This window comes from Henckelia pumila, chromosome 1 (genome assembly GCF_033568475.1).
Source record: "Henckelia pumila isolate YLH828 chromosome 1, ASM3356847v2, whole genome shotgun sequence".
Classification (NCBI taxonomy): domain Eukaryota; kingdom Viridiplantae; phylum Streptophyta; class Magnoliopsida; order Lamiales; family Gesneriaceae; genus Henckelia; species Henckelia pumila.
The window spans coordinates 94,904,428-94,976,516 of NC_133120.1; the positions used below are offsets into that span (position 1 = coordinate 94,904,428).

General features: G+C 35.5%; 4 protein-coding genes across 11 annotated transcripts; 1 reads left to right on the top strand and 3 right to left on the bottom strand.

Annotated features, from left to right (window-relative positions):
- Positions 1-5,776: 5,776 nt before the first annotated feature.
- Positions 5,777-17,371, bottom strand: LOC140875342 (putative hydrolase C777.06c). Its single transcript, XM_073279006.1, has 10 exons — positions 17,050-17,371; positions 16,658-16,793; positions 8,642-8,769; positions 8,053-8,200; positions 7,873-7,978; positions 7,725-7,783; positions 6,946-6,981; positions 6,746-6,855; positions 6,252-6,313; positions 5,777-6,018 (listed from the first exon to the last, which is right to left on the bottom strand). The coding sequence occupies exons 1-9, from the start codon at positions 17,247-17,249 to the stop codon at positions 6,256-6,258; spliced, it is 981 nt and encodes a 326-aa protein (XP_073135107.1). The 5' UTR covers positions 17,250-17,371; the 3' UTR covers positions 5,777-6,018; positions 6,252-6,255.
- Positions 17,372-18,381: 1,010 nt separating this feature from the next.
- Positions 18,382-20,971, top strand: LOC140875534 (uncharacterized). 3 transcript variants are annotated; one of them, XM_073279241.1, is made up of 6 exons: positions 18,382-18,938; positions 19,230-19,759; positions 19,896-19,951; positions 20,018-20,137; positions 20,319-20,495; positions 20,617-20,971. In XM_073279241.1, exons 1-6 carry the CDS (start codon positions 18,487-18,489, stop codon positions 20,653-20,655), a joined length of 1,374 nt encoding a protein of 457 aa, XP_073135342.1. In that variant the 5' UTR covers positions 18,382-18,486; the 3' UTR covers positions 20,656-20,971. The 3 variants fall into 3 exon arrangements, with proteins under 3 accessions (XP_073135342.1, XP_073135343.1, XP_073135344.1); XM_073279242.1 differs by having other exon boundaries at positions 18,383-18,938; positions 20,021-20,137; XM_073279243.1 differs by having other exon boundaries at positions 18,383-18,938; positions 19,284-19,759.
- A 114-nt stretch (positions 20,972-21,085) lies between these two features.
- Positions 21,086-28,844, bottom strand: LOC140890038 (solanesyl diphosphate synthase 3, chloroplastic/mitochondrial). 3 transcript variants are annotated; one of them, XM_073297793.1, is made up of 12 exons: positions 28,483-28,844; positions 27,155-27,233; positions 26,890-26,970; positions 26,737-26,808; positions 25,731-25,862; positions 24,905-24,991; positions 23,896-23,967; positions 23,491-23,576; positions 23,111-23,243; positions 22,418-22,507; positions 21,696-21,794; positions 21,086-21,543 (listed from the first exon to the last, which is right to left on the bottom strand). In XM_073297793.1, exons 1-12 carry the CDS (start codon positions 28,545-28,547, stop codon positions 21,364-21,366), a joined length of 1,176 nt encoding a protein of 391 aa, XP_073153894.1. In that variant the 5' UTR covers positions 28,548-28,844; the 3' UTR covers positions 21,086-21,363. The 3 variants fall into 3 exon arrangements, with proteins under 3 accessions (XP_073153894.1, XP_073153890.1, XP_073153897.1); XM_073297789.1 differs by having other exon boundaries at positions 27,155-27,247; XM_073297796.1 differs by having other exon boundaries at positions 27,155-27,250; positions 28,483-28,621.
- Positions 28,845-29,739: 895 nt separating this feature from the next.
- On the bottom strand, positions 29,740-32,413 carry LOC140874635 (uncharacterized). Of its 4 annotated transcripts, XM_073277983.1 has the most exons (4): positions 31,750-32,413; positions 31,123-31,420; positions 30,299-30,399; positions 29,740-29,980 (listed from the first exon to the last, which is right to left on the bottom strand). In XM_073277983.1, the coding sequence occupies exons 1-3, from the start codon at positions 32,395-32,397 to the stop codon at positions 30,389-30,391; spliced, it is 957 nt and encodes a 318-aa protein (XP_073134084.1). In that variant the 5' UTR covers positions 32,398-32,413; the 3' UTR covers positions 29,740-29,980; positions 30,299-30,388. The 4 variants fall into 4 exon arrangements, with proteins under 4 accessions (XP_073134084.1, XP_073134083.1, XP_073134086.1 ...); XM_073277982.1 differs by lacking the exon at positions 30,299-30,399 and having other exon boundaries at positions 29,740-29,977; XM_073277985.1 differs by lacking the exon at positions 30,299-30,399.
- Between the last annotated feature and the right edge of the window lie 39,676 nt (positions 32,414-72,089).

Genomic DNA, 72,089 nt, shown 5'->3' on the forward strand with positions numbered 1-72,089 from the left:
CACGCACGCATATTCTCTTGTTCTTCCTTATAGTCATGCTCTTTTACTTTCGAGCACTGACTTAGGCATCGGAGGGGTCACGCTGAAACACCTTCGGCACCCCCTAACTTAGCTTCTGTCTGTGCAGAGCTCCGTCGTGCCCGACCCGACCCGGTTTATTGAAGATTTGGAGATTCGCTCTACCAGACCGAACCCGGAGGAAAAAATCGACATCATCACACTTTATCTGTAAAGTCTTGAGATTATTGAAAACTCCCCTTGAAAAAAACGAGATATCAACTCTTCAAATAATCGTGTTTTCGAATCTTGAGCAATAACTGAGTTTGATTGAAATTTTCTTGACGAAAATGGTTAGAAAAGCACGTGAAGAACACTGCGTAATTTGGGTTGCGCGAGATGACTCGAATTTGAATGAAATCCTCCCAAATTGAGATACAAATAATCACAATTGAACCTGGACTACACTGGGTTGAGATCGGACGCTTTTTGAAGCTAAACAAATGAAAGTAGAATAGAGGTGATGAGTTGGATCATGAACATAATTTGAGTTTTTTTTCTTCATTTGTTAATTATTAGAAAAAGTGATTTTTTTTTTTATCTTATCATCATTACGAGTTTGGGGATAAGATATCATCTCCATACTTACCCCGATTTGTAGCGTGGATTCAAAAAATCTTCGAACTTGAAGCCATATCGAAAACTTATATCCGAATCCATCTCGTTTCAAGTTTTTCGATGAGACTTGGACCCGTAGACAAAAATGTCACCCCTCGAATTAGCGTCTGTAATCTAGTCTTGAGAAATTTAATTTAGTCAAGGTTTTACATACATATAAAAAAAAAATCGCATGCTAGTACGATTGAGCTAGCCAATTCGGAGTTAGGATTTTGGTTGAGTGTAGACAACAATATATTATAATTTGACGGCAAAAAAAAACACGTGTTAATTGGCAACCAGAAATAATGTGTCTTAAGTTCGAACACAAACTACACACGGTCAGAAGCACATTTGATAGAAAATGTAAACTGTGAATTCAAAAAATAAGCATAAATTATATTCACTCCTGATTGCAAAAAGGACACAAATTAAATCTAAAAACAATTTAATAATTGACAAACATAGAAGAAAAAAGTAGACCTAAATTTTTGTGAAATTGTGGATTTTGTAAAGAATTTGAAATATGAAATAAGTAATATGAATTGTTAATGGTTGTTAATCAAAATTCAAAACGCATGACACTCGTGATCGATGAGAAAATAACATTGTACAAACTGTATAGATGAGGTAAAAATTTGAATCTAAAATTTGAGTCTAAAAATTTAGTGTGAACAACTAAACATGTAAATAATAACATATAAATATAAATTAAAAATTTGAATCTAAAAATTATACATAATATATGCACACACTATATATTAAGTAAGATCATGTTAGTTGCATACCAAAACATCAAATTATATTAACTTCAAAGATACTTCAATTCAATAAATTTCAAGCAAAAATTTAATTTTGTACACAAATTGCATTAAATTTACTATAGTATATATATATATATTATATATATATATATATATATATAACTTTCTCTTTTGGGCCCAGTGTGGGCTGGCTCTGCCCATGCAGGGGCGGACCCATATAGGATCCGGGGGGCACAGGCCCCCCTCAATTGTTTTAAATAAATTTTTATTATATATATGTATTATTTATTTAATAAAAAAATATAGTACATGTCAATTTTAACTCATACTGTTGTTATATATTGAAAATTAAAAATATTAAAGGACCTATCAAATAATTATATAATAAATTATTATGAATTGATATAAATGTTTTAAATGTTTTTTTTGTCTTTTAGTGATATAAATTATACATTTGTGATTTTTTTAATAATAAATTGTATCGTTTAACATAGTTAGATTTTTATTTTTACTTGAATTAACATTTTTTAATATCTTAAATTTTTAATGTGTTTAGCTTGTATCTTTTTATTTTTAAAATTGTTAACAAGATATTGACTGAATGAACTAAATTTAATGTATACAAAATAAAAAAAACAAACTGGTCACTCAAGCTACCACCCGACAAAGCAACACATGGCTCCGCTCTTAATTGCGCCCCATGACAAAATTTTCGCCCCCATGAAAAAAATTTCTAGGTCCGCCCCTGCGCCCATGGGGATGGAGATATAGCATCTCCTTACTTGCCCCGATCTGTTGCGTGGATTCGAAAAATTTTCGAACTTGAAGCCATATGCATACAAAACATATATCTGAATCCATCTCGTTTCAAGTTTTCCATTGAGACCTGGACGGCTGGACCAGTAGACAAAAATGCCACCCCTCCGTAATCAATAGTTCTTGAGAAATTTAATTTAGTCAAAATTATACATACGGATAAAAATCGCATGCTAGCTACTACGATTGAGCTAGCCAATTCGTATTGCATGCTCGATTTTTTATATTCTGATAAATATTATACACAATATTTTTCCTAGTGTGACCTCTTACCATTTCTTATGCGCCTACTATCTTAAAACGTGCAATGTTTAAGCCATACTAATTATTGATAAGTTAATTATTAAAATCTAGATCGGCATCTAAAAGAGGAAATAATTGCCCAAGTGTTTGTCGTTACAGCTAATAATAAATAAGTTAGGTTTATTGTGAGACAGTTTTTATCGAGACGGATCAACTTGTTCATAAGTCACATATTTACAATAAAAAGAATATTTTAAACATAAAAATTATTATTTTTTCATTAGTGACTTAATATGAAATCCGTCATATAAAATTAAGAGGGTGTTTGACTAAACTTATTAAAAACAACTTTTAAATTTCTAGAACTTATAAGCTATTTTAAGAACTTATAAGCTGTTAGGTTTTATTTTAAAAATAAGCTGTTAAAGTGTTTGAATAAATTTATTTTAAACAACTTAAAGATATTGATGTGTTTGGTATTATAAGATCTTTTATTAACAAAATTACCAAAAGGGTATAATACTATTAATGTAATATGAATAGTTATATATATAAACAAACGAAGTAGTTTTGCACTTTTATAAATAAAAATTAAACTTATATATATATTTAAATCTATTTTATATTTACATTTATAAAAACTGAAAAAATAAATTAAAATATGTGAAGGATAGGAGTGGAATTAATAAAAATAATGAGGGATATTTTGGTGAAGAAAATTATTAAAAAAAGTCTTTTTTGAAAAAAGTACTCTCCCCCTTACTTTTTTAAAAACAACTTATAAGTTGTCAAACAACTTATTTTTACAGCTTATAAGCTGTTTTTAAAAATTTTTGCCAAACAAAATTTGAAAACTTAAAAGCTTTAAAACAACTTATAAGTTGTTTGAAAAAGCTTTTAACTCTGCCAAACACCCTCTAACTTGTGAAACCGTATCACAATAGTTTTTGTATGATAAATTATTCTCAAACATTTTTCTATTATAATATTAATTATTTTTTAGAATTATTGGGATCTTAAGAACTCTTTTTATATATATAATATTATATGTCAATATTTGTACAATATACAAAATGTTATTAGATAAATTTTTTTATATACAAAATACATAAATCTAATGAGTTAAAAAATCTTGATTTACTAAGATTAAGTAAATTAAAGTGTTTGGGATAATATTTAAATTTACATATATTTAAAATTAAGATAAAAAATAAGAATATATTTTATTATTTTAGAATATTTCTTTGAAAGAATATAAATATTTTAACATAATTAATTTCATATAAATTTACACTCTATTTATTTATTCATTTGGTTACTAGAATGTTTATTGTACAAATATATTAACTTCAACTGAAAATGTATATTTTGTTTAAAATAATATTTTTATTTGTAAACATATATCTTTCATTAGATATTGTGATTAAATTAAAATAATTTTATTTTTAAAGTTAAAATAAAATAAAACTTAGCATAAATTATGAAAAAAATAAGAGTGAAATATTATATTTTCCGTTTTTAAAAAATTTGAAATACAACATATTATGAACGGTTATTTTGATAAATAATGTTTTTAATTTTTTTTTGTATATTCTATATTTAAAAATATTGACAAATATAACTATAATATTTTGAGTTGTTAAAGTTTAGAAAACTTATTTTAAAAATTTATGAGAGTATATTGAGGAATTTATTAAAATAAACTAAATGGTAATATAATCAACTTGTAGTACAAAAATAATAATTGGAACGTGTTTAACAAAAATTGGAGTTTAAATAACACTTATCATAAATATATTAATTTATATAAGCTGTTCAGATGGACCTATTTGGTATCACATGTGGTATTTCAACTTATTTTCCAGATTACTCATCCCAAATAGTTCTACAACCCTCGTTAATTTTTATCATTGTGATATTACTCGTATTTTAATATAACATAGTATTTTGCACACACAATGCATGTGTATATTAAATTACAATTTTAGAAAATAATTCTATGTAATAGTTGTCATTTTTAAAAAAAGTAAAAATTAAAATAGAAAATACCAACCTCAAAAAGCTCAACGAGAGTTACTTTTCAAAATCTAAAAGTAAATTAAAATTATTTACTAGCTTGCACATTTGATTAAAAAAAATTATCGAGTGGAGGATAATTTTGAAACTTTACTTGAAAATACCAAAATTTATTATTATAGCTTACTCTCACTTTACATATACTAATAGATATTAATTACAAAAAAAACTTTACAAGCAGACAACAACGTGTGTGTGGATTCGTGAAATTTTAATATTAATTAAGAGATACCGATCCACATGCTTCGGTTAACCCTAATGATCATTATTATTTCCCTATTAGCTTATTATTAATCAGTACCAAACGATATATAGTATACTATCGAGACTATACTAACGCAAAGATTAATCTTACTAGATGATAGTATTACCGAGATTATACTAACATAAAGCTAGTATTATTTGGATGTGCAGCATGTGCTCTTACTTCGTTTTATGACACATACATAAAAGAATTCAAATGAGCAATGGCGACGAATCGCTGCAAGAACTATATATCAACAACTGCTACATATAAAAGAAATCAATCAATATTTAATTTATAGTTTACAAAGAGTTATATTTCTAATTTTTAATTCCTAAAAAAAGATGAGCCAACATAAAATTAAGAGCATCATGCAACGTAATTCATGAAGATCAAGACAACTGCATACATATTATTTGATATAACATTTATATATTTTTATTTTTTTAATTAAAAAACTATTTATTTTTATTATTCTAATTCTACAAGTCTTTCTCATTTTTTATACCGACGGAAAATCGGCAATTAACATTTTTTAAAATGCTGCTGGCACAAGTTAACATTTTTTGAAAAAAAAAATTAAAACGTAATTTATGCAGTAGAAATTTAGAATGATTGAAGTGGCGCATCGAACTTCAACGCCGTTCCACTCTCTGCGTCTATTCTGATTTTTGGCCATGCAATAAAGCTACTCGCATCTATATTTGACTGGATGTATAATTTCATGAGTAGATCTCTGTGAGAAACTATTATGAATTGAGCAAATTAATCCGACGCAAAAATAATACTTCTCATATAAAAAAACAATATTTTTCATAAATCGGATCAAGTTTGAGTTTGTTTCACACAATTAACCGAATGGTGTCATAAGAGTAATCTCTGCTCCTTTCTCTTAAATTAATCCAATTGGAGAGTATGTTTTAGCAATACATTAATTGTGTTTAAATGACAGCATAATGAAGATCAGTTCCCTACAACCTGAACAAAATTTAAAATTCTTCTTAATAAGACACAAGGAATAATGATACAGATTTCACAGTATATCTCTCCCAATAACTTAGATTGTATTTCGACACTTTAAATCACAAGTAAATAAACCTAATTCCTGTATGCTTCTTTCTACTGCATATGATGTAAGTATTTTTATTCCCCTTCTGCCAAATGGGGAACCACATAATAAAAACAATCGCCTGCTTGCTGCAAATTGCTTGCATTTCATTCCTGAAGGCAAAACCATTTGAAACATAATTTGCACGAATTAGTATAACAGGAAACATTATCCACCCAATGCCAAAGCTTGCTCCGGGATCAGGACCATGAATATTCAGTATTTTAGCACAACGTATTTCAAGGGTTCCGTAGAATTGTACTAAAATAAATAAAGATCAAGTCAATTTTTTTATTTTTATCAAGCACGATCTGATCCTATACATAATATACATTGAACACATCACCTCATCAAAGGGCTATGGGGATTCTCAGCCCATCATATGCAAGCTGGACCGGTATTCCTTCTCTGGAAATGAATGAGAATGGTTTAGATTCTAGAACAAAATGTTTTAGAATTGCAAAATTAACAGCACAGTATACTATTCCATGTTGGCTTGTCAGCGTAACATGCTAAGACTTGTTTAAATTTGAAGACATTGACCAAGAGAGCATGGACTGAATAACACAGACTAAGGCCAAAAATCAACACACAAACTACAGTAGCACTAAATTCACCAACTATTATTCACAGAAAAATACAGTCCAAGAAAAAGGATGCATATTTGGAGGTTGGAATGTGGAGAGGAAAATAGGCTTGGATTTTTAACCTTGATTTTTCTATAATCTGATAGAAACGAGCACATATATATATGAGTAAGCCCCTGCCTACTATCCTTACTTGACTATTTTGGGGAGTATACTTACCAAACATTACACAAGAGCATATAATCAAACATACCTTCTAGACCATTCCATAAGAAATTCATTGTCTTTGTGGTGATCAAACTCGTGGGTCATTCCAATTAGTAAAGCTTTCTTTGGACATATCTTCTTCACTGCATCAAGAGTCTAAAAACAACAAACATAAGAAAATATGATGAAAGGAGCAACTTCCACTTGAAAGTATCAATTATCAAGTAAAATTTACGAAGGAAAAACCTGAGGGAAGCAAAAGTGAGTATTGTGGGAACCTTTCTGCAATCAAGAAGGAACAGATTGAATAAACAACAAGAATTAAAACATGAGAATAATTTATAATAAGAAGTGTGAACCAGGAGGAATTAGGACCTGAAAAAGGCTCCCAAAAGAGTAAACACAGATACAGAAGAAAAGTTCTGATTTAAAAAATTAACAATCCAGAAGCCAGAGAGAATGTGGTGCAAGTGTTGGAAAAACTACTGAAAATATTGATTTCCATGGAAAATAGGCAACAAATAAATAAAGATGGGATAAACAAAAAGACAAAAATTGTAGTCAAGAAGTTTCTGAGAAGGTCAATTATAGTTAGATAGTAAAAATTTTGTATTCTGCAGAATTCATCACCAGCCTCACTCATATCTAATCAACAAATTGAATATTGATCAATGCACAAGGTGTATAACAATGGGGATTAAAAAGTAGAGTTTTATTGTGACTGTGATTAGTGTACCAACCCAACATACAACTGCAGCTTCATTTCATAGTAATTACATGAGTATGAGTTATAATATCTAGTGTTAATCGATCGTATACAGACTGAGATGCACAATACATGGACAAAAACTTTGCATCTCTACGTGATAACATAATTAACAAATTCATCATGTCAAATAACCAAAAGCAAGTATGGCACTACTTCCACAAAATTGCCTAATTGATTACTGTGTGTATGAACTAAAAGAGGTAAAGTTCACAGAAAAAGGAAAAAAGAACTTTTTGACGGGGCTAACCATCAGTACCTTGTAAAGTGTGTCCAGAATAAGGAGATCCAACTGTCCACCTCCATGCTTGGAAATAACTAAAAAGCAAATTGTTTATCACAAAAGGGCGAACCTATAAACCTATAAACACCATTATAAACACCAGACTGCAAAGAAGTGTGCTCACGGTATTCTGTGGGAGGAAGAAAGCGTGAAACATCTGATATATATGCTACTCTGGATCTTTCACCAAATAAAAAACCTAGACATACATAGTCTTCACCATGCATCACCTAGTAATGACAAGAGACACGTAAGGAACGAGAGGATTCTACAAATAAAACAAAATGCAAGGGAAGATACTAACAGGCAGAGGAACAAATTGCAGTCCTGAAGCTACAAATGTCTTTGTGCAGTCATTATCAATAATCCTCCAGTCAAGTTGCGCGACACGTCTAACTTCCTGGCCAAGCTTAAGTTTTTTCTGAGCCAAGTAAGGGAATTTCACTGCAATGCTGTTCAAAACCAATCAAACTTTATTGCACACAGCTTCATTTTTGTTGAAACCAACATACATTTCATGTCGAAAAACCAAAATGAAGACAATTAATCACAATTAGGAATTAGTTCAATAACTCAAGCCATTTGTAAATATCCACTTGCTGAATTAATTTGTGCCGTCATAGTGGGCTTTATGTTTTCACCGACAAATTTATCTCCACCTACTTTAGTCATTTCAGGTAGCATATTTCTGGCAAAGTGACGAAAATAAATTCTTAACAATGTCATTTTTTTTATGGTGGTTAATGGTTAATAGAAGCAGCAGCACCAAAATTACAGTGATAATGCGGCAACACATAGTATTTATGGCTTATGTTCTTAACATTGATGTCAGAAAAATCATCATAATTTTAACTCAGAATGTGCAAAAAACAACCCTAAAAAGTGCAAAATACCTTTCCATTGCATATTGGGAGAGGTAGATAGGAGTTGGATCAATGTCATTTGTTGGACTAAAAGGTTGCACGGCACGTATATCATCCAAACCAAGAACCGCATCAGCATGTTCATGAGTTAATATAATCTGAACGAGCCAAAATGTCAGCTACCAACGCTTCAATAATAAACTAAAAGATAAAATCAAACCGAAGTTAGAGAGGTTGCATAATGGTTGTTAGACTTCTTGAGCCCGTTTAATATGTGTCAACTTCCCCAAATTGGACAGTTTTAAAGGATGGAGAAATTTTTTTCCCTAAATGTATTCAAACATGGAAACAAAGAAGCAGCCATAGAAAAACCAGAACAGAACACTACATTTCCAAAATAAAGAGTTAAAAAAGCCATGACAGAAACTTAGCAGTTTGGCATGTCGAACAAAATTTAACAAAACATTCATAGATCCCACTGAGAGATTTTTAACTACCCAAAATGGATATTTGCAATCAGCAAAGTACTCATTTAATAAGAGGTGGACCGTAGATCCCTTCCTAAAAATATCTTTATCCGTCTCCCATATTTGCTCTTTAAGATGTGAAACATTATAGTATTCATATAATTTAGCAGAGAGATGCAGAATGAGGATATATGTATATGTATAGTGTAGTAGCCCGTATCCAAAACTAACGATTAATGAGTAATTAATCGTATATTCATGTTGAGATTAAGTAAAACATGATTAAGAAAATTCCAGATGAATTAACGGAGTCCAGAAATGGATCCAGGACACTAAAAAATGGTGGATATGGTTCGGCAGGTTCGGACGCTCCGAACTTGAGTTCGGACGATCAGAACATGGACGGAGCCAGGCTTCGGAGGCTCTGAAGACTTCGGACGGTCCGAAGTGGGTTCGGACGATCCGAACTCATGCGGCCAGCTGTCCCAAAATAATACGTCATTGGTGACGTCATCCGGGAGATGTTTGGACGATCCGAAGAGCCAGTTCGGACGACCCGAACAGTGTATTGGACAGGTGTATGGTTGCATGCGATTGGTCGGGCGATCCGATGAGACGATCGGACGGCCCGAAGCAGTTCGGACGATCCGAAGTCAGGATCGGATGATCCGAACGTGCTCTATAAATATGAGGTCCGAGCTCCTCATTTGGTGCGAATTCCGAGTTCCTCTCCTTTGCCCACGTGGCTCTATTTTAGTGCTTTGGGTACTCTTATTTAGAGTTGGAGTAGGGAACATATTTTTAGTATAGTGAGACAGTGTCTGACACAGTAGCGAAGCAGTGCTCGTGTAGCGGAGCAGTGCTCAAAGCTGTGGAGCTGCAGCAGGGGTGTACCCCTAGTTGCGGGATAGTCGCCATCAGTGGGCTGACGACGGACGCAGGTATAGCTATGGTCTCCTTAAATTATTTAGGAGTATGCAATAGCTTAGTTAAAGCTTTTAGAGCTTATTGAATGATGCATGAGTATTTGCATTGTAGACTTGATGATAGGCTTGGAACCTAGAGTGGGACTACTAGGACTGCCTTAGAAAGGTACGTAAGTACTGACTGAGATTGCCAGCGGATATGCATGCTTATATGTTGCATTTATGTGTTTGCATGTTATTATTGTTATGCGGCATGTGCATATCATCTTGTGCCTGTACGTCTGTATATCTTTCGAGATGAGCCAGTTAGGATTGCTCAGCCCTGTTAGGACGTTTGATATCGAGTACCTTTAGGTACTGATACCTGAAAGACTCCGTGGTCCGCGTCCGTGATTCGGGAATGAGTGGTTGCACACAGTGATTAGCTACCCCGATGTGACGAGCTTATATTCCAGGCGCCAGTCTGAGCAGTTCGTATACAGTTATCCCAGATATGGATACCCTGTCATTTGCATGCATCATATTTGTATGTTTATCCGTGCTTTCGTATTGAGCTTAGAGCTCACGTCCAGTATTTTTTGTGTATCTGGATACCCTATTCGACGAGCAGGTGTAGGTGCAGGATTGAGCACCAGGAGCCTGGAGGAGCCAGCGACCTTGAAGACAGCAGTATTTAGCTGTAGGTTTTTATCTAAGTAATTCGATTGGGTTGTATAAATCGAGTTTGTTACCCGGTTGTATTCTGCCGGTTTGCTTGTATTTAAGTCTTCCGCAGCGATTATATTTAATGCATGCTTAATTACGCTCTTAACTCTGATTAGGTAGTGGATCCGGGTCGGGTCGCTACATTTATTGGTATCAGAGCTGCATGCAAGGGACTTAGGAAATTGATAATAAGACTTCTTGATTATCCTTGTAGGATTGATTGAGGCCTACCGAAAGAAGATTTGGTTCTTCATTGCCGAGGTTTGCGGCATAAGTCTTTACTATAAGGAATGCAGCAATGATGAGAACACCAGTAGTAGCATATCGATAGATAGACTGACTGTTGTGGACAGTTCATCATTCGATGCATTGGAATGCTGATCGAAGAATATATGGATTCCAACCAGGGAAGATTGGAAGAGAAGATCGAGTATATCGCGTCAGATACCTCTGAGGGCTTTTTGGAACGAATGGTGTTTAGTAATCCATGTGGTTTCAGTCCGAAGAGATTTTCCACTCATAGTTGGAGAGATCGTCAGATAGACCTTTACCAGGGAATGCTTCGAGTGCCTAAAGCATGACAGGTTTCTAGCGTAAGGTCTGTAAACTCGTGTAGAACATGGTTTTACCGGTATGCTTGTATCGATGCTTTTGGTAGGCATACGGGAAACTTCATGTTTCAAAAGCATGATTTGGATACAAGAAGAATGCTGATGGTAGATCGCGAGCAAAAGAAGTCGACCGACATGCACTGACGCAGAGCATAGCTGGTTAGCTATCACGTGCCATTTCTCCGGTGTTCTTCGCGGGAGGACATGTAGAGAGATTTGGACGGGAGTATGCTTGTATCGATGCGTGTGTAGATGGGAAGCTTCATGCTGAAGGGACGAAGACAGGATTCGATGATTTTAAATACTGTATTGTTGTAGTTGTAAACAGTATTTCAGTTGTAATGAATCATCAGAATTTGGTTGTATCAGTTCAAGTTATTGGATGTACATTTTGTTGTATTTTGAATACTGTATGTATTACATGGGATTGTAATAAAGAAAATTGTACATAACTTGAAGTAATGATACATGTTTTACTTATTCAAAGATTCGTGTTTGATTGCAAGTAATTTTATAAAGTTTGGCTTGGAATTAATTGATTGGTAATCAACTAGGATAGCTCATGGATTTTGAGTAAGCCAGCGGTAACGGATTGACATGGGGTTAGTCTAGGTGTTTTCCTAGGATTGACCTAATTAGTCGTTCGACTGGGTTAGTGCCAGTGATGAGATGATTCATCTGGGGGCATGGAAATATTGATCTTGTTTGGAATTTTGAGTTTTTGTTCTAAGTTGTTTCCTTAGGACAGTAGTCTAATTGACCTTCATAGGTTGAGACTTCGTGATGATGGGATTTCATCGGGATACCAAGTCGAGTATATGCCGAGAGTTGTGGACTATGACCATGACTAGACGCGACCCTATGCCAGTGTTATTCTGGGAGTCTTTCGTACTTCGGAGAATGCCTGGAAGCCTTCGTGCTTCAGGATTTGGCGGTGGGAAGGCTACTTAGTCTAGAGTTTTGATAACAGTCACGACGGGGCATGACATTGGATTGGATGCTTGGTTAGGTATCGGCGGTTTAGATATCGTCTGACTGTCGTCAGAGATATTGGTTTGCAGTTTTGTCATAAGGACCAGTCTTGGAGGGATTTTCCTTGACGAGTGCGTACTCTGAGCAGATAGTTTTAGTCTATTGGATACTGCTAGACTAGTGGATCTAGTCGGAGTTTGGATGCTCTTGTGATAGGGGCTATCCAGGAGATGGGTTTGTGAAATTCCTGAAACATTTGACTTGGGGATGAGTAGTTTTCAGCATTGATGGTTTCCTTCAGTGATAGATTATATCCGATGCTAAGGATTGTACATGACTATTTGAGGCGTGAGGATAGCGTGATTTATGCCAGTGTACACTTGGTGGTGATTTCAGGTGGGACACCGCGGCAAGTAACCTCAGTCTCGATTTGTTGCAGTCTTAGCAAGAGATATAGTTATCAGGAGCATGTTCAACGATAGTTGAAATCTTTCGGACTTGTATTGCGGCTTGGGTTGAACAAGTCCTTATGATCATCTTGAATAAATATAGACAGTGGATAGTATGTCTAGACTGGTGCAGGTTTAGCACTAGTGATTACTTGTAACTGTTTTCTGACTCTGTCAAAGATGAGTGATTGAATCAGCTGTGATTCTTTTGATTCCAAGTATTTGGGATCTGCGGACGTGTGGTAGTGAGATCATCGATATTGATCGGCCATGAGAGTTTCATTGATCAGTGATTGTTTGATTAGGGTTGATATCGTCAGGCATGGCGAGAGCTACAGTATATCGATTTGATTGATCAGATTATTCCAATCGGTACAGATGGGATATAGTGAATCAAGAAGTACTGGAAATGGTACTTTAAGTATGGTATGCTTTGATATAACGATTCAAGTGCATTTAGGAAATTCTTTAGTCGCTAAGGGATCTCCAAGAATGCGGGAATCGAGACTTTTGGATTCTGCGGATCACGAAAGTGGTCATTAGTTGGCTCTTGTGATCGTAGTTGTTGGTAACGTTGCTTTGGCTACCAGTGACGGATTTTGATCTGAGCATTGCTTGGTGTTAGCAATTATTGATCCAGTTTGAGGAAATAGGATTCAGTGATTGTCCCAGGATTGTCAGTGGACAAATTCTGGGGACTGTTGGTCAGAGTGTTTTGCTTGGGGTGCTTCCAATATATGTCTCAAGAGTTGTTCTTGAGAGGCGGTTCGACAAGTGCTTATGGATTTCAATGAGCATTAGCAGGTTAGCATTAGTTGTTTCATGGGACGAGACAGCAGCTGAGACTTGTGTTTCTGAGTCTGGCAGGATTGTTGTCACTGATATCTCAGTGCTTTCTGATATGCTGTGTCATTGAAAGGATTAGATAACGTAATTGCCACTAGTATTGATAGATTCTGTGCGGGATCTAGTTGAATCCGTTTGGTTATCCCCGCTAGGGAGCCAATGATTTGGTTATCTGGAACAGGATTAACCGAAATCGTTTTCGTCGATACTATCTCTAGTTCCGAGATAGAAGTAAGCATCTGATATAGACTACTGCTGAGGATGGTGTTGGTCCATCTGGGAGTTTCAGCAGGATGATAGTGAATTTCGAGGCGACGACCTCGAAGGGTGCATTAAAACAAGTGTACAAGGATTTTGTAGCAATTGGGGTTAATAAGCAGAGATTTTGTCATCTGTTTACTTAGTTGGTACTCTTTGGGAAACATTCATTGGGAAAAGTAAGTTCTGAAGGTACGTACTATGACGCCAGGAATTGTCAGGATTTGGTGGTTATCCATGATAGGATGACTAAGATGATAAATTAGATGCTATCTACGATAGCGGGATTCGGATCAAGGTTTATTGCAATCAGTCTGAGGGTTTCAGATGGTTAGAGTCGTGTGCAGTGGTGCGATTGCTCTGCGAGCTGGTGGCCGGTAGTTGCCATTTCTATTCGCATAAGGTACTGTTTTGGAAGATACATTTTATCCTTCGTGATAAAAAGTAACCCACATGAGTTCTTGAAAAAGGGATATCTAGGATTTGACCGAGAGTCGAATCTAGATCAATTTGTTTAGAACTTAACGTCAAGGGATGCAATGTTACCGTTAGACCAGTGAAATACAATGCGTTGTATCAGGTTTTATCGTGGGCAGCGATGGAGTTCGTGCATGTCTAGAGAATTGCTGATGGCTAGTTATGACCTTAGCAGGAGTGTCATCGCTAAGATTTGTAGGCAGTGTGGCTGATACAGTCGGCAATTTGGACCAAAGGTGTCGTGTTGTTGCGGTTATCAATGGATAACTGACGGTAGTCAGTAGTGTGACACAATTTTAGCAAGGATTGGGGTTGTCGAAGGTTATTCGACCCAATGTTTTGAACCGGAACTATTAATGAATTGGACGAATGGTTTATACTATATTCCCGGGGTTTACTCTAGATTTCGAGGACGAAATCCTTTTAAGGTGGTGGGAATGTAGTAGCCGTATCCAAAACTAACGATTAATGAGTAATTAATCGTATATTCATGTTGAGATTAAGTAAAACATGATTAAGAAAATTTCAGATGAATTAACGGAGTCCAGAAATGGATCCAGGACACTCAAAAATGGTGGATATAGTTCGGCAGGTTCGGACGTTCCGAACTTGAGTTCGAACGATCCGAACATGGACAGAGCCAGGCTTCGGAGGCTCTGAAGACTTCGGACGGTCCGAAGTGGGTTCGGACGATCCGAACTCATGCGGCCAGCTGTCCCAAAATAATACGTCATTGGTGACGTTATCCGGAAGATGTTCGGACGACCCGAACAGTGTATTGGACAGGTGTATGGTTGCATGCGATTGGTTGGACGCGTGGCGGAGATCGGACGATCCGATGAGACGATCGGACGGCCCGAAGCAGTTCGGACGATCCGAAGTCAGGATCGGACGATCCGAACGTGCTCTATAAATATGAGGTCCGAGCTCCTCATTTGGTGCGAATTCCGAGTTCCTCTCCTTTGCCCACGTGGCTCTATTTTAGTGTTTTGGGTACTCTTATTTAGAGTTGGAGTAGGGAACATATTTTTAGTATAGTCAGACAGTGTCTGACACAGTAGCAGAGCAGTGCTCGTGTAGCGGAGCACTGCTCGAAGCTGTGGAGCTGCAGCAGGGGTGTACCCCTAGTTGCGGGATAGTCGCCATCAGTAGGCTGACGACGGACGCAGGTATAGCTATGGTCTCCTTAAATTATTTAGAAGTATGCAATAGCTTAGTTAAGGCTTTTAGAGCTTATTTAATGATGCATGAGTATTTGCATTGTAGACTTGATGATAGGCTTGGAACCTAGAGTGGGACTACTAGGACTGCCTTAGAAAGGTACGTAAGTACTGACTGAGATTGCCAGCGGATATGCATGCTTATATGTTGCATTTATGTGTTTGCATGTTATTATTGTTATGCGGCATGTGCATATCATCTTGTGCCTGTACGTCTGTATATCTTTCGAGATGAGTCAGTTAGGGTTGCTCAGCCCTGTTAAGACGTTTGATATCGAGTACCCTTAGGTACTGATACCTGAAGGACTCCGTGGTCCGCGTCCGTGATTCGGGAATGAGTGGTCGCACACAGTGGTTAGCTACCCCGATGTGACGAGCTTATATTCCAGGCGCCAGTCTGAGCAGTTCGTATACAGTTATCCCAGATATGGATACCCTGTCATTTGCATGCATCATATTTGTATGTTTATCCGTGCTTTCGTATTGAGCTTGAGCTCACGTCCAGTATTTTCTGTGTATCTGGATACCCTATTCGACGGGCAGGTGTAGGTGCAGGATTGAGCACCAGGAGCCTGGAGGAGCCAGCGACCTTGAAGACAGCAGTATTTAGCTATAGGTTTTTATCTAAGTAATTCGATTGGGTTGTATAAATCGAGTTTGTTACCCGGTTGTATTCTGCCGGTCTGCTTGTATTTAAGTCTTCCGCAGCGATTATATTTAATGCATGCTTAATTATGCTCTTAACTCTGATTAAGTAGTGGATTCGGATCGGGTCGCTACATATAGTCTGGATCTCCGCATCATAGTGTGCGGGGTTTCTGTGGGTGAATGCTAAGCAGTTTCTATATTTAGAAGTCGCCCACGGATTTCATGCACACTAGTGTGCGGGAATCAAAACTATATATATATCACCAAAGGCAATTCTTCTTCTTCCCTTATTATCAGTTCACTTGATTCCTTGTGAATTTAACTTCTATTGCCTAGAATGCAATACCAGTACATTTTGATCCTCAAATACAGGAAACAAGTTTCATTTACATGTTACAAAAATTTGGCAATGCTAGTTTGATAAATTGAGAACAGAAAATGAAAAGAGAACGAAATAGGAAACTCACAGAGTCTACCATCGGAATTTTGTGAAAAGTGAACCATCTGAGTACTTGTTCCCTAAAAGTCTTGCCAACATCAATTAATATATATTTATGTTCACCCGCATCACCGCAATAATCGATTAGAAGCGACGTGTTGCACCTAAAGCAGCACCACCAACCAATCATCAGCAGCAAAATTAACATCAATCAAAACAAACGAAAACACCAGACTATTAAAGAAAACTTGTGTCAGGTTCCAAGGATCCAAGTAACAATGAGTGCCAGGTTCAATCTGCATCACATTTCCCCGGATAGTTGTGTAAATGTATATTATGAACAATTTCGTTCAGAATTTTCTCAAATTCTTGATAAATAACTGAATAAGTTGAAACTGGCAATAACTATCCACAGAAAACCTGTAATTAGGGTTTCGCTCGGGTGGTAAGGATAAAGATTGGGAACACACAGGGCAGGGAGGATCGGAAGGTTGGATCAAGCACATTGCATTCGGAACAGCACTGGAACAACCGGTTCCTAGAAATATCAGGGCCGATTGCGACGACTCCGCACTGCCGTTCGGTGTTACATCTCCGATGGCGTCGGACGTGGCGGCCATCAGATTCCGGGCGTTAGAGAGAGAGAGAGGGAGAGAGAGAGGAGGGGATTGGCGAATGGATGTCTCAGATATACGTCGTCGCTGTTACGTTACGGCATATACCTGAGAGGCCATCAAGAAAATTAACGGCTATTACTCCTCCTCCATATTTTTTCAAACTTAAAATAAAATTATATTCAATTGCTCTTTTTTTTAAAAGCATTTTAAGCTATGAAATGAAATTTATTGATTGCTTCGATAAATGAATGTAATTACGATCAATGGAATGGTAATTATGATATATTTGAAATAAGTGTTTGAAATAAACTGTTTTTAAAAAGAGTTCTTTTAGTACATTTGAGGTAGTTTGTAATTTGTAATTTAAAAATAGCATTTAATTGTGTGATCAATTCCCACTTTAAGTTGATGTCATGACATATCAAAATTGGTTTGTTAATAAATCGTCTACAGTATCATTTTTCTAAATTCACGCGAACTTTTTAATGAAAATAAAACTTCACATCCAATATCATCAAATTTTGGTAAGCATCCTTTCGAGAGTATGATCCAATTATATGGCTCTGATTTACCGTATATCATACATAGGGCTTTGTCTATCCTAGGTTCATGTGCAGCATTCAAAAGCCTATGTTTTTTGGGATTTAATATAATCTTATTTAAAATGATATCATATCAAATTTTAAAAATTATGGACTGTTGGATCTCATTCGGACAGTGCCCAAATAAGATAGCATAGACAAAACTCATACACAGGCCCACACTAACGAAAACATGCTTTGGAAATGTTATGCAGTCCACGTGCAATCGAGTCGATGGGTCAATCAGTCTTTCAAAAATATCTTCACTTTCCCAAATAATTCCGTACTAAAATATGATAATTATGCATGAAGTAATTCACAATGGCCTAGATATTCCAGTGATTTTATGTTACGATGTATTTTTATATTAGATATTTGTATAAATGTTTATACAAAATCCATAAAAAATAACATTTCCAGGGTCGCATAGCCCAACCTTAGATATTTTACCTAAAGCAATTTTCAGATAGTACACAAATATGAGAAAAAGTGGCATGTTGATAAAATATCTAAAGCATGCATAGCAGCATAGGAGAAAGAACCGTGAAAGTGCATAACAAATATCTTTAATATTTTCCCTATATAAATACCCACAAATCTTCACTCCGATCCAGTCTGCATGCAAGATATTTATCGGCCCCAATTACAAGCATACACACATGCATTTTGCCGAGGGCAACGTGTTTCACCGGAGAAAACCCATCTCCGGTGACTTGTACGTAAACAATTTGGACTCCGCCGATGTTTTCGGTGGGCCACCTAGAACGATTCTCTTCCGCCAGCCCACGGCCAGATCCACGTTCACTAATCTTTTCTATGAGCAGATCTTTGGGCCTCACGACGTGGGACGGCCGGTGGCGGAGATCGTCGGTCGGAGATTGCCCGAGTTCAAGATTCCAGTGAGAAGCGATAGGGAACATTATGATCAAAGAGAGACTCGGTTTGATGGTTTCTACCATGATGCTGCATTGGAATGGGAAGATCAGACAACAGTCCGGTCAAGATCGTGTTCCCCACCAGTACTGAGCTCGGAGGAACTGATTCTTCCCCGTACGGCAGCCTCCGGCGGCGGTGGCGCGAATGATGTTTCCACTTTTTCCGCAAAGCTCCGGTGTGTACTCTTGTTGCTATGAAACGCATCCTACACCATAACACTAGGCTTAATTGCCACCTTTAACGATATATATAAGTAATGTTTACAACGTCTGAAAGTAAATAATTTGTTTTAAAAAAAATTCATAATCGTTTACTTTTAGAGGCAGCAAACACTACAATATTTTGGTTTTTTTTTTTTTATAGGATTCTCATCGATATTACATTTGTCCTGTTTCTGTTAAGATAAAAGGTAAATGGTAGTATTGTATATGTAATCTACATTTTTGTTATCACTTTCTATACCCAGGTTTTTTATGGAGGGGTCTAAAAGTGTGGCAATATTAATGGGCTCCATTTTCAGGCCAACGAATCGTAAGAAAACCACAAGTTTATTGGCGAAGGAAGTCGACCCAAGGGAACAAAATAGGCCACCATTTTCCAGCCATCAGCAAATTTACAGCTCTGATTCTGAAGATGATTGCTTCGAGAACCCAAGGAACTACACTTTCGGATCAAGTCGAACAAACGCAACTCCAGAGACTATTAGTCTTGATCCCATATCAAACTGCAGCTTTGGAGAGTCGGAAGCTGATTCTGAACTTAATTCTCCGTCATCCAAATACTGCCCTTCTTCTCATTCAGACCAAAGGCACAAGGCAAATAACCAGGAGGAAGATGAAGCCAACAGCTCCATTGTGATTGAGACAAGTTCTGATGATAGGAGAGATATGTGCGAACCAAACGACATTGATGAAGCAATTGCATGGGCTAAACAGAAGTTTCAAACTAGTAAATGGGACATACCACTGGGATCAAACCAAGAGAACCAAACCGAAGGTTTGTCGATTTCTTGATAGCAATAGGTCTGTAGAGGGTGCAAAAGAATGATAAATCAAGTTCAAATTCACTCAACTTGTGTCATACACCATTCGGATAACAGTAAAATTGTAATGCTTATGTTGAAATCCTGCAGAAACGCCAAGTAGAAGTTTGCTTTCAGAAGGAAGTGCAGATGGCCATGGATCACAGGTAAAACTGTTCAAATTAATCATGCAGCAGGAATAGCACGTTGATTTACTTTACCATTTGTAACAGCAGAATAAATCGGGCACAGAAGAAGAAACAAAGCAACTACAGATACTGGATGAAAAGATAAGGGTGTGGTCAACTGGTAAGGAAGCCGACATCCGGTTGCTGCTGTCTACGCTGCATCATGTATGTAGCATTTGTTGTCTCCAATATCATTAGTTAGTATATAAATAGCAATGGGTGATTATAACAATGTTGTATCTTGAAATATGCTGAGAAAACTTCATCCCATGTAGAACAGGTAATAATAACTGAAACAGAGTTTGTGAAAAGAAGAAGAATAACCGTATCCATGTTTCATTAACAGATTCTATGGCCCAACAGTGGCTGGTTCGCGATATCTCTAACAAATCTAATCCAAAGAACACAAGTGAAGAAAGCTTATCAGAGAGCGCGTTTGTGCCTGCACCCTGATAAGCTACAGCAAAGGGACGCAACACTTGCTCAAAAATACATCTCCCAGAAGGCGTTTTCCATTCTCCAGGTAGTTAAACCATTTTATAACTGCAATAGTTGATATGTGGTGTATCAGGGAAAGGATCTGGCATACTCGAGCACTCTTAAAAAAGATTACAAATACTTGTTCTCCTATGCTATGCATGTAGGATGCTTGGACTGCATTTATCTCCCTACAAGTGTGCTAGCCGCAGCTGAATGAAGGATGATATGCAAGTCCTAGAGGACCATCAAGAAGATTACAAGAATAGCCTGAACTACATCGTATAATTGTGTTAACTAACAGGAATCACTACGAATAACAGACAATTCACCAGTGAGTCCAACCAAGATGGTTTAGCCTGTCTTTCTTTGTAACGTATCGTGTTAAGCACGTGCTAAAACAAAATTATTGCTAGATACCCGAAGACACCGAACAATTTGTTTCAAGAATGAGCTTTTACTCATTCAAGAATTCATTTTACCATGGTTATTGCACCAAACCAAACATCCATCATTCTTTTATCTGGAAATCCTGAGCTCACAATGCGTCATTCCAATTAAAAAATCAACAACCAGGAGGGAGGATAAATATTGACTGGAAAAACCAGCAAATTCCAGAAAACCAACTAAGCAAACTAAGGAAAGAGAACTTTCATCAACTGATAGGAGTGATCTTCTTTTATGTTTTAAACAAGTATACAACCTATAAAATACTGGATTTAAACAAAATCTTGGACGTTGTAGCACTAGAAAATGGTGTGCATATTACAAGGAACAATGCTTATTGACAAAGGTGTGATATGATAAAAGATTGATGAAAATAATGACGGATGTAATACTTGGAATCCTGTCCACTGTACGTTCTACAGGACTACTTGAAGATGAAATTTAATTTGACTGAGAGTTACAGTGCCTCATTTTGTTCGCGTGATGACTCGGTGTGTCAATTCTACAAGTGCGCGCCTTGATTTCTGAACATCCTTATCATCATTCTCAGGAAGGGAATCAATTGCAGCAGAGGCAAGGTTAGCATGCTTTGCTGCTAGCTCTCTAGTCCTCTCAATGCCCTGACTCTTTCCAAGGTACTCTAGAGCCTGTGGTATGAGTAAAGAAATAATTTTTCAGTCAATTAAGTTTCTCTTAAATGCATGTTTCAGAAATATAAATTCATAAAATAAACTCATTAAATAGCTAGAATAATACGGACTGAGTATTAAGCATAAGGTTGAGTCAACAAAAAACTTACACGGTCCACATTTGCAGAATTGTCGAATCCCTGATCCACAATGGTCCGAAGCTCGGGAAACTCCTCCATAGCGAACAATATTGGAGCAGTAATAATACCCTGAAATAATTTCAGTCATGTTTCGAGTGTTACAGATAGGGGAATATTACTAGCCGACCACCACGCTAGATTGTAGGTTGCTAAACATAGATCAAATTGAAGACAACAGTTGCAAGTACACAAAAAAAATAGAACAAAGGAACTGTGGTTTAGTGATTTGGGTCAGAGGAAAAGTACTTTAGGTTGTAGAATTTTGCATAATATCACAAGTAGGTATAACTGACTTTTTTTTACGACGTGAGAACCCGCAGCCGCTACCTTTCGGTGCGCACTATGTAAATCCCCGGGCTAACACAATAGCCTGCAAACTACGCTAGTCAGGAAAACCTCACTGAGCAAGCCCAGATAGGTAATCATAAATTGTGATGGAGGCAGGATTTAGTAGGGAACCATTTTCTGGTCTGCTTTTCTCAGAATAAAAAAAAATCTGCAACTACAGCTCTCTCACAAGTGCGTTGACAAACATATGGTTAAACAGCAAAACTGAGCAAAGGCGAACAAACATACAACAGACTGACAATTCTTCAACAAGATACATAGAAAACCCAGCATTCATGTGTTGTAACTTTCAAAGTTTAAGACTTCAAAATAATATAAGAAGTCAAAAAGAGTGCGAAGCGTACATGACTAATGTCAGACAAAGAGCCTTTCCCTAGGGAACTTGATGTGCCAGTGAAATCAAGAACATCATCTATTAATTGAAACGCCAGCCCCTGTATAGATGGATGCAAAATTTGAACAATAGCTGTTAAATGAATAATTAATTAAATAAATGCGAAGATCATAAGCATTTCATAAGATAGACAAACAGCATGTCAGATAATACATGTTACAACAGATTTTTGGTTAAAGCTCAACGGCATTCACCCACATACTGCACCGGTCATTTGATAAGCTGATGTACGACTGGGAAAGTCATTAATGTAAGTAATTACTGAAACCATCACTAATGTAGCTGATAAACCAATGCACATGACCACTATACGGGCAGTGTCCTAAAAATCGGCCTAGAATCCGCCTGGCGGCGCCTGGTCCCCGCCTAGGCACTAGGCGCTGGTCTAGCGCTCGAATAGAGCCTAGCGTATTTCAGAACCTTGTATACAGGTGTTTAAGATATACCAGAAACTTGAAATGCGCTGAACCAAACTGAAACGTGTAAAGAACAAGTCAGGATATGAATGGTATATAATTTTAAAACTCCTCATCCTCCTTATATCCTCCGTCAAGAGGATGACAAACTTCAGACTAAATGCGAGAAAGGACGTCTAACCTAATTAAATGCCAAACTAAAGAAGTAGGAGAGAAAGTATGCAGACCAGATTTTTTCCATACTCGTATGCCAACATTGAAACTTCTGCTGTCTGGCCAGCAAGAAGGGCGATGGCCTTGCAGCTATTTGAGATCAATGAGGCAGTTTTATAGTAAGTTTTCTGCATATAATATTCCATGCTGCAAAGAGAAATAGGAACGTGATTTTGAGCTGAAGGAAAGGCCCGAAAGAACAAGTTATTCTTAAAATAGAACCGCTCACAATTATTATACAACTAAATTATAAATATCAAGTTCTTTTTCTATGAAAGCTATCAAATAACAGATTTAAATCAAATATGTGACATGCAAATGCATCATGCCTTTTTCTGTGGCACATTAAACAACTCCAAAGCAATGCCTACGAAACAAAAACAAAGCATCGCACCTGCATCGCTGATCAGAGCTAGTCGTCATTTGCATCGTCTCACCAGTAACAAGATGCTCAACAACCATAGCCAAGAGTGATACGACCTGTTAAACAGCAAAAGCAGGAAACATATTAGTAATTAGTAAATTAACAAATGGCAGCTCACATCAGCAAAAAATAAGCAGAGTGCTACAGCTCATTATTTACCAATAATAATATCGTTAGAGACAGACTGAGCAACAAACTTCAACATTTAGGTACAATTTCAATTATTGTTTATACCTTATGTATATCCATATGGATATTGGATAACCATTTATATTCTCTCTTTGTTCGACTAACAGATGCAGCAATGAAACAATAGAATAAAAAGAATGGACCATCTAAAATTAAGGAAAGGAAATGTGAAGGAACAAAGTGTACCTCGGTGTTTTTTAACGAAGCAAGTGTCACACAAGCTCTAGAAAGCAGGAAATCTCCAGCCAGTACAGCTAGCTGCAATGTCATGGAGAGCACTACTCAGATATATGCAATTCAAAGAGCAACCAAAGTCAACTAAGCTCTGCAAATTAATAGTTCTCATTTATTCGATTAGTTCAGAGCCAGTATTATCTTTGTCAAACGATCATTGTGATTAAGACTCGGCATAATTCAACCACTTTCTTTCTGTCTCAGATCAGAAGACGAACCAAGAACATTTTTCATTTTTAAAAAAGCATGGCACGTCATCTAAACCTCTAATTAATCTTGTATCCAGTGACCAGTCCCTGTAAGCATTTTTCTTTCCATCGAGTATATTTTACTTGTATTTTTTAGAAAACTAGTGTCTCTTGAAAAAATAAATCAAAATGTGTAGATCTTGTTGTTAGTTGATACACCCATTTTTTTGTGGGTTTATTTTACCGAAATACAGGGGCTCGCTATCTAAGTTTTTTTTAAAAAAAAAAAACATTGCATAGACTGAGAAAACAGTATTATATATATATATCAAAAATGTGAAAGGCCAGTTTTCTTGGGAAAACATTAGTTTATAGGAATACCTAAATCTACTAAATTGTGAACAATGAGGAACCCACACTCAATACCACCATCAATTCTTTGTGACTACATTCAAAAGAAGTGATTAGCGGCTCAACATAAATTTGTAATTACAAAAATTAGTGCATGAAAGAGATAAGTGAGAGCACAGTAATAAACACATTAAAAACTAAGATAAAAAATCAGTTAAAGAGATGCCAAAACAATAATAATGCAAAAACTTCTCATCATTTGAGCAAAAGTGAGAAGACAATCATCAGGTGATACAACGGATTGCAATTATCAATTTCAAGTTTTTTATGCCAATTTTCTTCTCTTTCAAATTTTTACGAGGTTCACTTGTAACTTTTCCAGAGGGTGAAAACAAGTAAAAATTAACTAAATTGGTAGGTACCTTATTACCCATTACAAAATTCAATGAACCGATCCCACGCCTTGTGTCAGCATCATCCAACACGTCATCATGGAGGAGGCTGGCAACCTAAAAAATTTAACACTTAAGTTGTAAGACAGAGGTGAGATAGTGTTGAAGAAAGCTAAAAACAAAGTAATACGAAAAATTATGCATCAAACGTTCAAAACTCTTAATTTTTTATATTTGAGAGTTGAGACACCACGTAATCTATGACAAGAATTCCCACCAAACAACAAAAATGATGACAATTTCAAATATATTACCTTTTGAAGAAAGATTTTTATTGTGAAAAAGCTCAGATTGTTCAAATCAAAACAAAGGATCTAACAGATTCTCATCTTTTAATGCTATTCTCATCCAGAAAAGGAGGCAAACAGAAATCATAAATATGTGCAAACTCGAAAGGAAGCGAAAGAATGTGACATGATTATCAGAACATAATGTTCCGATCTGAAGAACACAAAGAAAACTAGCCACTCTTTCCAATACAAAACCAAGCCTTCCATTCTGGCAAAATCTGTGTCTATTAATCCACAGACAGAAAAGACCTACGCTTCATGAGGTCAAGCACCGGATGAATGAATTAGTTGGTTATCTTAAAATAAACTAAAACTAAAGTATACAAATAGAAAATGCTAGGCTTTCTCACTGGCCCAACTAAACTGCATGTCTAGGCTAACCAAAGTTCATGAGGAATGTTTGAAAAAATTGGAAGCATGACTACTATCTGCTTTGGGCCTAGGGGATGCAGAGGAATGTAAAGACTCTGGTTATTCGCTCCAATGGATGAAAAAAAATCACTGACATGGATCATCTCTGTGATCTCAGCAATGCATCGTTGTCTTGAACGCAATTCCTTGGATAAAGGATCACCAGCAGCATCAGGAGCTGGTCTTGGCAATGGAGCATTTAAAGCTGTGGCCATCAACAACAGAACCTGCATTGTGTGCTGTTCAGGTAAATAATACTAAAAAGCAGACCACCTCTGTTAGAACGCATTACATTCAAATTAAACCATGCATGATCAAGATAATAAAAATACAACATGATTGCAAAATTCACATTCTGTTCACATCTATGAAATACAGAACAAATAAATAGATAATTGCAGGAATATAATAAGTAGCATGCAGACGTAGAAATAGGATACGAAGCATGTAGAGTTTATACAGAGACCATATGAAGTACAGAGAAGATAGCAAATTTTTCATGTGCGACAATTTTCAACTTTAGTCATTACATTTAGTCAGTACAAATATTAAAGAAGTGAAACAAATAAAGAGTTCCCATGAGTTAACAGGTGTATAGCTATGGTAAATTGGTACAAGATGCTAATTTCATTCGTTTGGTTGAGAAGATTGATTCCAGAAAGTTGTCGGAAACCAGTCTTTTCTTTTCATTTTTCCATAGTAATTGCAATCTGCCATCAATATTTAAAATGGCAATCTCATGAAATTTTAGGGGTCCGATGAGCACTGATCTCATAATATGGTTACTTATATCATAGAGAGTATGATTTTCATTATGTTTTAACATTCCAACTAAAAACACACGTTCACAGGGGTTGGTTAAGAACAAAACTGGCTCGCGCTTTTGAGGAATGTCTTTTTAAACCATTTTTTGGTTAAATAGCATTCATTTGGCATCCTTTTCACTGCCAGATTAGTTTTTACAGCATGCAACATGTTTTTCACCTGATTCGACATTGCTTTAAAGAATTAAGATTTTCGCATCAGAAAATATCAACAATGACTTGAGAGCTATGGCTGTCATAAAAAGGAATGGAATCAAATTGGAGGTGAGAAACTTACCGCAGGTCGAAATCTTTTTCCTTCGACTCCCATTTTAAAAAAATATTCAGCAGCAGAGGCAAGCTTGGGGACCTAGAAGATTAAAGAAATGCAACCTCACCATCGATATAATCAATCTGTTAGCTAACAAAATATAGAAGTAGATGTCAATACCTTTGCAACTACCATGGACCTCAAGCTATTTGCCAGAATGGACAATTCATCAGCAACAAGAGAAAATGGATCTAATTGCTCCTGAGATAGAAATTAAGAATGAAGTATTAATACCTTCTTCATAAATGCCACCTACAGACCAAATATTTATAACCAAAAAAGAAACCAAATATGAGGAAGACACTTCATTAGAATTTATGTTATGTGCGCAATTAAAACAGATTAGCTCATCAATAAGCGGCGAGAAGATGATCATTTCACTAACCTCGACAACATATGTTCCCTGACGTTGAGATTGTTGCCCAATACTACTTATGGCACTTGAAACCCAAGAATAAATAACTCTGCAACCCAAGACCTACTAATCACCAGCAACAATAAAAAGCACGGTACAAAATATTTAGAACATTTTTTTAATGCCAAACAGTAACTAAGCGACACAATCAAGATGATCAACAGTTACAATAAAAAAACTCCTACAAAATAACGAAAAATTGTGAAATATAAACAAAACATAATAATGGTATGATAGCCAAGACAACTGGATAAAAGTACTGCAAGTAAAAGATATCAACCGGAGTGAAAATGCTACAACCCACACTACACGAACCATGTCCCGAGGCTCAAGAACCCTGTCAGACACCAGTCATCTCAAGAGTGCAATGTGTGTGGATCGAATCAAGTGTAAGATGGAGCTTCCTAGAAAACCAACATTTGCTGTAATTATGTCTATTACCTGGTAGGTCTTCTTGAATACAAGTAGCACAGCCTAAGGCAACAATAAGCATACTTTCATTATATGTGCTGACCACATATAGTATGACAGTCATAGGACTTTCTCCACAAACTTTGAATTGCTAATAGTAGTCTTTAATACTTTACAGTCTACTCCATCTATACACATATATATAAATAACTAAAGGACGCGGTAGCCTAGCAAATTATATTTTCTAAAGGGTGATTGGATGATTATCAAGCTTCTATCCAACTATTGATCATCCTAAATTAGAATCGTGAGAGTACGTAAAGTAAAAATCGAGACACAATGAATGACTTACAAGTATTCGAGTCATCGATCTCATCAAATTTGGATACTCAACCTCCATAAAGCACAATACAATAAATGGTTTCTTTTTTTTTTTCTTTTTTTTTCTTTTTTTAAGTATCCGGACAAATGGTTCAGCTAAAATCACCAGACAGTAACTTGTTAGAAAAGCAACTCGTCAGTTAGCATAAAGCACCACTCTCTGGGTACTTGGATAGTCGGTGCCCAGAAATCCAGCAGAAAATTCAAAAAGCCAACAGACGTCGACCACTTGTTCGACGGAATTTCCACGAGAAAATTCTCCCATTATTAAGTTAGCCCACAATCAAAAAGTACAAAGAATAAATCACGGGCATCGGGATATATTTCCTCCAAATACATACCCAGGCAGAAAAGATAAATGTCAAAACAACACAAAACCCCATTGCGTCTACATTCACAGATTTAACTGTAACAGCAAAAGTAGCTTCCTTCATTCTCCATGACAAGATCATCACAAACTGTGACATAAGTTAATAAACTCAACAACAGCGAGTATATTTATGTACCTCCGGGGAATAATGATCAGGAGAGCGAAACTGGGTGCAGGGTTGAAGCAATTGACGCTGGCCATTACCAAGTAACGAAGAGTATACCCCTCGATACCTGTTGCAACCCGTCCTCGTAAACCGGGTCAGCCCCCTCACAAATAACATCTCCAAGGGGGAAAAGGTTGTTCAATTTATTGGATTGAAGGTCGAACAAGAAAGGGCAGAAACGGAGAAAGATTAGTTCGCAATGGCGCCGAAGAAGAACATATTAATTAGTATACAGAGATTCGACTGGGACTCAGCTCCGCGGCCACCATCAATGGCTGAGATTTTTCAACACGCCGCCTCGGTTTCCTTGCTCTGATGGAATCGGTTGCCACATACGAGACGGGTCGGCTATTACATTGGGCCAATAATGGGCTTATTTGGCATCTTCTGCTTAATTGGTCAAAGATTTTTACAAACTTGGGCCAAAGTTTTTATTAGTCCAGTAAAAAAAGAAAAATGGGCGTGTCTGAAAAGTTCCATCAGGGCTTGTGGGACCCATATGTTTAATAGGAGAACTTTGGCTAAATAATGTGGAACCCACATGATTTGCACTAATCACAAAAATCCACATCATTATCTTATGGGTAGGACTGAATTATCCGTAATGATGATATAAAATGTCGTTTGAGTGTGTTAAAGATAAACTAATGATGACCAGTTAAATGATCATTTAATAGAATTCAAAGTATAACAGAAAACGATAAATAATGAGTTGTTTGTTTTGAATTTAACACTATGTTTGATTCAATTAAAATGGGATTTAGAATTGGATTTTGAATTGAAATCCATGGAATCCTTTTATTTTTTCTAGGATTTCATTTACATATATCAAAACTCGTCAAATCTCACATATTTTCATTAAAAATATCAATCTCATTTTAAAGTTCATTACGCCAAACACTCAAAATGAGATTTTTTATTCCAAATTACATAAAATTCATAGATTTCCATCAAATATCAATCTCATTTTAAAATTTCATTACACCAAACACTCAAAATGGGATTTTTAATTCCAAATTACAGAAAATCCATGAAACCAAACACACACTAAAAGTTTGGATGATGATGTTACGTCTACATGAAATGTCCTGAATATCCTTGGACGTTAGAAATAGTTGGATTATTTTTCCTCTTCAGTGTCGTCTTCATTTCAAAGAATTCAGAGGCGCGCTTGGTGGAAAGCTAAAATGTGGTTAAAATGGCATTAATTCTTGTTATATCCAATCATTCATCTCTAATACTATCATTCAAACTAATGCATTCCAATATGGAAGTGGGTCGTCAAAAAAATATTCAAATTTATAAGCAAGTTTTCTCCATATAAATTTCACATTATCAAAGTATATTCAGCTGTCTTTGCCAGAAAACTCCGAAGAAACTTAGAGACGACTGCTGAAAAGCCTCTTTCCACGCTTCCTCCCTTTCATCTCTCCAGCCTACTCAGTTGACCTCAAGCCCTCAAAGTCTTCTGTTCAAAATAGATTCTTCATCAAGCAGAATTAATTGTTTAGAAAATTTTGATCAAGGCGTACAAGCTCAGAGTAGAGTCGAAAATATAATTGCTGTATATAGTTTTTAAGAAATAGAAAAAGAAGAATACTTGCGGCGCGTTTGTGAAGAGACATTTAAGAAGAAATACATAGATACATAAAAGAAAAATTTATGCCGCAATGTAAATGTAAATTAAAATTAGCTTCTGGAAAGCTTGAACACAGAACTTCACATGATTCAAAAACGTATTTGCCATGAGGCATGTATAAGTTTTGACTTCAAAATTTCAAATTACATTAAAGATGGGATGTGAGTCTGGGAATATCCTCAGAATTATGATGACTCCTTAGTTGGCTCATCTTCGTCCATATGGCTCAAATTGTGATTATCTGAAGGCTGACAGAAGGAAAATAAACATATTTACAATCACGGCTTGACAGACCCAATCATCTTGAGTAATGCTGTGAACACAAATGAAGCTACAGCAGCAGTAACCTTATTCTCCAAAGCTCTGCGACAAGTCCAAACCAAACTACAAGCCACAACCTAAATTTTGCTAGTAATTTCCACAACTAGGTTTGATTTCCAAGCAATTCAAGTAAAGACAGGCAAGTGAGGTTATGCCGATTATGAGTTGAATATATAGGTCCAATCAAATATGAAATAACATTTTTATGGGAAAATCTTGCAAGAATCCAAACTTTGGGTGATAGATACACTCATCGGCAAGCTATGCACAAGGCCAGTTGTGAGTCCTGTGACTTAACCTAAGAAAGATTTTTTTAACTGAAATCTGAAACAAAGATCCGTTGGCTAGTATAATTATGGCTTTATAGTTCACAATCTTAAATTATTCCTGTCTCTCCCAATGTTATGATCATTCTGATCTCCAATATAGACTCAAGTATTTCATATTGGACCAAAGAACCAAATCAATTTCTTGATTCATAAACCCATGGACCTAGAAGGTAGAATAAATAAAGACCATGCATGGATAATCAAGCAGAATAATGTTATATTAACACAATGAGAGAACAATGTAACTCCAGTATTCCACACAATCTAGCATCAATGTTGAAGTTGTGAAATAAAATATAGTTCAAAAACATCCAGACTCACATTTGATAGACGATCCAGCAAGGCAAGTGAGTCTGGACTTGGTATTGGCCTCAGCTACAGGAGTTGACTTCCCTTCATTAATCATCCGCACATCCCATATTCGTATAATTCCATCAGATGATGCAGATGCCACCATAACCGGATCATTCTCTCCAGAATCATCACAACTCTTTGACAACACAACAATGCCTTTCACACGAGCCGTGTGGGCATCCCCGATGCTGTAAGCCACTTTCCCACTGATGGTATCCCATGCCTTTATACTCCTATCTTCTCCTCCCGTAAACAAAATCCCATTCTGATAAAATAAAATAACACAAAACAAATTCAAACATTGCCGACTAAAGGACAATTATCAAGTGTAGACCCAAAAATTACAATTATCATATGAATTTGAACAAGGTTAATAAATGGCACAAAAATAGCTACCGTAAAGATCTATATTTTTGCTACGTCAAAAAAAAAACATCTATATTTTTGCAACCCATCCCTTCCTTTATTTTCAGAAACTAAACACTTTCCCTAGTTTTAATATCTTAATCATCAATCATTATCGTATATATGCTATATTATTTCACTTTCCTCAGCTAAATCATACGCAAGGTAAAAGTGAGAGACAAAACATACGGCACCAGGAGCAGCACAGAGGACTTTCTTTCCATTATCCAACTCAGTAACTAATTTTGCATCCTCAGCTTCGTGAAGCGTGACTTTCTCATCGACCACCATGAAGAATTTCTCTCCAGTTCCATCAAAATGTACGATGGAGGACTCTTTGTTCAGCCTGCAGTAAAAGCTCCGCCTCCCTCGAACCAAATTAACCATGGCCAAGCAATCGTCGTGGCCTACAGTCAACGCCAACTTCCCAGAGGGGTGGATGGAAAGAGAATTGACACCCTTCTTGTGAACTTTGACGGATTTGAGGTAGACAAAAGGATCGGCGTCGTAGATTGAGACACAGCCATCGGCATCTGCGGAGATGAGATTCCTGGGGAACGAGAGGGAAGGAGGAGTGTAGAAGGAAAGGGAGGAGATGGAGGAGGAGTGGTGAAGGGAACCAATCTCGGAGGAGGTAGAGAGGTCGTAGATTTTGATGGTATCATCGTTGCCGCCAGAGACGGCGGCGGAGCCCGAAACGGCGACGGATTTGATGGTGGAGAGGTGGGAGGGGAAGGAGAAGAGCGGGGTTAGGGTTAACGGGGAGGAGTGTTTGGGCGATTTCTTGAGGCTGTAGCCCCATATGAAGCGCTCGTATGATCCCGCCACCAAACTCATCCTTCTACCTTCTCGCTAAAACCCTCCTACTCCAAATGGGGGAGAGGGTTTAGATAGACCTTGTTAGAGCTTTCAGCCCATCCGGGCCGGGCCGGGCCACCATGACACGTGGTTTGTTTTGGTTGGCTCGTTTAGATTCGTCTCCAAATGGACCATAGAAACCCCAACCCATCTGCCGCGGGTTGCGGACTAGGTTGGGCAACCCGTCAAAAAAACCCAACCCAACCCTTCAATTTTTCATGGCCCGACGGGCTCGACCCATTTTGCCGGCTCTTGACCTGGTCAAGTGTCGGGTCTAACCCGGACCCGGAATGTAACGCACCAAAATTATCTTAATGGACTTTATTTGAGATAATCAGAGATTTTAGAAGTCGAGGGCCAATTCGATTTGGATCAGGGACTAGAATGCAATTTTCAGAAATTTCAGGGACTAAAACGCAAAATGAGGATTTGTTATAATATATAAACTTTGACTAAGTCTTCCATTCTCTTCCTTCATCCCTCCCAACCGCCTCTCCCTCCATTGAAGCGACAAAGCTTCCCCAAGCTTTTGTGATTTCGATTTTAGCTCGATCCGTCCGATAGAATTGAATTCTGACTTGATATCTGCGATCACAGCGTCGAGTGCTCCGTTTGAAAGTAAGTTTCTCTTATTTCTACGAGGTTTGAATTTTTGGATGTCTTTAGAATTGATTGATATTCGGAGATGATGATTATGAGATAGCTGTGATAGTATATCTAAGACGGTTCGAAGATCTAACGACGATCGGAATTGTTATGATTTTCTTAGTGATTTTCGAAATCTTTGAATTTGAGATGTGTTGGGATTGGATTGGAAATGATATGTATTGATTGAAATGAGTTTATTGGATTGTTGAATTGTTGTCTGCGTTTCCGGTTTGATCAGTTTATAGCCGTTATGCCGTCAGTTTGAGTTTTGGATATCGTTTCTATGTTTTGATCGTATCGATTTTGAGTGAGCTTTTGATGTCGATATTGATCCTTATAACTCCTTCTGATAGATTGAATTGAAGTCAGCAGAGTTGCAAGATAGCAGCTTTGGACAGTTTGGAAGATTGAAGTCGGTACAGTATCGATTTTTTTATTTATCGATCGAAGAAGTTTGATTGAGTTTTGAATGAATTTGATTGGATATTGATTATTATCCTTATTATTGATTTTTTCAGATTGAAGTACCTTCGAAGCGAATAAGGTAAAAGATGACTTAGACTTGAATGGAACGATTAACTCGAATCCGAATTTATTCGAGTGTTCAGAAGAAATTCACATACTTGCATGATTGAATGCTTATTTGACATCATGATTGAATATTTATTTGAATTGATGATTGAAAATATGATTGAATGCATGAGATGCCATATGCATTCATGTTGAGCCGAATGATTATTTGTTTTGAATTAGACGATCTGGAGATTATAGTTGAGTGGCCTTGGTAGGCGAATTACTACAAGTGTCGATTAACTCTCTACAATGCTCTGGAGTCTAGAGGATTAAAATATACCTCGTCCACCTCGAAAGGGGAGTTCGGTGTGATTGTTGGATATTTTAACCTCAGGATCTCAAACCCAAGAAAGAAAGAAAGAAAAAAAGAAAGAAAGAAAGAAGAATTCCATTTGATTATCTGAGTCTGATAATCCAGAAGTTTTAAAGACATGCATATCATTTTAATTCAGTACTTGAATGGATTAATTGATTATATGAGGAATGAATACATACCATGACTTGATATGTTTATTTGATTGCATGTCAGTCTCTTTTACTGGGAATATTATTCTAATTGGATTATCCGGCTGTTGTCTTGTCTTTGTATGTGTGCTTGGCAACAGGTGGGGCAGGATCGAGTCAGAGATCACATGGCTAGGTAGACGAGTTGATAGAGTGAGGCCTTGGTGTTTTAGAAGTCGAATATGTAATCGAACTTAGATTGTATTCGAACTTGTATTGTATTGCATTGAATAAGCTAGACTGAAGCATGTTCTAATAGTTCGAGATTGTATAACTTTAGAAATACTTTGTATTGGATTATGCATGATGTTTGGATGATTTATGGAAGTCAAATGGATTTAGTTTTGAAGTTTTTGAATTGAATAGAGTCGAGCATATCTGTTTTATTTTCTGCAGATTTGTGCCCGCTCGATCGATTGAATATTACCGATCGAGCGAGCACCCCTGAGCTGAGGCAGAAGTTTGGGATTTTTGTGTCCGCTCGATCGGTAAGTTTTGACCGATCGAGCGGAGGGCTTTTGTTAAGTCTCGGCAGAGACCTGGAATTTATGACCCGCTCGATCGGTAATGTTTTACCGATCGAGCGAGCACTGTTCAAAAAAAAATTTATTTGATTTTAATCTCGTAGGCTTCATTATTGTTTATCACGAGATTTGATGATTAGAATCGAGGTCTCACATTAAGTGGTATCAGAGAGATAAGATCTTGAACCGAATTTAGAAGCGAGTGGGGTAGATCGAGTCCGCATGAATTGAATTCTCGCATGTGATTGATTAATTATATGGTTGAAGAATATGCGAGCATGCTTTATGATTGAGAATTATTTGAATTACTTGGATATATGATTTAATTTTTAAAGCATGAATTAATTGAGATACGAACTATTTCAGGTTACTGGTTGCATTGAATACTCTAGAGATCGAATGAGTATGTCGAGCTGAGGTTGTTGGACACCAGATAGATGTAATTGAGATGTTGTGTCCTAATCCTCTTTTATCAGATTTTCTATTCGGCAAGTTTTGAACATGATTCAAATGGTAGCGAACCCGATTGTACAGAATTGTTCTGTGACTGAACTGGTGGATGTCACTCCGACACTGATGGAATCATTACTGATGAGATTTCAGTCATTTAGCCTTACAACTCTGAGGAGTTCTGAGAATGAGTTTGGGTGTGAAAGCTGATTAGAAGAGATCGATCAGTTGTTTGATCCTTTTAGACTACACCGACGAATGACGGATTCGGTTAGTTGGATACCAACTGCAAGGCATTTCGAAAAGATTGGTGATTATCGAAGAAGAAAGCCTTAGAGAAACAAGGTTTGGTCGTTTCGTAGAGTTTTTTTAAATCCGAATTTCTGCGACAGGCTGTGGTACTTGCTCTTATCGAGGATCCACAGACTCTAACTGCTCCTGACGATGATGAAGCAGGTAACTGTTCGATTTTGGTCTTTCGACTCTTATACTGTTAGATATTGATGCAACTTTTTTCTTCTTATTGAGAAGTTAGATTAATGCTTCCTCTAATTTTGAGTATCTGAATTAGTTGCGGTGAGTTTAGTTTGAATTTTTGAACTTTGTTTCGAAGGGAATTGATTGTACTGAACAGTACTATACTTCGGTTATCAGATTTTGATTATATTATCGATGTAGTGCATTAACCGAGTACAGAGCAACCGAGATTGATTTCAGATTGTTTCCAGATTCGGATCTGAGATGACAGACGAGTGGATTTACCTTCGATGATGTCTTCAATCAACCGTGTTGGTTGATTTTAAAGAGTTGTTGAATTTGCTGATGTTGTTATTGTTGAGATTCCAGATTTGCCTCCGCGTCGAGAGAAAGATTTCAACATTAATTTAGATCAGACATCATCGACTGATAATCTGAAGGGAAGAGGTTTCAGAGATCGAATTCAGAATGAAGTACGACCGATTTGAATTTTAGCGTACAGATTGAATTGGAATTGCATTTGCAATGTTATGAGTCCTTTGAACCGAATCTTTCAGAGATTTGTAGATGAGTTCTTGAGTATTCTTATCGATGAATCTCTTATCCTTCGAAGAGCCGTATTGATCTTTTAGATTCTTTAAAAATTGTTCGCAGAATTGCATGCCGATCAATTATGCTATTCTTTTGACGTCTGAATCTTGTTGAGACCGAGTTGTCTTTTCCTCGATCTTTTCTCTAGGAAGATGGAATTTTATAGAACACCTCAAGACTGGAGCTGTTATGAATTGATCTGGATTGACGTCCTTATCTGAAATTTGAAGATTCTAGGATTTAGCGTGTTCTATCGCGTATCTTTTGAGGAATTCTTATTGTTGAGAAGACGATTACTCAGCAGATTATGTTCTTCTGTTTAGTGTGTATCTTTGAGACCAGTTCTTATTTAATTTAAGGAGAGATTGAATAGCACCTCAGTATTATTGATTTTTTCGGTATTGATGACCTTTCGGTGCTTTGCACTCCTTCTTATTGAGAGTTGAGACTTATTCCTGTTCAGAAGAACTCCTTGTTAATTTGAGCATCGACGAAGTTGAAGACGCTCGAGACACAATGTTAGTTTCCGATTTGAGTCTCACAGAGATCTTATTGCTCGAAAGATCTAGCATCATTTTCTTGCTTGGAAGATTTCCGTAATCTGCTCTGATATTGGAAGATAGAAGTTGATCATCGCAGTCCGAACTGATTGTGAGTTGGGAGAGAGAGTTTTAGAGGACGATTAATCTGACTGCGAATTCTATTGTTATCCGGAGAATTGATAGTAACAGCTAAGAATTTAAGCTGAATGATTTGTTCTTATTTTATCGACTTCAGTTGTCCTCTTTGACAGATGATTGCTGCACTTCTGATAGAGTCGGGAACAGATGGAACGTTTATCTTGACTCCTTCATTCGATTTCGAACCAGAGTTGATTGAGAAGATTGAGAATGCTTTGGAATCAGATTCGATCTTTCAGAATCCGATGAAGATAGATCATATCTGGGTATAATCTGATTTTCAGGTTTATATGATTCCTTCTTAGCGAATATCTTTTGTTGTGCCAGATGTTCCGGTTTGAGACAGAGTATAAGGAGATTGACACTTTGAAGTTCTTTCAGTTTTCTTCCAGATGATCAGAAGATGTTTGATGAATTGAGGAATCAGATCGAATAGAGGACGAAGAATCATGAGGTTCGAGGTATGGCTTCTGATGTTATGAACTGTCAACAGTCAGAGAGAGAACGATCCGATTTTCTGTTGTACAGTCTATTCTGATTCAAAATGGAATTGGGGTCACAATTCGATGATTTTCGTAACAAGGCTACTTTGTTGAGTCTGAGATGAGATGTAATCGGAGTATCGTTGAACGAGTGATGGAATCCTCCGTTAAGAATTCTTGATTTATTCTGTTGAATGACTATTGTTACAGAATAGTATAAACGAACTCCCGAAGCTTTACAGTTGATGTATTGGATTGTAACTGGTTGATGTGCCAGTGGGTATTGAACAACTGAAGTTGTTCGGAATGAACTTCTAGATTGGTCCCGATTGTCAGAACGAGTTCGACACTGAAGGGGGATCCAAAATTTATCTACAGGGGGTTCGTAAAGAGAGAACTTTCTCAGAATCGTTTTCAGGTTTAAGTTTGGCCGTTTTGAACTTTGGACAGGCCGTTTGATTTGACGAATACTCCTGCATTGTTGAAGAATTTTCTGTTGACCAAATCTTTCTGAAGTATTAGTTGAAATTAGAAATTCTTATTGATGAATTTCTTGTTTTCTGGTTATGAGAATTTTACTGATCGTACAGAGATTTCGAGAATCTTTTCAGAATTGTACGCCGAACAGTTGTATGTTAAACTCGATGTTTGAATTTCGGTTTGGACCGAATGAATTTCTTCGAGCCCTATTATCTAATTATGGAATTTCTGATTATCCGCATTCATGTATTTTGATTTTCAGTGCTGATGATTTTTCAGTGCTGGGATTTCTTCTTATTGAGATTTTAGAATTATTCTTATTTTATCTACTGTCTGTTTCTGATTGATTGATTGATGGAATCCGCTACAGTTTTCTGTACAGAATGATTTTGATGAAGAACAGAGAATTGATATCTTGTCAGAGGTTGTCAGATGTCATGAATTGCCGAAGTCTGTCAGTCTAGACAGAGATCCTCGATGTTATTGTTCTCTCGGCATATACTTTGAAGAGAATTTTGTTGTTGATTTCAATTATTTTCGATTCGATACACTCAGAACGACGTACAACCAGATCAGATGAGTCGAACTTTAGAGGAATTTCCATGAGTTGTAGTGCTCGACTTAGCACTAGTTGGCAGAATTCTTGATTTTTGTGGAGATTTCGTATAATGGCAGCGATCAAAGGATATTTGGAAAACACATCTCTAGAAGTTGTACGAGGAGAGATGAAGATCTCCTTTATTTTCGAGATGAACTTTCTGTGTCTTATGAGTTAGAACGATAGATGATTCGAAATGTAACTGAATTGTAAGGATGTTCTGACGAGGATGAGACGACTTTTGATAGACGGACGGAATGTTGATGAATTAATCGACTAGAGTTTCTTACTTTCTCCTATTGTTGAGATATCGAATGGATTGAGACGAATGATTCAGAGATTGATTGGAAGCAGATTTTTGACTTAGTTCCGAGATGTAAATTCTTATTGCAGTCCTCTGATTCTATCCTTGACCTTGGGATAAAACTGTAATAGATTTCGAGAACGAAATCGATTCTTAGAGGGGGAGAATTGTAACGCACCAAAATTATCTTAATGGACTTTATTTGAGATAATCAGAGATTTTAGAAGTCAAGGGCCGATTCGATTTGGATCAGGGTCTAGAATGCAATTTTTGGAAATTTCAGGGACTAAAATGCAAAATGAGGATTTGTTATAATATCTAGACTTTGACTAAGTCTTCCATTCTCTTCCTTCATCCCTCCCAACCGCCTCTCCCTCCATTGAAGCGACAAAAGCTTCCCCAAGCTTTTGTGATTTCGATTTTAGCTCGATCCGTCCGATAGAATTGAATTCTGACTTGATATCTGCGATCACAGCGTCGAGTGCTCCGTTTGGAAGTAAGTTTCTCTTATTTCTACGAGGTTTGAATTTTTGGATGTCTTTAAAATTGATTGATATTCGGAGAGGATGATTATGAGATAGCTATGATAGTATATCTAAGACGGTTCGAAGATCTAACGACGATCGGAATTGTTATGATTTTCTTAGTGATTTTCGAAATCTTTGAATTTGAGATGTGTTGGGATTGGATTGGAAATGATATGTATTGATTGAAATGAGTTTATTGGATTGTTGAATTGCTGTCTGCGTTTTTGGTTTGATCAGTTTATAGCCGTTATGCCGTCAGTTTGAGTTTTGGATATCGTTTCTATGTTTTGATCGTATCGAGTTTGAGTGAGCTTTTGATGTCGATATTGATCCTTATGACTCCTTCTGATAGATTGAATTGAAGTCAGCAGAGTTGCGAGATAGCATCTTTGGACAGTTTGGAAGATTGAAGTCGGTACAGTATCGATTTTCTTATTTATCGATCGAAGAAGTTTGATTGAGTTTTGAATGAATTTGATTGGATATTGATTATTATCCTTATTATTGATTTTTCAGATTGATGTACCTTCGAAGCGAATAAGGTAAAAAATGACTTAGACTTGAATGGAACGATTAACTCGAATCCGAATTTATTCGAGTGTTCAGAAGAAATTCACATACTTGAATGATTGAATGCTTATTTGACATCATGATTGAATGTTTATTTGAATTGATGATTGAAAATATGATTGAATGCATGAGATGACATATGCATTCATGTTGAGCCGAATGATTATTCGTTTTGAATTAGACGATCTGGAGATTATAGTTGAGTGGCCTTGGTAGGCGAATTACTACAAGTGTCGATTAACTCTCTATAATGCTCTGAAGTCTAGAGGATTAAAATATACCTCGTCCACCTCGAAAGGGGAGTTCGATGTGATTGTTGGATATTTTAACCTCGGGATCCCAAACCGAAGAAAGAAAGAAAGAAAGAAAGAAAGAAGAATTTCATTTGATTATCTGAGTATGATAATCCAAAAGTTTTAAAGACATGCATATCATTTTAATTCAGTACTTGAATGGATTAATTGATTATATGAGGAATGAATGCATATCATGACTTGATATGTTTATTTGATTGCATGTCAGTCTCTTTTACTGGAAATATTATTCTCAACGGATTATCCGGCTGTTGTCTTGTCTTTGTATGTTTGCTTGGCAACAGGTGGGGCAGGACCGAGTCAGAGATCACATGGCTAGGTGGACGAGTTGATAGAGTGAGGCCTTGGTGTTTTAGAAGTCGAATATGTAATCGAACTTAGATTGTATTCGAACTTGTATTGTATTGCATTGAATAAGCTAGACTGAAACATGTTCTAATAGTTCGAGATTGTATAACTCTAGAAATACTTTGTATTGGATTATGCATGATGTTTGGATGATTTATGGATGTCAAATGAATTTAGTTTTGAAGTTTTGAAATTGAATAGAGTCGAGCATATCTGTTTGATTTTTTGCAGATTTGTGCCCGCTCGATCGGTTGAATATTACCGATCGAGCGAGCACCCCTGAGCTGAGGCAAAAGTTTGGGATTTTTGTGTCCGCTCGATCGGTAAGTTTTGACCGATCGAGCGGAGGGCTTTTGTTAAGTCTCGGCAGAGACCTGGAATTTATGGCCCGCTCGATCGGTAATGTTTTACCGATCGAGCGAGCACTGTTAAAAAAAAAAAATTCTTTTCTTTTAATCTTGTAGGCTTCATTATTGTTTATCCCGAGATTTGATGATTAGAATCGAGGTCTCACACGGAACGAAACCGATCCGTGGTCAACGGGCAGTTAATCGGGTAAACAGGTGTAGTGACCCTGCATGGTATCACCTACTAACTGGCAACTAATAGCATGCATTAAACTTAATACATCAAAATAACTTAACAGAGTAAAACGTGCGGAAACATAACCATAAATTACATATCAGCTTAGTATAAAAGTGTCAAGATTATTCATCAGTAGTGATACAACCATATCGAAATACTTAAAAGTAAACATTATACAGCTATATCGAATCTTGCTGTATAATTAACTCCTCAAGGCCTGCTCCCTAATCCTGCCTTGAACCACCAGCTCCATCCATCCTGCGACCTGTCCCATGGAATAGGGTGTCCAAGATAACAACTAGGACGTGAGCGCTAACGCCCAGTACATAAACATGAGTACACGTATAAATATGATGCATGCAACATGATGACTGGTAAAGGGTCATCTGAAAAGTCATGCTCAGAACCGGCGCCACATGAGTGCTGCCACCGCACGGATCAACCTCTAGGTGCAACCACACTCGTCAAGTACATCAGAGTAGTCAGACATAAATGCCCCTGCCGTCGCGGTACTCTCAGTGACAGACTATCGAATATAGAGCTGAGCGGCTCTATAGTCAGGTATAACAAGGTATAGGCTCAACGTGTATATGCACATGACATATGAATAAAGAAAACGGTAAATCATATCTCATGCCATATAATAATGCCAAATAAATGCAACATATAAACATGTATACTCGCTGACAATCTCAGTCAATGTGTACGTACCTCTAGGCTAGTTCAAGTATAGTAGGATCCTAGGTTCCAAGCCTATATTCAAAAGTTCACCGTATCACTACATAAATTCTATAAGCCTTAACTAAGTTAATAAGTACTCCCAAAACTTAAATGGATTCCCGGACCATACCTTCGTCCGTAGATAGCCCTTTGGAGTCGCTAGTCCCGGATGACTATAACCACTCCTTGGTTATTCCAGAACCTCTATTATAACCAATAGGGCCCTCAAGTATATAACTCACACTATATAATTGAAGAAGAAAACTCGGAAATTCGTATTCAAATTATGACTCCAAAGAGCCCTACTTATAGGAAAAGTTTCGGACGAGTTCGGGTCGTCCGAACCTGAGTTCGGATCGTCCGATCCAACTCACTGTCTGCATGCGAGACACGTCGAGTTCGGATCGTCCGATCTCTACTTCGGGTCATCCGAAGTGCTCTAAGTCCGACACTTGTCAAAATTCATTGCTGAGTAATCCTGCCTTCTTGGCACAAACAAGTTCGGGCCGTCCGAACTTAAGTTCGGATCGTTCGAACCAGCCTTAACTCCAAAGTCAACAAGCTCACCTTCGGAGCCCCCGGTGGTCAAGTCCGGGCCGTCCGAAGTCCTCTTCTGATCGTCCGAACTGGCTCAGACAATGAAATTTCATTTCTTGCTTCTGAAGTCCAATTAAATCCCGGAAGTTAATTACTAACCCTTAATCATGTTTAACATATTATTATCTTAAAATGACTTTTGGGTTACTACAACAGGTTTGACCCGGAACCGTTATCGGACTGCCATTAGGCGGTCTAATCATAGTTCACGGGTGTAAAACTCGTCGAACCGACGGGTCCGAACCGTCGGATTGGACTGGTTCGATCCCGCGGTTCTATTTTTTAAAATATATATATATATATTGAATATATAATTAAATGTGTGTAATATTATTGAATATAATGAAATGTAATAGATTTTTTTATATAAAATGTTGCAAGTTGAAATATAATATATTTTTTTATTTAATACATGTAGATGATTTTTTATCTAATACATCTAATTGATTTTATATCGAGTTAATGAAATATTTGATAAAGTATTTATAAGCCATGTTTTCAAAATCGGACCGACCGATTCGACCGGTCACCGGTACTGGTCTGGTCCGGATTGCTCTTAAAAACCCATTTTTACGGTTAGAACCGGTCGAACCGGTCGAATCGTTTAAAATATATTATTTATTATATTATATTATATAAACGATTTTTCGGTCCGACCGTCCGGTTAAAACGGTCTGACCGGTTGGACTGTTTTTTTAAGGTAAACCGGTTCGATAACTGGTTCGGTTATTAAAAGATTGTTTATAAGTTCAATTGTGCAAACCTTCATTTTTAATTTATTTTTTATTATTTAAATATTAATTAAAAAATAAATTTTTTAAAAAATAAAAAGGTCGACCCGGGCCTGAAACCGGACAACCGGCTCCACGAGCCGTACCGTAACCGACCGCAGGCGGACCGGTTAAGGGTTGGTCTTTTGTCGACCCGGACCCGGTCCATGACCAGGTCTAAGTTCAGGAGCTCTAGTTATTCACCCTTTTTCCCTTTATTATTTTACACTAAAACCCGTCCCTTTACATATTTAATTATATCACTGGAACATATAAAATTTAAAATAATTATACGTGATGAGGGGAGTAGTAATTAACCAAGGGCGGAGGTAGGTGTTAGTTGGTAGATGAGATCTTAGCATATGAGTAATACCTAAATCATGTATCCAACGGTTCGTATTTTTACACATAGACGTAATTAATTATATATTGTTGACGTGACAAATCATGGGATATTAGATCTATCATTGGGGTATTACCCATATGCTAGGTTGCAATCTACCGTGTTGGGCCACCCGGGCTGAATTTTTTAAATTTTTATATTGACAAAAAAATTTAAAAATGAATTTTAAGTGTTATTTTTGGGGCTAATGTTATACTAGCCCGGGTAATTAAATTAAAAAAATGAAATAGCCCACCTTTTAGTTCTCAAAGCTAGTCCAAAAAAAAAATAATGAAACGAAAAATGAGTTGTTCTTTATGTCTATCCTTGTCTTAGTGTCATATTTTTCACTCTCTATCTTCTAAAGTTTTCTGACACTATAATGTTTACACTTTTATAAAGTATATATCGATCAAACAATTATGAAATTTGTATATTGGCTGAGAAATATTTAATATTATTGTAATTAATTTTGAGGCGATTTTTTTTGGTTTTTTAATAAAAAAATTTACTTTTTTTTTCTACAAAATCGATGTTTTCAGCTTTTATGATTTTTGGATTTTTCGTTAAAAAATTTTAGCCCGAACGGAGCTAAAATCCTGGCTCCGCCATTGTAATTAACTGAGTATAAATAATTCCAGAAATGGCGGTATTTAAATTTAAAAAAAAAAAAAAAACCAGAGCAAATTTCACTGCCAATATAATGCGTGGGGAATTCTTCAATTAGCAGCAGTTGGCAAGGGTTGGTTGTATCAACATTTATTGCAGTTTGTATTTAAAAGGCGAAATACAAAGTGACAATAAGTAACAACGTAACTGACCATTATTATTTTATTCATACTCAAATATTCATGGATCCGACTCTCAATTCATTTGGAATAACATTTACGGTATGTATGATTGGTAGCTCTCGTTTGATGTGGATATATAGAATCCATATAATTTCTCCTTTGAAAATTCAACTCCAAACACTTGCATTTTTATTTTAATGTGATGTATACCTCTAGCTACTCGTTTATTGCTTTGGCATATATAATTACCCAATATTAAAAATATGTTTTGTATGATTATTGTACGCATGTCAGAGGAAAGGGTGAAAAATAAGGAAAAAATTAAATGAGCGAAAAGACTAATTTAACACCCACCCATGCTTATATTATCTATTACTATTTGCATGAAATCTATTTTAATTTTGGTGACAGAAAACAAATATCTTTAATTTATCAATAAGGATTTATTTATAGATAAAACCACGACTTAAATGAGTGAAGCACACGACGACACATTCATGATTTTTATTATCAAATTAATTTGGGGGGAAGAATTTGCATTTATTTCACAAACAAACTTTACACTATACTACCTCCTCTGCATTTATTTAACTTTGTTTGCATTTTCACACAGATTATGGGGTAATGACAGTTAATCTAACAATTAACATTTATTAAGCCATGTGTTGAATCGATTTATTTTTCAGTGGATCGGTCTCGGATCTATTATTAAATTTTCACTTTTAGATTCACTCCTAGGCTATTATTCTAAGGGTAGCTTGGAATTTCCCCAAGTTATGAAATAATTTCTCGTTTTGCGTTTATTTAATGAAAATTTTTATATGATGAAAAAATTGTACAAGTAATTAATATTAATTTGACAAGATAATTTGGTGAAAGAGTTCATACATAAAATGATACGCTAAATATAGAAATTGCCTACATAAGAGCATCTCCAATGCAACACCATTTTGGTGTATTCTTTGCTCTAATCCAGCGCTATTTTCAGCGCTAGGTACGCTATCTTTTTTTTTTTATATTTTTTTGGTTTTTTTTGTCTTTTTTTTTTTGTTTCTAATTTATTCTTTAATTATTTAAATAAATAAAAATAAAATTCATAAATTAAATAATGATTTTAAATATTTAAATAAATAAAATAAAAATTTAAAAATGCTTAAAATTATTCTGAAAATATATGTAACTAAAATTTTTAATTCATTGATATTTCTACATAGAAAATATTATTTTAGAAAATAATAGAGAATAATCAAAGAATATTCTTTTTAGTGTAAAATTTTGAGTTAATGGGTTATAGATGAGTTTTGAATTTGGTGTATGAATTACATTATTTTGAAGTTAGTGTGACACTAAAATAACGTAATGAATTGAAGATGACCTAATGACACATTTACATATATATATATATATATATATATATATATATATATATAACTTCCTTGTAATGTTACAACTTACAAGTACACGAAAATGGATAAAAAGTAGTCAACGGTCCAGGCTCCATTTATAATCTGGCCTCCACGACCAAAAGGACCGTGAGATCGAAAAAAAGTTGGAAAAGAGGCAGAGTGATTCAATGCAAGGTAAATTGGTGGAAGTGAACAAGATATTTAGAAACCATCTTGTTTAACTACTACTTCATATTTGTTATTGTTTTATAAGTAAGTACTTCACGATACTTTAAAATCACGAATGAATTATAAATTCATCAATCTAAGCGCGATATATAGTTAAAGTAAGTTTATTTAAGCTTGGTAATGGAAAAAATTAAACTTACAATTAGTTTTAATTGTTAATAATCCATTTGTTAGCATTAGATATATGAGAAATTCTTCACATGCATGCCATGGAGTGCTAAGATTAATTAATTAGATTTTTTTTTTGAAATAATTAATTAGAATATATACCATGTCTTTAATGCATTATTCTGTGTCATGGATGCAGCGTCAAACCAACACCCTATTAGAAGACAATACCTGCAAATACTAAATGCTGAGACAGTACACTCATGTCAACTTTCAAATTTGCGTCAATTTATATATAGTGAACACATCAAAAAATTGAATTTGTTAATTGGAACGTAAACAGGCCGATGAATTTTTTTTTTTTAATTTGTGTTTAATTATCTAGTTAACTATGAAATGATGTGTAGTCAACACGATAACTGGATAAGTTATTTAGATAGTAGTTAGAAATATTGCCTTCAAAAAAAAAAAAAAAGTAGTTGGAAATATTTTAAAAAAAAAAGTTATTACAGACTTTTCTTTACAAAGTTTTCAAAATCCTATATAAAAAAATTCTATAATAATTTTTTAGAATTTACAAACAATACCTTAATACTGCAGTGCCAAAGAGCTTCGGCCTCCTGAGTTCTATTGACTATTATAAGGTCTTCTTCTTGTAATTAATTGTGTTCAATTATTTCTAGTTAACAATGAAATTAAATGAATGAGTAAACGATAAGTTATTTAGGTATTGGTTAAAAATGCTTTAAAAAAAAGTGATCATAAAGTTTTCTTTACACTATAAAAAAAATTCTATAAGATCAATTTTTAAAATATTTACAAAAAATACCTTAATACTGCAGTGCATTTGCATCAAACTTTGAGTTTGTGGGAAAGAAACATACACATACATTAGCTAAGTACTCCATACACACTTGCATCAAGTACTATTTATAACTTGATTAATTGTTTAATGTTTATATTAGGTTAATTTCTTTACTTGATCCAAATATTTTCAAGAACGTCTATGTAAAATTTTGAATGAAATACTCACTGATAAGTTATTAACTAAAAATTACATTTTTTTCTTAGAAAAAAAAGGAAGAAGAAGAAGAAGAAGAAATTACATAAAATGTTGCAGTACTACGTAGCGCAACCATCTCCAACCCTAGACCGTACGGCGGCGGTGCGGGCATGGAGGGATCAAAGCCAAAGAGCTCCGGCCGCCTTGAGGAGAGGAATAAGAGTGCCGTTTATATGGCAAGCCAAGACATTCTCGATGCCGCCCAAGAACTTGCCGCCCACGAAAACCGCCGGGATGGGCTGAAGACGAGCGGAGCCGCCGGAGAGGCTGCGGAGCAGGGCTTGGATATCACGGCCAGTGGAGTCTCGGTCGAGCTCCACGATGGCGGGGCCAACGCCGAGGCCGAAAAGCAGCTGCTTCACCACATGGCACATGCAGCAACCGCTGACGGTGAACACGACCACCGCGTTGCTGGAAACCAAGACACTCAGTTTCTCACAAACTCCTTTCATTTTCTCAGCCGTATATTCTCCGGCGCCGCCTCCGGCTTTTACTATAAGGGATGATGCATCGACTTTCGCTATCTGCATGTTGTGCATTTTAGGTGTGTAGTAAATGAAAACTTGGCAAGCGACAGAAAGGAATAGGCCTCTCAATTTATACAATGTGTCTGTGTGTGGGCCGAAAGTAGAAATTGGAGATTAGTTCAAAAAGGAAAATAATAGGTCTCACGCAGTCGATCTACTGTTTTGATATAAAAGATAATATATATTGTTAGCTAGGTGGATTTTCAAGTTAGTGAAGTAGGTGAACTCTTGACTAGATGTCAGGAGTTTGATTTATCTGGCTAACGTAGTTTGCAGACTATTGCGTAAGTTCGGGGGTTTACCCAGTGCGCACCGAAGATAGCAGTTGCGGGTTCTCACGTCAAAAAATAATAATAATAATAATGTTTTATGTGTTACATTCAATAAAAAAATTTCTCTTAGAAAATTGAACCGTGAATACCATTTTATATTAGTTTTTGTGAAAGGAAAATAAAAGGACAGAGTGATTTCATTTCTGAAACACTGGACGGTGGACACTGTATGAATAAATTATGTCCCATGACATATTAATATCACTCACAATTTTTTATTTTTATTTTTCTTGTATGCAAAGTCTCAATCTATTATGTTATTTTATAATTTGTCACAAAATATGTTTAACAACGTAATGATAACGTGTCTCTTATTTATTTGATCTAGGGGAGGGGACACCCGAGAAAAACATCAAAACAGTCTAATTTCTTCTAATAATTAGTCTTCTGCCGATACCAACATTGACCTAATGAAAACAAGACTCTTATTTATTAAATTCACATTATCACTCTCAATTGAAATTCATTTGTCTGTGGGTTATTAATTGGGTACCTATTTTAATGATAAGACCATACGTGACACTATTAACATGCATAAGTTGTGATCATCATGTTCTGATACGGATGTGATATCTCTGTTTTCTATTATTGGGTTAATCGAGAAATTAAAATTGAGTGTGAAAAATTAGTTTCAAACTCCTCGATCCTACATAATTTTCATTTCAACATCTTAAACTTACAAATCCAAAATCATAGTTTATATTAATTTAATTGATTCTCATTTTAAATTATTTAGTACGCATCAAATCGTAACGACCATGGATTTCAACTAAAAAATTACTTTCTAAAACCAATCCCAAAAAGCTCTCATCGAAGAAAAGAGTGATTTACGTCAGCTTCAAACGGTGAATAATCAATCATATTTTGTTAAAAGCCTAAATGGAACACCGACGACAGTCAAAAACCGCAATGAGTGGCATATAATTTGGCATGGCTCCACAGATAAAGATGACAGTAGAAATACGATCAAACTGTGGCAGGCAGTTACAGTCACTGAACTAACAAAGACCATTAATGGCGTGCGACAAGCGCTGATCTCATCACACTGACGAAGGCTGGGGGAGTGCTTTTTTGCAGACGGCGTGGCAGAGCATTAGCATCATCCCTCATACGGATCGCATGGAAATCCCCTCTTTTATTTCCAGGATTATATATATATATATATATATAAGCCCTAATTGCTTCTTTTGTGCATACAATCGTCGCAGACAAACGGATACAGAGGTGCAGAGATTTGGGATTCAAAGCGATTTGCTGTGGCTCGAAGATACCGACAGGTAGCTAGACAAGTCGTTCTTTTCAGGATCAACGAGATTGAAGCTTTTATAAAGTAATGCCTTTAATTCGCCTTCTGCACCAGTCCGCCATTGATATTGATGCAATCACACGCTAGCTGTCTGCTAATTACTTATCCATCTATATAATACACACACATATGTATATGTTTTTCAAGTTTTATAAGTAATAAACATATATAAATAGTTTTATATATATATATATAAAATGTTTGAGAAACAAATTTCTACAGTAACAACCTGCTGATGCCTCCGAAATGCATCAAGTTAAAAGTTTTCTTTCCCAGAGCATCTCTTCTGCAAATTAATTTATTTATGAAAATTATATAAGCGAAATAACATTTTAGATGGTGAAAAAATAATCCGGACAGTCAGGAGTTTGATTCCTCCTATCAACGCCTTACCTAGCTAGTGTAGTTTGCTCTACTGCGTTAGTCCAGAGATTTCCAGTGGCCACCAAAAAATAACGGTTATGGTTCCTCAGATCATAAAATAAATTATCCAAACATAATTATATATATTTTATATGAAAATTTATTCACATGGAATTATACTTTATATTTATAATATTATATAGGTATAGAGTTATTTGCACTAAAAGCATATGTGAAATATCATAAATATCAATTTCGTTCAAATGAAAGTTAAAATGACGTCTAACTAACACCTTGACATTTTATAAATATTGCACGATTTGCCATTGCTTATGCTCTTACTCAACCTTCTTGTGTGATCTGAAAAATTAAATTTTGATGGATGTGTATTGTGCGAATTGGAAAATATCATATATCAAAAAAAGTTTATTTTGTACAGTCAGCATAGTATTATTCAAATTTTGGTTTTGTAATTGCAACAAGAACACAGTGTTTAAAAAATCGTATTAACTAAGATAAATCATGAAATTTTTATAAAAAAGTCAAGAGCTGAAGTAGCGATATAACATTTATGGGGTGAAATATGTTTTTCGATATTCACATGAGAATTTAACTTTCTTACTTTTTGTCCTTTGATGCAGATGTAGCATGATCTGAAATTATATAGCATATCCAATATATGTTGAATGTTTTCAAAACTTTATGAATTTTAAAGATAATTTTATTCAGGAATTTTAAATAAATGGACACGTTTATGAATTAAAATAGTATTATTATACGTACGTTATGTTAGCCATTATATTTAAAATTATATAAATATCCTAAATATACTTTTGAAATAGTTTTTTTTTTCAAATAAATTGTAGGGATAATTTTATAATTTCAAAGTAAACGTGTAATCTTCATTGTACATGTAACATTTTTTGATAAAGTTTGGTAACACTCGAATGAAACATGCATGAGTAATTTAATGATGTTGTTAGTGTGTGATTGTCCAACGTCGGTTGAATAAAACTCCTGTGAATTGCATATATGAACTTGAACAATCTCCTCACCTTGAACTAGCAATTGTTATTGAGTTAGATTCGAGTCTACATATCTCAACATGTATGTCATCATCTTGGATGCCCGAAGCCCACTAGAAGATATTATACTGAGTAGATGGAGAATTTGCGAACCCCACACACACGCTTGATTAGGGATTAGAAAAGACCATCAATATAAACATTCATATAGAATTTAATGTAAGAAGCACACATTATTAAACGGAGCCAGCTCATGAAAATGTTCCATTCGCCGGTGGAAGAGACATCGTACACATAATAAATAGTTTGTTCCATCACTACTTCTGTGAACGATAATGAAATATTTCCTTTTCGAGTAAAACAGCAATGGAAATTTAAAGGACACGAAAGTGAATTTCTTTACGAGCCACAAATATTACATACAAATACATAACTATGTTTCAGTTGGTGGAGACTAGGCCAATTCTGGGGTCACTTTAAGTTTTGGTTATTTCAGAGGTGCCGACCCCTCATTCCAGAGACGATTTATGTACCATACAGTAATTTATATGCTAGGAAATCATGGCACACGCGGTAAAATTTTTTTTATATATATAAATTTTAAAATGACATTTATCCATTTTTAAGTTGAAATTATAGAAATAATTTTTTAATTGAAATGATTAAAGATGATAAACAGATGGAAAGAGATTCGTTAATACACGATACTATAGTAAACTCATAGTTTATTTTGATAAGATAAGATGGAGAGGTGATTTAAAGAAAACCAAAAATTATATTGTGACCATATTCCCTCTTCCATCAGTATAATGTTTTCATGAATTACTTAGGTAGTGTTTGAGAAAACTTCTAAGAAGCAATTCTCAGCTTTTTTTTACAAAATTTTGAAATTTTCTGAAATTTTATGAAGGAAAAACTGAGAATTGCTTTTTAGAATTTCTCTCAAACACTACCTTATAGTAATATACGCACATAAACACATGTTTATCGTTGAATCAATTAAATTTTAACATGCACAAATAATTTAATTAAATACTTGATAAAATGTCTCCAACGAATACCATGTCGCAAAGAATTACACTTTTCCCGACTTTCGTCTCTGTTCGACCAGTCGGTCTCACAGTCAGGCAGGCTTATACCATTACACACAGGAAGTGCTACTCAAACTGAGCTAAACCCGGACCTTCTTCATATCAGGAGTTGTTAGCTTAATATTCAACTTTCCTCCTTCGAACTTCACTATCTGGCTATCGAGTTAATCCTCAATCTTTCTCTTTCTGTTATGGTGTAATTGCGCTCTGTCGGTGACAACCTCCTACTCCACAGTGGAATAATCTAGTTTGGAAGGCCCCCCCGTAAGCCCTAAAAGCGTGGGGGGGGGGGGGGGGTGTATTTGAGGACTGAGAGCTACTAGAGAGAGAGATATCGGTAGTTTTCCGGTCGTACCCAAACAATAATATTCCAGAGGAAAATGCACCTAAGATCAAATATTTCGAGCATCCTAATCGCAACCTCTAGAAGGAGTGAAAGCACCCCTTAGTTAGGATGGGATTGAGATGGAATGAATAGAGGGATCCTGGACAGATTAAGAAACCGTTTCATTTGTCTTGAGGTCATTTCCAACCTAGATAAATCTGTTTTAATGGAAGTTATGTACTAGTATAATATAATTTTTACATCAAATACAACGTTTATTTCAGTTCATTTACTTCAAATTTTACACCAAAAGTTCAAAATTAATGTTCATCAAAATATTCATTTCATCCCTTTGACGGTTAATGAAATCCTACACTAAGGGTAATACACAATTATGGATCTAATGTTTCATATTTCTACACATAAGCGTAATTAATGATATATTATTAATGTGACGAATCATGAGATATTAGATCTATGATTAAGATAATACACTTAGGTACCATTTGGTACATGAGATGAAAGTGGGATGAGACACAAATTTTTACTCATCTCATGTTTCTCTCATTTTTTGTTAACTCAATGATATCTCATGGCCCGGTATGAGATTAGATGTAGGTTGATGACAAATACCTCTCCACCCATGGTATTAGTGGAGGATGAGTGTCATATAAGTGACATTGTGTGAAATTAACAATGATAATTAAGAGAATAAACACAATAATCCTACAAAATAAAAAACATACAAAACAACATATTATTCATAACTATGTCTTGCTTATCCATATCTCATCATGTTTTTATTCATCTATCGTACATCTCATCCATAATACCAAACGGTATCTTAAGATATGTTAAACTGTGCCCCTTTAACATCACATACTAATTTGGAACTTAATTAATTCGAAAGTAACATTTTGATCCGGACGTTTTTGAGATGTCGATAATAACCAATTAATGACAAGTATTTTTTATTGTGTGGATCCTATTTCAACGAGGATCCACTTACAAGTTACATGTTTTGCTTTTATTGCCATGTCAATAGTTACTCCATGTATTGTTGGCTAGGGCTGGCAAAAAATACCGAAATTCTATCATACCACCTTTACCGTACCGAAAAAAACCAAAAATATCGAAATTTTCGGTACGGTATCGGTATCGGAAATTTCGGTATCGAAATCTTCGGTACGATATGCGATATTCGGTACTAGGGATGTCAATTTTCTCCGAACCCGATGGAGAATCCGATACCCGACCCGAATGGAGGAGGGTATGGAGGTGTTTTTTGGACCCGATTAAATAAATGGTTAAATGTGTATGGGGATCTCGTATATGGATATGAAGGCGGATGTAGTGATATCCTACCCATACCCGACCCGATACCCGATTAAATATAATATAAATATAAATTTATATTTATTTACATATTAATTTATATTAAAGAAATTCTGATTTAATTTTTTTTGTTGAATTATGTTAGTTGGATTTAACAATGAAAATTATTAATATAAATCTAACGCTGTTTTGTAGGATAATAATGTTGAGATAAATTATTTACAATATTTTGTTATTTCTTATAATTCTTAGGTTATTAGGTTATTGATTTCTTTTATCTTTTATTTTTTTTCTTATAAATTTGATATAAAATCTGATAAATAAGCATATTTTTATCAAAATAATTCAAATTTGAACAAATGTATTTGTATGAGGTAGATAGATAAATGGGGAATGGGTAGGGTATGGATATCCAATACTCCGATGGGTATGAGGATGATGATGAAATTGAATACTCGATGGGTATATGGGTATGGGGATGGATTTAATAAATGGGTATGGGGATGTATACGTGATATCCTACCCATACCCGACTTATTGTCATTCCTATTCGGTACGGTATGCGGTATACCGTACCGAACCACCCCTATTGCTGGCTGTAAAACCGATGATGAATTTATTTGTCTTTCTGTTGAATTTTTTCCATTGCTCGATACATAATTTAATATAAGCCAACGATTTTTTTTGGTGTTTTATAATACATTTTTTCTTATCTTTTATTTAATATATTAATAAATTTAACAATATCTATCAGATAATGATAAAAATACTATGTTGCATTAATATTTTATTATTCATTTGTTCGTTAAATCAAACCATTCATAAATTATTTATAATTATAAAAAATAAATATTCGAAATACCATAAAGAGTTAGACATCTATTATAAACTTAATAATAATATAATTATAATTATACTAGGTATGAGCACCTCAATACTTGAGGTGTTGGCCCAAGTTTATAGGTTATAGCAGTTCAATTATATACATTATTCACAATAGATGTTGGATTCCAAATTTGAAAACGGGACATGCTCAGAAACACAGGAGATTCATTCTCAAATACTGGGAGGAAAAAACCCTATTACATTTGAAGTATAGTTAGAAGCAAAAACAGATTACATTTTCAGTATGCTAACCAGACGAAATTGCCAATTCAGTCCAAAAAAATGGCTGAATTTTTCCGTTAAACGTAGTAATCAAAAGCAGTACTTAAGTTAATAGTATAAAAAACCAGATGCAAAAATTTCATCACTGTCGGTTACCATTGTATCAAGTGAGTTGATTTTTTCATGTTATTATTTTGTTTTTAATATGTTCCAAGAGCAGCTGAACATAAGTTGTGGAATTGAGCAAAAGGGGGGAAACCGAGAACAAACTTCATTGTATTTTCTTCAGTCACTGTTGGCGAAAGTCGATTTCGTTGGTTATATTGGTTCTTTCCTGTTAACATGTGCCAATGTCAACAAATCATGAATGAAAAATCATCCGTGTAATTTCATCAATAAGTGAAACAAAATTTTAAGGCAAATAACTTTGATATTTGGTGGATGAAAAAAAGAAGCCAACCAGTCCTTAAAAGAATTATACTAAAATCATAATGTCTGTAAAATATTAGAGAAGTGAAATCATAAGAAGACAATGCAAGGTACTAAATGTGTTTGAAAACGCATTATACCAGATTTGACTGAAAATAATATACGAAATTATTGTTTTTCTGCGTTCAACATATGCCAATGTTCACAAGTTAGAAATGCTAATAATTATTGCAGAAATAAAAGCATAAGAGGACAATGGAAGGTACTAATAGCGTTTGAAAATGCGGTGTACCATAGTTTAATGAAATAATATACGAAGATATGAAGAGCATTTGTACTTACAGCAAGTATCTTAGTCTTGTTTGGTATGTTTTGTGGCTCTGTGTCCAAAATCTTCTTTCGAGTCAAGGGTTCTTTTACTTGTTGAACCGAGTTCCTGTTCAACTGGAGTTATTGAAAGCTGATTTCTTTCTGCTTTTGTGGTGCTTTCTTGAGAATCAGACATGGGCATATCTGAAAGCATTTCTTTGTGAGCATGTAAGGAAGAACTTCTTTCTTCTGAACTGTGAGATGTTGATGATGACTCGGAGGATGGGAGACATGATATTACTGTATTGCGTATGAATGTTGTTCCTCTTGTGTTTGTCCGAATGTTAAAAAGATATTGTGAATCTTTGAATTTCTTGTTGAGCTCATCAATGTTGAAATGTGTTTCCTATGATAGATGGTGAGAATAAGTTTTAGCAAATATAAGAAGCGAGAATGATTGTAATTGTAAAATGGATTTCATTGAGTATATACCTCTTCATCTGTTTTGATGATGTTTTCACTTGATACTCCTAGTAATATCTCTGTTTCTTCATTTTGTACATGGACAATTAAATTTCCAGTTCCATCGGGTAATTCTGCTTCGAAGCTTAACCTATGTAAATGTATTAAGTTATAATGTATTATTGCTATAATTTGTACAAAAAAATGAATAGCTTAGGTTTTGAAGCTGTGATGAACACTTACATTGGTTTTGGACTGCTGAAATCGTTATTGCAGAATAAACAAGTGAAATCGTATCCGTATGCAGCACCTGAAGGTTTAGAACAACCTGGGCAAGATAAACAGTACAAACGGTGTCCTGAATTTGTAATCTTTAGTGTCGCTTTTATCCAGAATGATTTCACCTGTGCATTAAACGAAGTTACATTAATAGTGATTTGGGGAGTTCATTGTTAGGGAAGGTAAGATGCGAATAAATGTAAAATAACCGTTTCAGTCAAGCTTAAGATTTGGCTAATTTTGCGGATACGGGAATTTGTGGGTCGATCCATGTTATGTGATGTTTTTTTGTAAAGTTTTTGGGAGACAATACTGTCGACATATTCTCCGTTGGCTTTAATCATGAGATATTGTTCATATAATATAAAAACAGGATTATTATAGTTGTGTGGAAATTGTGTACTGCTGTGTGGTATGTTCTTAGAATAAATATTATTGTGAAATAATGAAAGGTCAAACAACCACTATGTTGTTAATTTAATCTCAAAAAATACAAAGAATATGGAAAAAGTTTCAGTCTTGGGGCATACAAATTGCATTTACCTCGTTCGACAATATTAAACATATTAAATTTGAAATTGAAAAACAATTAATCTAATATTATATCTATAATTGTTGGATTTAAGAGAGCCATCCTGAGTGTTATATTGCGATGTAACGCTGAAATCCATACTATCTATCAAATCAAGAGAGTCAAAAAAATATTCTAAAAAAAAATGGAATAGCTTCATTCAATTCAAAAAAGCTTAACTCTTTTTTTTTTGTGAGTAATGCAAGATTGTTAGCCGAGTCAAATATCTAAATCTGCATTTTATGTTAATTGTAAAATCCAATTTATCTATTATATGAAGAGACTTGAAGCAACACAATATTAAAGGCATAATAGCTTTACTTAAAACAGACAACAAGTAGCTTAGCATGACTTCCTTCTTTTTGAGCCAATGCAAAATTTATATTTTCACTATACGTATGGTCAGATGTAATCTGTTAGCCAATCAAAGGTATTTGAACTTAATTGAATTGGAAAAGTTTTCATTCAACTTCATGGCCACTAATAAATAGTTGAAATATTAATAATCGATAAATATCTCCAAATAAATTAGTAGAGTATACATTTTTATTTGGTTAACTGAGAGCTGTAAAATAAATATTTAGTTCAAAGAGCAGCATAAGACATAATGTTTATTGCAAGTGAAAATAGTTACTTTTACCAGTAACTATATAATAAGTACAAGATGAAGGAAATAAATAATGAAGATATGGATTACCATAGTCTTAGTTCTTCAGTTGGTGGAATTGGCGGTTTGAAAATAACAGTACTGTTCGGTACTGTTGCAATGGATAGCCCTGGCATAATATTTTTTTGTCAGTACAAATGAAAGATGTAATTATAATGTACAGGAATATGACATAAATTATTTTTGAATAGTTGAAATAGGAAGAGAATATTATACCGTAGAAAGTGTTTACAGAAAGTCGCATTCCTAATATTATAGGCATGTTGTGAATGTTCTCGGTCAAATAAGTTGCCTCACTGTGTAAAAACTCTTCCCATAATGTTAGAATTAGAGGTTTCTGTCTGTATGTATAATGCAAAGGTGAGTCGAATTAGAAACAATTGGGTTGATCTTTTTAATGTATAACAAAGAAGACTAAACAATTTACTCTTCATTGACGACTACAAATTCTTGCAAGTGTTTTTTAGTTCTTTGAACTAATCGTGGTGGAAACACATGTATGACAGCGCAGAGGAGATTTGAGGCAAAACAAATAAGTTCAGAATATGTGAGTGACTTCATATACAAATAACACAAAAAATTAGAAGATAACTTAGCTGATTTGTTTGTTTGGTGCATTTGTTAGTTCAGGACATTGGCCGAATGATGTGAGGTCATAAATGCCTTCAATTGGAAGCTTATGTTCTTTGGCTGCCATTTTAATATAAGTACTCCTGCTAAGGATGATTTGGTGTTTAGCAGCAGCTAGAATTGGCGTGCTTTCAGTTATTGTTTTGATTTTGCCGTTTCCCACATAGTAGGTTTTGAATAACTCATGTAACGAATTTAGTTGTTCTACATCTTGTTCATAGACTATGCACTGCATGCTTCCATTCTGCTTAAATGAGTAATAAATGTTAAAAACAACGATGTTATGGTTGTTTATTGAAAGAAGTGAACGGATTTTACCTCTTTGTCAACGAATACAATTTTTTGCTGTCTGCCCCATTTGGTATGTATAATAGGGGTTTTTTTTGCAACCACAACTTTGACAAACCAGTTTTGCATTTCTGGTTTTAGATTTAGCAGGGTTGTGCATTTGTCTTCAATTGATCTGCATGAGGAGAAGAGAAGAAGGTTAAAATTGAATGACAATAGGAAATTTTAGTGTTTATTTGAAATTATAATTTAGCTACTGTCAATAAATATTACAAATGAAATTAAATAAATGTGCAATAATTGAAGTTAGTTATAATTTATACTTCTTTTATGTTTACTGGGAAAATAACTTAAATTATTAATTTGTATTCTAAAATTTGAAATAACGAGGTTTAGGAATATATATTATATAGAATTAAATGTATGTAAGGAGGAGCAAAATAATAAAAATAAACAAGGGGTTACCTTCGTTAATGACTGTCCGTGGCCTTTAGAATCTCTTGGTATACAACATTTTTCGTGTAATCTGTACTTTGAATTAATGGTGTTGATGGTCTAATAAGAACTTTTAATTGCTCAATGCTTCTTGCTTTTGACAATGCAACATAAAGTTGACCATGTGAAAACACGGGTTCTTTTAGATAGACTCCAAGAAAATCTAAAGTTTGACCTTGCGCTTTATTAATTGTCATTGCATAACATAATCGTATTGAAAATTGTTTTCTTTTGAATGGAATAGATGAGAAATTATCATGGGGAGCCTCAAGTGTTATACGAGGAATAAATACAGTTTTTTTTGCATGAACGCCGACAGAGATTTCTGCGTAGATAATATTTGGAGTGAATCCTTTGCAAAGAAGTCGTGTACCATTACAAAGGCCTTAGTTTGGATTAATATTTTTTAGCAATATGATTGGGCATTTAATTTTAAAGTTAGTTTGTGAGGAGGAAGTCCTTGAGGAGTCAAAGAATGGAATAATTCTTCCTGATCTGGTATGGTACAAGTGTGTGTGTTTTCGTCGCAACTAAAATATGTAGTTTCTTTCCCAGGAAATCTATTTATTAGAACATCATTTATTTCGTGCACAAAGTCATTTCTTGTGGTAAGTATTGCTCGATTAATAAATAAAGAGAAATCCAAATTTTCATCATTAATATTTGGGAAAACCAGGTCTATTAATGTATTCAATATCGTCTATAAATGGAACGTTTGCTTGAGGAGGTATTTGAATTTCTTCTTTGTCATTAGTGTACTCAATTCCATCACCTATTTTCAGTAAGTAAGAAGAGAAATGAGGGTCAAGGGATGCTCGCATATTTTGCTTAAGTTTTATTTTGTGAAGGTGTTGCCATAAAGGTGACATGACAATTGAAGAATCTATAATATCATCTTTTGTGCCTTTCAGAATTACAGGCAATGTTTGACGAAAATCTCCACCGAATACAATTATTTTACCACCAAAAATTATATTTGAACTCATTATATCTCTTAACATTTCGTCGAATTTTTCGATGATATCACGTTTAGCCATGGTAGCTTCATCCCAAATAATTAATTTTGTAGATTTTATTAGTTGAGCTAGAGCACTTTGTTTACTGATGCTACAAGGTTTAGAATTATTTTCGCAAATAGGAATTTTAAATCTAGAATGTGATGTGCGCCCTCCTGGAAGCAATGATGCTGCTACTCCTGAAGTGGCTGTAGCAAGTGCTATATGACCAACTGAACAGATTGTAGCAAGGAGTGCTCTGTATAAGAAAGTTTTCCCAGTGCCACCAGGGCCGTCAATAAAAAATACATTCGGTATATTGTTGTTCACATGATGTAAGATTTGATCGTAGGCTACTTTTTGTTCTTCATTGAGTTGCTTGATGGCTAAAAGATCTTCAGTAGGTATTATTATATCCCGTTCTGTTTGTATTTATTTAAATAGGTTGTCATGAGTTCTTGTGACGATGTCATCATCCACGAAGAAGAAGTCTTGTAATTTTTTTTCCATGGAATCAAGGTGGTAAGCGATAATGTCTAAAACTTTGTGTTTAATTGCATATTGATTTAGAGTTTTCTTATGTTCGAAATATTGTGATAAAAAATTCTCAAATTTTAGCCACAATTGTTTGGGGTTTTTAGGGCTACAATAAACAAGGATGGTGGCAAAAAGTTGTCTTAAAGCAGCAGACATTAAGTAAGTGGCAGCCTCTTCAATGCATATTTCAGCAGTGCTATCGGTTTCCATTAAGCCTAAATATTGAGCAGCCTCTCTAAAAGTGTCGAAATATTTACCTTTAATTGTTCGCAAATCTTTAAAGGAAGTTGGTTTTCTAATGTGCATTAGTAATAACTTTAGATAGAACTTTTCGCCATCTAATGGATGACAATTGAATATTCGACCTATTACTTCTTGCTTTTTACGGGGTTCCCATTCTTTAGAGTCTTTATGCCAAGTAAAATATCCAAGAAGTTCAGCATATAAGCAGTTCATTTTTTTGGCATAATCATTATATTTTTTCATGTTAAAAAATTGTGTTAACATTGTTTTTTTATTTGCAGGGTTATTTGCAACGTTGGTTAATGATTGACTAGCGAGAAATGTTATTATTTGTTCGTTTTCCAAGTGAATTTATAAACATATTACAGAAGGATGTATTTGATTAAGATCAAATTTGAATATTCGCCAAATTGCTTCAGGAGAAGAAATCCATCTTGCACTTTGGAAGTTTTTAATTTCATCAATTGTAAAATCTTTTTCATCTCCAACTAATGTATATAATATTTTATCATGTCCTTTATAAATATATTTATAGATATATTTTATAGCTTGAATAGTAGAACATATTTCAACATTAATATGACAATTAAATTTAGCAAGAAGATAACAATCGTAAGGCACAACCCAACGATTATCAAGCTTCGAACCTCTAATAGTAATAACGTTGTTATTGTTTTTGCGTCCATATATTGGGTATGAATTGGTACCATATTTAGTTCTTTCCGAGAACTCTTTAGGATAATTAAATTTACATGAACCTTTTTTCATACAAGGGCACATTGGATTAAGTAAACCACAAGGACCATGCATCATATGTTTAACTACCAGAGAGAATAAATATGGTTGAGTGTGTAAATCTGGTAATTCGGCTGAAACTATTCTGTCAAATGATTCTGGATCGTACATTTTTTATGATTGGTTTAAAATAAGCAAGAAATGAGCATGTGGTAAACCTCTTTTTTGGAACTCTACTACGTAAGTGTAAGCAATAACATTGCCAAAAATTTTATTCTTCAGTAATTCATTTTTTAAAACTTGGAGCTTTGAACGAAATATCCTTGCAATTAAATCAGGTCTATTTTGTATTTCATCAGAAGGTGGACATAAATTTTTTATAATTCTGGCCAATTTGGGTTTGCAGTTACTGTTAAAAAGATATCAGGTTTTTCATAATGTTGTACTAAAGTTATAGCATCCATATATCTTCTACGCATATCTCTAGGCCCTCCAATGAATGATGAAGGTAATATAATACGTTTTCCAATGTCAGTGCCCATTTGGCAGCCTTGTTTAATACTGTCTAACAAACCACTGTACATTTCATTTCGCAAACGATTTTGCATATCTTTAGTTCTGAAAAAATCCAACCTAGATGTTTCGATTTTAATATACATATCTACTATATATTGTTGCAGAAGTCTACCAATATGTAGCAAAAAAGACTTGTCATTATCTCTCATTTGTAACTTATAACAATAATACTCACGGCATGATATTGTTAGACGTTTCTTATTTTTGTTTCCACAACCTATAAAAACAGTAACAAACTGGGGTCAATATAACTCAGTTTTGAAAATTGTTTACTAAAAAAAAAAAAAATCATTGCAACATAAAAGTACCTTGGTTTTTAGGGTCTATAAAATCATTTGCACTTGTGGAATTTCTAATGTTGATGATGGTTTCACCGTCGCATGTTGGTTTGGAAATCATTTTTTTTTTTGTATTTGATTTAGTCTTTCAATATTTGGATGCCAACCAGATTCTCCATTTGGAAATATAAGCGGATATTGCATTGGATCGTAACAAGCAAAGTAATGTTTTATTATTTGAGGTTGGCTACCTTTCGGATATACTTGTATATGTTGGCTTGAGTAATTATTTGATTCATTAGATTCTAGCCATATTGCAGCAACTTGAGACGTAGAAGGCTTATTGAAAATACGTTGGTCAACAGTAGGGTCAGCTTGTAAAATGAATTTATATTCGTTAAGATTAGGAATATTATTTAGGCTGCGGAAGAAAATTGCATATGGATTTATTGTAAGAATTTGAATTATTTTTTCAACAAGAGTTTGTTTAAATTTTGAACTAATACACATTCGATTCAGAACCTCATGTTCGGTGTCAAAGAAATATAGTTGCAGATTTTTTGGTTTTTCATTGTTCGGTGGTATTAAGTGGTCCAAGAAGTGGTACAATTGACTTTGCACACGAAATGTATAAATTTCAGCATTTCTTGAAGCTAAAGATTTGTCACAATGTACGCCCATTGATGTGAAAGCAAACATGTTATTATAACTACGCATACAGTTCTTGAATTCTGTATTATCTTCTGTATTTCCAAGATACAAATGGACTAATTCAGAAGGCATTTCTGTACAGGAAAGATTTATTTCTCCTAATGAGCAACAAAAGCCTGGTGGTTCTAAATAAATACGTATTGCACTACAATATTCAGATTTTGGCACATTAGGTAATACATCTGGACTACTTGTTATATGTCTTAATGGATCATTGACTACATTATCAGTAGTAGTAGTATCTGAACTTGACAAATTTTTTTCTTCTATACGCTTAATGTTTTTCATCAACCTACGATCTTCGAAGCAAGTATATTTCCTTTTATGGCAGTTTGATGTCTTATTCATTTGTGACGTACCTTCTTGTTTTTGTGACATTGTTGTTGATTTTATTTAATCTATGAGATTAGAAAATGCAACTTAACTACTTCAAAGTGTAGGGTTCTGAAATACAATTAAATAGGGCAATATGTCGTACAGAAATAAGTTTGAGTTTTCAAAAGTTGTTTAAGTAAGGTAAAAAATGTAACAAGTAAAATAGAGAACCTAGATATTTACAAGTACTGTTGGAAGACACATGATAACAGACTTTTAGAAGAGTAAAATAAAAGTTTTTTTTTATATTTATAAATATATTATTACATGAAAACAGACTTACGCAAAAAAACGTGAATGTACGAATCAGTATGTATTAAGTGAAATTTAAAAGAGTAATAACAGAGAACGAAACGAATATATAGCAGTTAAGAATAATAATATTTTAATGTAGATTCAAACCTATGTGATGATTGCGTTGAAGAGCGAAACATATTTGTCAATAGAACCTGCCAGCAAATGTAATGTATAATGAAGGCATTAAAATAGGAGGCTGATGTATTTAGGATCTCAATTATATTAAAAACATTAGCATACATTAAGTGCATTAAATTCTCTATAACAGTAAACACACAAATTCTTAACAATCAGATTGTGAAATTATTTGTAGTTTTCACACAATATTTGTATTTAGATTTTTTGACTGCCAGTAAATGCAGTGTATGAATGCATTGGAAGAGGAAGTTAATGTATTTAGGATATCAATTATATTAAAAACAGTAGCATACATTAGGTGCATTCAATTCTGTATAACAGTGAAAAAAAAAATTCTTAACAATCAGCTTCTGAAATTATTTGTAGTTTTCACACAATATTTCTATTTATATTTTTTTAACTGATTATAAAAGCTGAGATTTAATATAAGTTATGTGAGATTCAAAAAATTGTTATAATTGTCGTTACCTGAAGAATGCTAAACAGTAAAACCTTTTAAATATATATAAATGATTATATCAATTTGGTAAACAATTTAAGAATGGGCAGTCAATTATGCCTTAAATTAAAATAGTTGTGTGACATATTTTTTTGCACAGAACTATAATACAACATTAATAGAAATAACATCGGAAGCCAATCATTAAGTAGAAATGATTTTTTTTATTACAATGTTATGTCAGTAATTATTTTACTTAAGAATGGATATTGGTTGTTTGATTTTTGATATCGTTGCATGTGGCAAAAAATTACTTATTGACATGATGACTAAGGTTTTGTATTTATAATTTAAAAATTATGAAGCAACACTTGTCAATAGTCACTGTTGACTCTTATAGCTACAATACATATCACAACATTTGTCGTAAATTAGTTATGACTCATTCTATCTTATGTATTAGATAAGAACTGTTTTCGTACAGTAGAATTATCTTATACATATCTACAGAGTTAGTTATTTTCAGATTAAAAACAAATCACTGTGTTATATTTCTGTTTTTCTCCTTTTAGTAAGAACAAGTCTATTGTACACATGAAATACAATGGATTACGAAATCTACTGTACTTGTGATGACTGTGGCCAATGTCAGTACAACTATTTATTCCAGAAAGAAGTCGAGGAAATGATCAACAGATATTTCTCAAACACAGTGTGGGCTTTCATTTTACGAAGGGTGCTCAATATGGAGTCTAAACTTTCACTTTTGCTAGAATATGCAGTTAGTATTGAGACAGAGGTAGGTGTTAATTATATGAGTAATGTGTGAAGTTTGTAAACAGCAAAGTAGTTGTTTTTGAGTGTAAGACATGGTTCCATGTAAAATATGTATAATTTAATAGTTAGACGGTAATGTAGAAAAATATATGGAGTTGGTTAGACTGTGATTTTTGAAATAAATAGTTCTTATGTAATTTATTCTTTTTATGTAACGTACGTCCATCATTTTATCACTGTTTCGTAAAACTAAAATTATATATATGTCATTGGGATACGTTACCATACTGAAAACTTATCATTCAAAAATAATTAACGTTTGTAATTAATGTAGTTAGAAATGTAGTTTTTTAAATAGATTTAATGTCTAAAGCACTAAAAATATTAATGCATATATGTTTAGAAATAACGTTAGGGTTCCTTGCATGATTCAGAAAAATAAATAGTTAATGTATAATATATTTTGTTGACTGTAAAAAAAAATTTCAATGTGCGACATATGTCGTTTATAATTTATGAGACATCAAGATTTATTTTATGCGTATTTTAAAAAAAAAATAACAATTTTAAAAAACAAAAAAAAAAGGAATCGAGAGACCATATTATTTTTTAGATATAACATTGGCTCAGGGTGTATAAGTTAAACTTGAAAAAATTCAAACGAAACTGTAAACAACTAAAAATTCAGATCTAAGAAAGCAGATGCATTTCACAGCGTGTGGTAAAAAACAAAAGAGCAAAAAAATCAACTTATAAACAACACAAAATTCAGATCTAAGAATAGATGTTTTTCACAATGTTTGGGAAAAACCAAAAAGAGCAGAGAACTTATGAGAACAAACAGATCTATGTACATCATATGAAAACAAAGAAGAACGAAGAAGACGGTAAAACGAAAACTCGGATCTAAAAACTGACACACTTTAATTACTTTTTCCCATACAAAAAAGCAAAACTAAGCCAAAACGGAATATATGCATCGACATTGTAGTGACCCTTACCTGGATCACCTACTAAACAGAACTTAGGCATGTAATTAACTTAATTAAATAGATATCAGAATAAACTTGCGGAAACCACAAATAAATACAATCCCAAGAAAAGAAATCTGTAATTTATCCAAATATTATACAACCAAATCGAATAGCTGTATCAACCCAAAACAACAGAAATAAAACCTAGACGAAGCTCCAGCTGGCCAACCACTGCCTAGCCCCTCTTGGATCCACCCACCTCGTCCAATCGCAAACCTGCCCCATGGAATAGGGTGTCCAGAACACAGAGTACGAGACGTGAGCATAAAATGCTCAGTACGAGAATATGAGTATACATGCATGTAAAGTGAACTCCCTATAAACTCGAGGTCAAGGATCAGATAACAGAGATAGACCGGACCCTGGTATGTAGCACGCTGTGCCGTCGCTTCAGGAGGTGGCTCCCATACCGAAATACAAGTGGATATGCCGGACCCAAATCGATGGAAGTCCAACCACTAACAGGATAGGAAAAAACCCTACTAACAGACATCTCGAAGGAGATAGCTCAGTATGCAAATAAATGCAGCATAAATCAATGACATATAAACCATGCAGTCACATAATACATGCATACTCAGTCATGATATCTCGAACAGTACTTTCGTACCTCAAATTAGTGCAAGCTCTACCAACTCTAGTTCCACGCCTATAGTCTGCTCTACACTGCCAAATGATACTACTATCATTATAGTGCTCTAAAAGCCTTAACTAAGCTATTGCATACTCCTAAATATTTATAGGAAGCAAAAGCTAAACCTTCATCCGTCGTTAGCCCTTTGATGTCGATGCCTCTAGAACTTGGGCACAACTCCGCTACGACTATCGAACGCCTCGACGAATCCCGGGGGCAAGCCTAGGAAGGCTAGAACAACTCGAATACGACTAGAGTAGAGAGGAAATCCGGAATTGGCAATTGAAAATGAATTCTTGGCCTTCTATTTATAGACAACGATCGGAGCCTCCGAACCTCGATCGGAACGTCCGAACCTCGATCGGAACGTCCGATCCTGTCATCGGAGCTTTCGAAGATCCTGATCTGCCACGTGTCAAAATATCACTTGTTGGCTTCGGATAGGGGTGATCGGAGCTTCCGATCCTGATCGGAGCTTCCGAACTCACCTTCGGAGCTTTCGAACTCTACCCAAGTAATTATGATTAATTCCTTAATTACTGATTTTGGTTACGGGCTACTACATTCTCCCCCACTTAAGATATTTCGTCCTCGAAATCAGATCCTAAGTACTGAATGTAATACAGAAATCAGAAACATTCTTTATTCAAATCAAACGTTTACAGAGTTTGCAACTGAATACAACTAAAAGAATGAAATCAAAACAACTCAGGATGGTCTTCACGCATCCTGTCCTCAAGCTCCCAAGTTGCTTCCTCAGTGCCTCGGCGTTGCCACTGAACTAAAACCAGAGGAATGACTTTGTGTAAGGCCCGAGATTATTTAATTTTAATTCGAGAATATTTAATTTGAGAATTTTTGGAGTTTAGATTTAAATTCTAATATTCTTAAATTATTTAGGATTGAAATTGAATTAAAAAGAAGTTTCAAGGGTCAATTTGCAAATAGTGAAGAGATGAGGGGCCAAAGTGCAATTTTGACATTTTGAGTGGGACACTTATCTACATATGCATATTCACGTGTATTGTGTATGAAATCATCAGATTTTCATCTTCTTCAATTGAGAAAACCGAGACTTCATTTTTTTGTTGAGATTTCATCTTCAAACCAAAATATTTCAAGATCCGTGCATCCGAATTAAATTCCGGGCATAGTTCTGCGATCCTTGAAAGACGAGCTTCGATTTGGTGTAAGTATCTTTATGATTCAGCATATTTCGAAATTGAGATGATAAGGAACTCAGAATTTGAGTATGAGTATGTGTTCTTGAGATTCTATGTGTTGTATTATCGCAATCGGGTCGAAGATTGGATGCCGTTTCTATTTCTTATGAATTTTTCAGCATGTATTTCGAAATGGTAGCTGCTGATATGCTGGTATATTGATGTATTTTGGCTGGTGTATCATGTATTTGAAGTAGATATGAATGATAGATTGGTTGGATTTCAGTTTCGGTTACCGATTCCATACCGTTACGCCGTCGGTTTGAAAAATGATCAAGTTTGAGTCTAGATTGTTTGAGCTGAGTATGATGTGAGTTCTTGCTGATGTTCTTAGACATGTTTGATGTATTTTCAGATTGAAAACAGGGGACTTCAAGTTAAGAATCACGACTTCGAAACCAATCGACGGAAGAACAAGTTTTGTGACTTGTTAGCCTTGAAGATTGAGAAGAGAATGAGCAGATTTTGATTGTGTTCTTGTTGTGCAGCTATATCAGATTGGAAGAGCTTTGAAACCAAGTTTGAAAGGTATAAGACAACCTTTGAATAAGGGCTTGTACATTCAAGAGATTTTGCTTGAATGCCCTTTCCAAAACCATATACTATGTGCTTATATGTGTTGTATTTGCACATTTACTTGCTTGTTTGACTTAGCTTGTTATTAGTTGGCTTTTACTCTTATGCTTCTAGATTTTGATGCATTCATCTTGAGCCAACAACCCTTTGAGATTTGAAATGGCAGATTCGCCAAAAGAATACGGATGTTTGGATATATATAAAGGAACCTAGGAGATAGATCAACTCCTATGGTTAGAAACTTGATATAGTATGCCAAAGTCCGGGAAAAGAGCTCAACGCCACCCCGAAAGGGAGAGTAGGTGGGATATTTGTTGTGTTCTTATTCCCCAGGATCCCAAGAACCGATATAGAATTTGATAGCAGATTTTTAAGTCATGCATTGCTATAGATTGGTTTAATGCTTGTTGAGATGTTTATATGAGTGTTTCCTTAAACTTTAAGATATGCATGATATAGTTGTTTTATACTGGGATTCAATTCTCACCGGAGATATCCGGCTATTTCTATGTTTGTATGTGTGCATGGGAATAGATGGGGCGAACACAGGACAAAGAAGATTGTAAGAAGGACGAGAGCAAGAGTAGCATGTGGTGAACTCGGGTTTATGCAGTAGAGTTGATGTCAACCTTTATATTTAGATCTTGTCTTTGTTTTGCATATAAAGACTTGTATGAATGTCAAGAATAAGAACATTTGAGCATATAGATATGTATGTTGTAAAGAACAAGAGTATGTAAGATCTTATGGTTGTATGTCAAGTTCCATGTTTAGTTACTTGATTAGTTCATGGATTTGCATGTTTTCATCTAGATTTTGATGTTAAATTCATGTTATATGTGTTTGTCAATGTTTGAGAATCAAAACAGAGACAAAGACATCATTTTTCAGCTGTTTGGAAGGCAAATCAGAGGGCCAGGCGCGCCCGCCCAGCCCAGAGGCGCAGCCGCGCCTAACCAAGGCACCTTGGGTGCCTTGGACCGAGCCCTATGCGCGCCCGCGCCACATGAGGCGCGCCCGCGCGTTAAGGTCTACTAAAAAAAAAAAAATTGCTGATCTTTTGCGACGTGTTTTTGCGTCGCCAAATGTATGGTTTTGCGTCGCCAAATGTCCTGTATTATTTATTATTATTTTTAAGCAGATTAATATTCTGATTGAATATTTCTTGTTATTAATCGCCCTATAAGATGAGATTAGCACCCGAGGTCCCCACACTTTGTTCAGCAAAACTTTATCCTTATAATCCAGGATACGAATAGGTTTCTCAGCATAAGTCAAATCCTTGCTCACCTGAACCTCAGACCGCTGCAGAATATGAGATTCATCCGCCACATATCGTCGCAACAGAGATACGTGGAACACGTCGTGAATACTGGAAAGATGCGGTGGCAAAGCTAGCCGATAAGCCAAATCGCCAATGCTCTCCAAGATCTCAAACGGACCGATAAACCTAGGAGACAACTTGCCCTTAAGGCCAAATCTGAGAATCTTATGGAAAGGTGACATTCTCAGAAACACTTTCTCCCCGACATCGAACTGCAAAGGCCTACGCTTGGTATTAGCATAGCTGGCCTGACGATCCTGTGCAGTCTTAATCCGTTTCTTGATCTGATCAACAATGTCTATTGCTTGTTGGATAAACTCTAGTCCCTCAGCCTGTCTCTCCCCCACTTCTTCCCAAAAGAGTGGAGTACGACAACATCGCCCGTACAACGCCTCAAAAGGTGCCATTCCAATACTAGTATGATAGCTGTTGTTGTACGCGAACTCGATCAATGACAAATGATCCTGCCAGGCTGAACCAAAATCCATGACGCACGCTCTAAGCATATCCTCCAAAGTACGGATAGTGCGCTCTGACTGACCATCAGTTTCCGGATGATAGGCAGTACTCAAACTGAGAGTAGTACCCATCGCACGCTGAATACTCCCCCAGAATCTAGAAGTAAACCTGGGGTCCCGATCGCTGACAATGCTCACAGGAACTCCATGAAGTCGAACGATCTCCTGAATGTACAATCGAGCCATACGATCCACATTGTACTCCCGGCTATAAGCAATGAAATGCGCTGACTTGGTGAGTCGGTCCACCACAACCCAGATAGCATCACAATTCCTCGGGGATACCGGCAAATGGGTCACAAAGTCCATTGTGATAAACTCCCATTTCCATTCAGGAATAGGCAGACTGTGAAGCAATCCTCCAGGTCTTCGGTGCTCTGCCTTGACCTGTTGACACACCAAACATCTCGAAACAAACTGATAAACTGTGAGACCTCGGTTCTAAACATCTAATTAAGGAGTAAACAATAATTAAGCATACAAAATCCAAGAACTAAAAGCAAAGCCAAAACAAAAGAATTTTTTTTTTTTTTATAAAAGGGGCCGCGCTCGGGCGGCCATAAACTGTCGCTCGAGCGTGCCCTACTCCTTGGCGCTACTGGAATACACGGAATGGGGTGCGCTCGGGCTGCTAAAAAAAGCAGCTCGTGCGCCCTCCTACCGCAGAAATAGAACAGCAGAAAAATGCATAGCAACTCAAGCTAAAAGCTAATCCAATGCATCAACTCGAAAGCATGCATTACAAACACGAAACCTACAATTAATACATGAAGTGCTAATGTTTAACAACTACTCCAAAGTAGGACATACACCGATAATAACACGGCAAAGCTTGCATGACAATACAACATAATAATGAAGTTCGTTATCTAAACATGTTCCAAAATCACTAGGTAGACATGTTAACATGACTTCTAAACCGAGTCTCACTGCTAGCTCTCCCTCTTGAAGCTAACCATGCCTCTTCTGACTTGATCCTGCCCCACCTGTTGCCAAGTACACATACAAAACAAAGCAACAGCCGAATAACCGGTGAGAACGACATTCCCAGTAAAAGCAACATATCAAGTAATACAACAATAAACATGCTTTTAATGTAACAACGAATTCAATAACAACGTAATGAAATGCATGTCTTTAAACCGGGATATCAAATCTGATAACGAGGGATTGCTGCTGTGCTTTTGGGATCCCGAGGGTGAGATTACGTAACGACTCACCGACTCACCCAATCGAGGTGGTGCCACGTATCTCACTCCTCTAGACTTTGAGCAACTATAATGAGTATGCTAGCACTAGGTGAAACGACTACGACCTAGGCCACTCAATCATAGTTCCCAAACGTCTAAACAAAAAGGGCGTTTCTGCCCGCTGAAAACAAGATTGGCTCAAGATGAATGCATAACAGAAACATAAAACATAGCCATATACAAACGCTCAATCAAAACAACAAAACACAAGTTCCTCATGCTAGAACGAGTGTAGATGCAAGTATGTGATTTCAAAAGGGAAAACTCGAGAACCACGGTCCCGAGTATGCTATCCCGCTACGATGACTGCTTTTACCTTTCAATGCAGTAGCTTCCAACTCTGGATACGCTACAAAAGAGACTGTATCAACAACTATACAATCTAACAACAACAAGGCAACGGTTCAAGGAAATTCTCTATACCGTTCTTCGTCCAATTCTCGACGACCAAACAGCTGCTAACTCTGGGCTTGATACCTCCAAACGAATCTGTACGGAGACAAATGAATGATCAATAACCAAGATCAACTTATAAGCCAAGTTCCAACAACTCAAAAACGGTTCAAAATCCCCAAAACTCAAACCGACGGCATAACGGCTATAAACTGAACAAACCGGCAACGCAGACAGCAGTTCAATACCGATATCAACTCAACTCAATGCTAATACAACAACAAAAAGGCAAACCCAACACATCTCAAAACTCACATTTTCGAAAATAGCTTCCAAAAATCATAACAATTCCGAACG

Coding starts and splice junctions, on each gene's coding strand:
- LOC140875534 (XM_073279241.1), top strand. CDS start 18,487: ATGCATTTTGCCGAGGGCAACGTGTTTCACCGGAGAAAACCCATCTCC. Junction 20,138..20,318: donor TGCTGTCTACGCTGCATCAT/GTATGTAGCATT, acceptor TTTCATTAACAG/ATTCTATGGCCCAACAGTGG. Junction 20,496..20,616: donor AGGCGTTTTCCATTCTCCAG/GTAGTTAAACCA, acceptor CTATGCATGTAG/GATGCTTGGACTGCATTTAT.
- LOC140875342 (XM_073279006.1), bottom strand. CDS start 17,249: ATGGCCGCCACGTCCGACGCCATCGGAGATGTAACACCGAACGGCAGT. Junction 16,794..17,049: donor GAGCGAAACCCTAATTACAG/GTTTTCTGTGGA, acceptor GTGCTGCTTTAG/GTGCAACACGTCGCTTCTAA. Junction 6,314..6,745: donor CTTATGGAATGGTCTAGAAG/GTATGTTTGATT, acceptor ATTCATTTCCAG/AGAAGGAATACCGGTCCAGC.
- LOC140874635 (XM_073277982.1), bottom strand. CDS start 32,397: ATGAGTTTGGTGGCGGGATCATACGAGCGCTTCATATGGGGCTACAGC. Junction 31,421..31,749: donor TCTGTGCTGCTCCTGGTGCC/GTATGTTTTGTC, acceptor TTATTTTATCAG/AATGGGATTTTGTTTACGGG. Junction 29,978..31,122: donor TGCTGGATCGTCTATCAAAT/GTGAGTCTGGAT, acceptor TTTGAACAGAAG/ACTTTGAGGGCTTGAGGTCA.
- LOC140890038 (XM_073297789.1), bottom strand. CDS start 28,629: ATGTTATTTGTGAGGGGGCTGACCCGGTTTACGAGGACGGGTTGCAAC. Junction 25,863..26,736: donor GAAAAAGATTTCGACCTGCG/GTAAGTTTCTCA, acceptor CACACAATGCAG/GTTCTGTTGTTGATGGCCAC. Junction 22,508..23,110: donor ACGAGTATGGAAAAAATCTG/GTCTGCATACTT, acceptor CCATCTATACAG/GGGCTGGCGTTTCAATTAAT.